The 69781-nt window shown below is 36.9% G+C and overlaps 9 protein-coding genes and 1 non-coding gene across 14 annotated transcripts in view; 6 read left to right on the forward strand and 4 right to left on the reverse strand.

The window, feature by feature from the left end:
• Positions 1-200: 200 nt before the first annotated feature.
• LOC113764071 (DNA-directed RNA polymerase II subunit RPB2) lies at positions 201-7954 on the reverse strand. The gene is made up of 19 exons (XM_027308117.1): positions 7579-7954; positions 6504-6725; positions 6063-6353; positions 5774-5971; positions 5283-5347; positions 5103-5189; positions 4899-5019; positions 4768-4812; positions 4546-4683; positions 4392-4464; positions 4042-4118; positions 3808-3915; positions 3613-3729; positions 2923-3078; positions 2727-2831; positions 2485-2610; positions 2317-2394; positions 1019-2230; positions 201-831 (listed from the first exon to the last, which is right to left on the reverse strand). Exons 1-19 carry the CDS (start codon positions 7819-7821, stop codon positions 712-714), a joined length of 3582 nt encoding a protein of 1193 aa, XP_027163918.1. The 5' UTR covers positions 7822-7954; the 3' UTR covers positions 201-711.
• A 3941-nt stretch (positions 7955-11895) lies between these two features.
• LOC113756796 (CASP-like protein 1C1) lies at positions 11896-12861 on the forward strand. The gene is made up of 3 exons (XM_027300338.1): positions 11896-12050; positions 12433-12535; positions 12637-12861. Exons 1-3 carry the CDS (start codon positions 11896-11898, stop codon positions 12859-12861), a joined length of 483 nt encoding a protein of 160 aa, XP_027156139.1.
• A 2155-nt stretch (positions 12862-15016) lies between these two features.
• LOC113761914 (probable 2-carboxy-D-arabinitol-1-phosphatase) lies at positions 15017-17774 on the forward strand. Of its 2 annotated transcripts, none has more exons than XM_027305099.1 (7): positions 15017-15304; positions 15514-15665; positions 16249-16368; positions 16451-16550; positions 16720-16859; positions 16959-17038; positions 17161-17345. In XM_027305099.1, exons 1-7 carry the CDS (start codon positions 15145-15147, stop codon positions 17216-17218), a joined length of 810 nt encoding a protein of 269 aa, XP_027160900.1. In that variant the 5' UTR covers positions 15017-15144; the 3' UTR covers positions 17219-17345. The 2 variants fall into 2 exon arrangements, with proteins under 2 accessions (XP_027160900.1, XP_027160899.1); XM_027305098.1 differs by lacking the exon at positions 17161-17345 and adding an exon at positions 17354-17774 and having other exon boundaries at positions 15020-15304.
• Positions 17775-18312: 538 nt separating this feature from the next.
• LOC113763158 (pentatricopeptide repeat-containing protein At2g33760) lies at positions 18313-20329 on the forward strand. The gene has a single exon (XM_027306889.1). It carries the CDS (start codon positions 18386-18388, stop codon positions 20168-20170), a length of 1785 nt encoding a protein of 594 aa, XP_027162690.1. The 5' UTR covers positions 18313-18385; the 3' UTR covers positions 20171-20329.
• Positions 20330-24998: 4669 nt separating this feature from the next.
• Positions 24999-32633, forward strand: LOC113763528 (callose synthase 11-like). 3 transcript variants are annotated; one of them, XR_003467362.1, is made up of 4 exons: positions 24999-30416; positions 31329-31425; positions 31539-31581; positions 32271-32633. XR_003467362.1 is itself a non-coding variant. In XM_027307361.1 (2 exons), the coding sequence occupies exon 1, from the start codon at positions 25071-25073 to the stop codon at positions 30399-30401; it is 5331 nt and encodes a 1776-aa protein (XP_027163162.1). In that variant the 5' UTR covers positions 24999-25070; the 3' UTR covers positions 30402-30416; positions 32271-32633. The 3 variants fall into 3 exon arrangements, 1 of the variants encoding a protein (XP_027163162.1); XR_003467361.1 differs by lacking the exon at positions 31539-31581; XM_027307361.1 differs by lacking the exons at positions 31329-31425; positions 31539-31581.
• LOC113764274 lies at positions 28045-28124 on the forward strand. Its single transcript, XR_003467554.1, has one exon. It is a non-coding gene; the product is annotated as a small nucleolar RNA J33 (small nucleolar RNA).
• A 500-nt stretch (positions 32634-33133) lies between the features above and the next one.
• LOC113756804 lies at positions 33134-35914 on the reverse strand. The gene has a single exon (XM_027300348.1). It carries the CDS (start codon positions 35912-35914, stop codon positions 33134-33136), a length of 2781 nt encoding a protein of 926 aa, XP_027156149.1.
• A 2480-nt stretch (positions 35915-38394) lies between these two features.
• On the reverse strand, positions 38395-46750 carry LOC113763023 (probable ubiquitin-conjugating enzyme E2 24). Of its 2 annotated transcripts, none has more exons than XM_027306704.1 (10): positions 46303-46750; positions 44055-44947; positions 43648-43782; positions 42081-43552; positions 41623-41760; positions 40827-41261; positions 40640-40703; positions 39972-40111; positions 39380-39691; positions 38395-38977 (listed from the first exon to the last, which is right to left on the reverse strand). In XM_027306704.1, the coding sequence occupies exons 4-10, from the start codon at positions 43539-43541 to the stop codon at positions 38726-38728; spliced, it is 2802 nt and encodes a 933-aa protein (XP_027162505.1). In that variant the 5' UTR covers positions 43542-43552; positions 43648-43782; positions 44055-44947; positions 46303-46750; the 3' UTR covers positions 38395-38725. The 2 variants fall into 2 exon arrangements, with proteins under 2 accessions (XP_027162505.1, XP_027162506.1); XM_027306705.1 differs by having other exon boundaries at positions 42081-43564.
• Positions 46751-59182: 12432 nt separating this feature from the next.
• LOC113762616 (linoleate 13S-lipoxygenase 3-1, chloroplastic-like) lies at positions 59183-65738 on the forward strand. Its single transcript, XM_027306149.1, has 9 exons — positions 59183-59545; positions 59862-60136; positions 60314-60551; positions 62867-63076; positions 63372-63460; positions 63608-63715; positions 63945-64246; positions 64400-64666; positions 64761-65738. Exons 1-9 carry the CDS (start codon positions 59185-59187, stop codon positions 65509-65511), a joined length of 2601 nt encoding a protein of 866 aa, XP_027161950.1. The 5' UTR covers positions 59183-59184; the 3' UTR covers positions 65512-65738.
• Positions 65739-67603: 1865 nt separating this feature from the next.
• The window catches only part of LOC113754071, a 7886-nt gene continuing 5708 nt past the window's right edge, over positions 67604-69781 (reverse strand). The window contains exons 7-9 of the mRNA XM_027298401.1: positions 69160-69347; positions 68812-69011; positions 67604-68093 (exon numbers count right to left, since the gene is read on the reverse strand). Of these exons, the coding sequence (XP_027154202.1) occupies positions 67866-68093; positions 68812-69011; positions 69160-69347 (616 nt within the window). The 3' untranslated portion in view covers positions 67604-67865. The remainder of the gene's footprint in view (positions 68094-68811; positions 69012-69159; positions 69348-69781) is intronic.

Here is a 69781-nt window from a genome sequence, read left to right on the forward strand (position 1 = left end):
AATCGTATTTCCTATGAATAAGTATAAAATAACAATTCATGGCTGACGAGGATAGTGGTTCTAGAAATCCTAGATAAAGTAACGTAAATTTTTCATACAAGATAATATATCGTACTATTATCTAGTTTTAATAAGTGATTATAATGGATCACATACATTAAATATTTAAATCTAATATTCCTAGATGAAAAAAAAAATTGTAACATGGTCGTGAAGGATCTTGGACCATTCAGAATACGTTTGAGCATACGCAAGTAAATGTTCTGGCAATAATGAGATGCCAACACAGGAAAAAGAATTTTTGGGAAGTAATGTAATTCAACCTTGTAACATCAAGGTTCAGTTCAGATTTGATCAAACAGAGATCTAGCACGCCCTACTCATCATCTCTCCTGCTCCGTGAAAGCATCTTCCAATTAACCCAGGAATGACAGGGGATACAACTTACAACGTGATACAACAACAGTAGGTTATTACATTACATCCGACTTCTCAGAAGATGCTAACACCAAAGAAAACTAGTTGCCTAGCCAAGATTTCATCCAAAGTAACACCAAATGACCAATTATTAAAAGACGACGTTCACGCGTGAAAGCCAAAATTTGATTTTGCTTAGGAAGTTACTAACAGAAAGATAACATGTTCTATTACGATCACCATCTTCTATAACCTTTTACTCTCCCAATACAACCATAGCACTGGCAACGAGCATCAAATCCCTCTCTTCAGCTGCTCTTTGATTTGTCTGATATCCCTTGTCAGCATTCTCGGTGCTATGGCCATTGACATGAGCTCTTGGAACAGCAGTTTGCAGGCATATGGAATGTGAACCTGAGAATCAACCAAAATCAAACACAAACATCTCAGGCTCAGGCAACCATTAAAGCATACGCACAACAATCTATTGTTCGTGTGTGATTGGGTCTATGGTAAGGGGGCTTCATAAGAAAAGTATGGGGGCTACGGATTATTGATGGAATTTAACAAAGAATGGCATCAAACTGGTGGTAGTTATTACCTGGACTATGTCAGTTTTGTTCTTGCAGCTTCTGCACTCAAAAGAATTCTTCTTCAAGTTTGCAATCGCAATCAACCCACAACGCTCACAAACATGGACCCTGTATGCATCACTTTGGTCAAACAATCTTTCCTTGAGAAAGTGAGCGGCACCATGGGCGATCATGCAATCTCTCTCCATCTCTCCAAATCGGAGACCACCATCACGTGATCGCCCTTCCGCTGGTTGCCTGGTGAGGATCTGAACTGGGCCTCTCCCACGAGAATGGATTTTATCATCAACCATGTGCTTCAGCCTTTGGTAATAAGTAGGCCCAAGGAAAATAGTGGCCGTTAAAGGTCTCCCAGTGTGACCATTATACATTCTTTCAAAACCACGCATCTGGTATCCACATTTGTGCAGGGCTTTACTGATGTTATCTACAGTGACATCAGTAAAAGGCGTAGCATCTCCCTCTTTTCCCATGTGCGCAGCAACCTTACCCATGATACACTCAATCAGCTGACCAATTGTCATTCGAGAAGGAATAGCATGGGGATTTACAATAATGTCAGGGGTTATTCCTTCAATAGTGAATGGCATATCTTCTTGAGTGTAGGTCATGCCTACAGTTCCCTTCTGACCATGCCTACTGCTAAACTTGTCTCCAATTTGCGGAATGCGAACAGATCTCACCCTCACTTTAACAAACCTCAAACCATCAGCATTTGTTGTGAGTAGGACCTGATCCACCATACCAGTCTCACTGTGGCGCAAACTTGTGCTATGATCACGCTTGGTGTATCGAGTAGCTAATGCTGATGGAACCTGAGCATCATCCTGATGAATAGGAGTGGTCTTCCCAATGATCACATCCTCACCTGAAACTCTCGTTCCTGGTGGGGCGAGACCATCATCATCCAATTTATCATAAGAACCATGTCGCATGCCCATCGTGTTAGACCTATCTGGGCGCCCGAAGTCCTCTTTGACTAAAGTCCCCATCTTCTTCTCCTCATCTCTGTACGATCGGAAAAACAGAGATCGAAAGAATCCACGATCAACAGACGACTGATTCATAATGACAGAATCTTCTTGGTTGTATCCAGAGTAGCAAGCAATGGCAACAATTGCATTGATGCCAGCAGGTAGTTGCCTAAAGTGCAAGTGCTCCATGGCTCGAGTAGTAACAAGTGGTTTCTGAGGATAATATAGCACATAGGCCAAAGTGTCCTGATGCAAAAAAAGGAGTGAGTAACCATAAAGTATACATCAATTGATGTAACAGAAAACATGGTGAATAAAGATCAAAATTCTACCATGCGAAATTGGTAGTTTGTGACATATATTCCCATCGCTTGCTTACCCATGGCAGACTGATACGTGTTACGAGGAGACTGATAGCCAAAAAAAAAAGGTTAGACAACTCAAATAAATAGCAATAATACCTTCATTAACCTACTATTAGTATATAAGAGTAGGCTCACCTGATTGTGGTCAGGGAATGGTATGATTGAAGCACAAACACCCAAAATGAGTGATGGGTGAATCTCACAATGTGTATACGTATCAGAATAGGCCTCCTCAGGATTCAGCCTCGCCGTTACAAGATCCTTGAACAATTAGCATTGACATTTCAACATCTCGAATTATCTTAACTTAAGACAACAAATGAGAGAGAGAGGAAGAGAGAAAGGGAGGGAGGGACAGAGAGCCTCAAGTTACTAACATTAATGGTCATTGAAATCATAGTGGTTTCTTCTTCTTCAGTGTCGATGTATTCTATGAATCCCTTGGCCACAAGGTCATGCCAGCCACCTTCTTCTGGGGACTCCTATAAAAGAATAAACAGATCATGATATGAGCAGAAACATCAGAAGCATAAGCAACGAATAGAGGAAGAATTCAGGATTAAATGAATGTACCCTTGCTTGCAAGGCTTGAATGTCCTTCTTCTTAATCAGAAGCCTTTGCTTTTCCACAATAAATAATGGACGACTGCAGCGGCCATAATCAGTATAGATGCGCAGTTCCTTTAAACGAATATCACGTACTACACCAACCTCAGTGTTAACGTCAACCTGTTCATCCAAAAGAAGTAAAATAATTAACACTGTGGGAGACAAACATCACAATTTGAATAATGCTTATTCAAATTATGAATGCTGGAAATTATGTTGCTGTAGTCTATACATGGATGGGAAAAACACGATCCAGTAACTACTTAAAAGAGAAATTTGCTATGTTTATACAAAAACATGTTAACTAATCCATAAAGAAGTGAACAAATATTCTGAAGCCAATGCTAATTAACTTCACTAGCACCTTGTAACGGTTTTTTTTTTTTTATCAATTTCAACGCCATTGTGAAAGATGGCTTTTCTCAAATTAAACTTCCTCAATTGACGATTTGGCACTTTTCATTCTACACTGTGATGCAGACATCTAAAAAAATATGAACATCGAGGACCTGAACCAATGGTATAAGACCATTCAATAAGATAGTAAATCACGAGGCTGCACATAGATAAGCGCTACAAAAACTACAAAACATGTCTCAGCAATCATGCCTAAACAAAGGACAGTTAAAAAAGACACAGAAAATCCATCCTCACCCGTCTTCTCAGACGCCTCAGGGTCCTGACCAACATATCAGGGTCACGGTGGATACCAACCCAACAACCATTGACAAAGATTTTTGTAGCTTGTGGAATGACTGCAGGTGATATTTCCTACAACCCAAAGGGCATGCCTTGAGATCAGTGGTCATATAGAAAATTCAATCTTCCAAAGATGTAGAAATTTCTCACCTCAAAATTCTCAGTTCCCCATTCCTCCAAAAACTCCAGAATGGGATATGCTGCTGAACCAACAGTTATGTACACCATCAAAGCTAGATTCTTCACAAGTCCACACGCCTGATAAGACAGCAAGGGAGATCAAATATGTGGTTTATCAAACAATCAACATTTGGCAAAATGGGGAAAAAAGAAGCAAATGAACTGCAACATGTCAAAAAAATTTTTCATCAGCAGTGTACTCACCTGTCCTTCAGGCGTTTCTGCCGGGCACATCATTCCCCACTGCGAGTTGTGCAATTGCCTTGGTTTGGCCAGTTTCCCTAAAATCAAGAACAATCTCGATCAAAGACAATCAAAGAAAATACTAAACTTTAACTGCATGCCTATCACCAATCTTTCCTTTTGTATTTTAACTTAGTCCCTACTGTCATCAATCTTGTGCATTCATGACTCAGTGAGAGAGGAGGATAGAGAGGTCATGCAAATCCACACATCTCTATCTTTACTGCACGACTAGATGTAACGTACACCCAAAGGAGAACCATTGGAAGAAGAGAAAGAGGGAAAAGGGGGGGGGGGGGAGAGACATTCACCTTCACGCCCTATTGGAGAATTTAGCCTCCGCAAGTGTGATAAAGTTGAGGCATAAGTCAAACGATTTAACACCTGCAGTTTTCCATTTCATTCAAGTTAATACCCACTGCATCGCTAGATTAATGAATGACATGTAGAAATCTAAAAATAAACCTGTGAAACACCAGCCCTTGTACCCGCTGCATTTGCTTGCCCCCAGTTACCGGTGGCAAGTGAGTATTTAAGGCCACTGGTTATAGTTTTTGCTTTGATTGCAAATTGCAGGTTAACGTCTTTTCCGTTGTCAACACACTGTAAACAATGAATAACATATTAAACAAGAGCCAATGAAAATAAGCATCAGCATAACTTAAGAGAAGAGTCTGCATTAAGTACCTTCTGAACATAAGCTCTGACATCCCTGGTTAATTTTCTGAACAGCTGCACCCATGCATAGACATCTGAACTTAGTAACAGCCACTTTCAAAAGTCAATTGAATTAAAGAACATCATGATCAATTACAAACCATTCTAAACAGGCCACCAAGCAATGGACCAGCAAGATCCAGTCTTTTGTTTCCATAGTGGTCTCTGTCGTCTTCTGCCCTTCGGCCAAGTGCACACAGCAAAAGCCGATGGATGATGTAGCTGTTAGGTGCAAAAATTTGTTTATCATAATAAAGGTATCACCTCCAAATACAGTTATGTAACAAATTCAATGCAAGGCATACCCAAAATAGTATGCTTTCTTTGTTTCACAGTATTCTCCAACCCCAACATGTGGAAGCATTTCTTTCTGAAGAATCTCTTTAGCATACCTGTAAGTAGATGAAAAAACATTCTCACATGCAATTCAAGTGGAGAAGCTAGGCATTACTTGAATCAATGACAAACAATTCTCGAGCACATACTTAATCCTCTTTTCCCTTGTGACGCCAACAGTAGCTCCTCTTTTTCCAATATAATCCAGGGCAACCTGCAGCAAATAACATAATTTACCAGACTGAAACAGGAAAAAGTGCGGACTCGTAATTTTCCAAATTCTTAAGCCTAATAAGAAAACATGCAAATGGCACACAAACATGAACCAAGAGAAAAAAGAAAAATAATGCAGGGTACCAAATTGGTTTAAATTGCTAAACAGAAATTCATTAAATATATCAAAGTCTTGGAAGAAACTGTTGCCAACTCAAACCCAGTCACATGTGAGACACGTCCGATTGGAATTTTTTCAAACAAAGGGGGAAGAAACAATTGTGATAGAAGGAATACTTGAAGAGCTATTATGATCAGTGGAACTCGAAGTATCATACACGCACTAAACATACTAAAAGAGAAAAACCAGAAAACTTAGAGAAGGCAGGCAAAATCTACAGAGCTTGAAGCCCTACAAGGAGCCTACCTGTTGATTTTGTATAACAAATGCTTCTTCCAAGGATGGACGAAGCAACTCCATCATTTGGGTATCAGAGAAATCATAGCAAATATGTTCCAGTATATCTTTGTCAGCAACAAACCCCAATGCTCGAAAAACAATAATGATAGGAATTTCTGTTCGGATGTATGGAAGGGTAGCACGTATATACTGGCCTGAAGCACCCTGCAATTACCCCAACTAATTAGCAACTCACTACCACTTCTGCAGAGAAAAAGTCCAGCAAATAAATGATAAACTTTGGTTCTGCATATACCCCTTTGGCACTAGACCGAGAAAGCATTCGCACAAACATTGTGCTGGGAGGTCTATTCTGTGTCTCGGCCATGGACCGGACTTCTGCCACGTATGCATACTTGTTGGGTTGCCTCTTTTTGAACACATAGACGTGATTAGTGCTCATTTTCTCCTGAGCAATCAGAACCTTTTCACTTCCGTTGATGATGAAGTACCCTCCTTGATCATATGGGCACTCTCCAAGCTCAGTAAGATCCTTTTCTGAGTTCTGGAACAATGTACAGTAACTCGACCGGAGCATTATAGGGACCTGTTCAAACAAATAAGACAAGTATACATTAAAAAGCAGATGATTGATTTCCCAGAGATCATATCATTATTCTCACCCCTCCCCAGGCACCAAAAGCAGAGTTTTGGGGATTGGGGGAAGCTGTTGGAAAGGCAAAGTGAAAAACTGCACCTTCCCAATGAAGACTTTCCCAAAATCCTGAGTCTCAGTAACTTCCTCACCATCATGCCCTTTCTTAATGACTCTCTTCATCACGTCCACATACAAGGGGGCCGAATATGTCAGATTCCTAAGCCTTGCAGCCTTTGGAAACAATGTTGCAGTTTCTCCATCTGACTCCGTCATCATGGGCTTGCTCAGATATATCTGGCCAAAACTGATCTTATACACAGTCTGCAAAAGCATGATGAACAAAGTTATGACCATTTACGTCCAAGTAACTCTCAGCTCAGTCCTTCAATCAGCAACATAGTTATCAACTGGAGAACAAGAAATCAAGAGAAAAATTGTTTGATATCCTCTACTTTACCCAACCCCATAATTGCAGAAAAAAATGGAAAGCACTATAAAAGGAAAATATTCTATACCCGAACTTAGAAAATTAAATCACCCTGTAATTTTTAGCTCCTTTAAAGTTTATAAAACATTCCCATAAAACGCTAATAAGAGTTGAAGATCCCTTTCATTTCCCTTAAACCACAGAAGCTACTCTAAGTGCAAAGTTGTTACTAGCTCATGTTTTCTTGTTTCCATTCAATTTAACTCACTTAACCATTTCAATTCCACAGAATTCGTCTAGTACTAGGATCCAACCGCTCTGATTGATGAGTTATTATTACTCATACAAAATGTCAGCTTCATATACAATCCAAAACTTGACAATTCCGACAGCAACCGAGCACTAATTCAAACGCTCCCTAACAAAACCCTAGAAAATCTTCCTCTGCAGCCACGCCCAGTGCAGATTGCACATCAAAGACTCCTTATCCTTTACTTTTACTTCATTCAAACCCTTGAATTCACTAAACACATGCCGTAAACCTCAAATTTGATACTCCAATCCATTACTCAAAAGACATCCTTCAAGCCGCCAAAAAAAAACCCTAAGCAAAACTCAACTGAGGAATCACCGCCAATTTTTTTCAAAATTACTTCTGAAAAACAGAGTCAGAACTGCATTATTACCCAATTGTCAAGTCATCTTTATCAAATTTAAAAGTTAGTCATATTCGAGCAAGTTCTCGACCTCAGCGAAATCGGACTGGTGACCCGGATTGTGCTGGGACTCAGGTCGGATCTCAATATCCGCGGATTCATCGACGATTTCTTGCATTGTGTTCTGAATAAATTCATCGAAGGAGTCCAGCTGCTGTCTCACTAATCCCTTCTCCTCGAAGTAAGCACTGATCACTGCCCAAGCATCCTCTTGGGTAATCTCCTCCTCCTCGTCGTTGTACTGATTATCCTCGTACTCGTCTTCCATATCCATATTATTTGACTTGGTAGTTCTCTTCAATTCAAAATCAGTAAAACTTTTAGCGACAGTGGACGCCCGATCCGGGTTGGTTTTTGGGTAGAGAGAGAAAGGTCCGAAGAGAGTCCAACGAGGAGGAGGAAAATGAGTTGAAAAATGGGGAGAAGGTGGCTTATATCGGGAGGGAAAGAACTGGAAACCGGGGCAAATCAGGCAAGTCGGCGAGGAAAATATTTGGGGGATTTAACCTTTTTTTTTAACTTCAACGAGTGATTCGAACCCAATTTTTCTTTTCCTTTTTTTTTTGTGGATTTGAGATAAAGATTTTTCTTCATACTTATATATTAAATTGATCCCTTTATATATGCATGCATATATATATATGTATATATATATTTATTGAGAAAGTGAAACTACATGGAATTCTTCTATATTCCTATATTTTTGGAAAATTGTTAAAAATATATTACATAGAACATAATTAACATATAGACAAACTGAACAATGGTTATGCTTTTCACCCTTTTATTTATTAGTTCCCTCATAACATTATACAAAGTAATGCAAAATTGAAGAATGTGCACTATTTTCTTGTAGATAAAGTGGATTTTACATGATGAAAATTGTTTTTTAGATTTTAGTTAATATATTGCAGAAAGACATAGAATTGTGAAGTTTTGAAAATTTAAAATTGGGCTTTTCTTGTATAAAAATATAGGTGGCCTTATTTTTTTTGTTCATTTTCGAAAAGTATTCGTTTAGCGTCCACATTTCTTGCCACCAAAGTTCCTAACTTCCTATATTAGATTTGTCAAGCTTAACCACAAAATGTCCTTATTTGAAACATTTTCAAAAGTTTGAGGGTTGAAAAGCTATAAGCCCTGAAGTGGCTCTGTACTTGGAATATTGAATACACTCAAACAAAATTGATTTATCAAGCCTGTAAAATTGTAGCTATCAAAATTTTGAGAATGCACTTTTTTTAAAAGCTAAGAAGCAAACTTTTTTTTTTTTGAGGGTACAACAAAGTTTTCATTCATTCAAATCATAGATTACAGATTTAATAAACGAAGGAGGGAAATCATCCCACCAAACAGTTGAGAAAATTTTGCTAAAACATGAGCTAACAAATTTCTAATTCTACAAACATGGGAGATTTTACAACATCGAAAAATTTTATTAAGTATCCGGGTCTTGTCCGATAGATTACTAAAATTAGAAAAATCACTTCATGGCAAAGCTTGGCAAACCTAAATTTGGATATAACTATTTATGTGAAATATCTGAATTATAATAATGATCGGAATCGAATTCATTCAAACTCTTATATACTATATACCGAATAAAGAAATATCTGAATTGTGATTTAAAAAAAAGTTTTGAATTGGGGCCCCAAGATGTCCAGTCATGCTACTGTTCATGTTTCAACTAGATCACTAAAAAGTACTTGGAAAATAATAACCAAAAAGCATGGTGAATTTGACGTCACACATTCACATTTTAGGCCTCTGAGAGTAATTGGGCGCAGGTCTATTTTGTATGGATAGAGTTTCTTATCTACGTGTCAAAGCCCAAAACAAACATCCGAGCCCGTCATTGCAGATGGATAAGTAAAAGCGTCAAACTGGTCCAGAGGGCCAAGTGTCCGGAACTCAAACTTCTTGTGCTTCTGGTATGAACACAGGATCACCAAGTTGAAGTCCAACGTATAATCATTTATGACGATTTTTTTTTTATTTTTTTTAGTGTAAGTGCGAGGATTCAAACTTGAAACCTCTCAGCTTTTCCATATCATCCAATCTATTCCTTCCCCGTTTGGGATGAGTATATTTTGCGAACAAAGGCAAAAGAGATAAATATTATTATACTTGGATAGTTGCACACTTGCACTAAGGTATTTCCTTCCTTTTTTTTTTTTCTTTTGTGTGGTTGTAGAAGCAAAAGAAATTTGTATGTCAGACCAAGAACTAAATAAGAATTTAAATTCATGAATGAGCTAAAAATAGTGAAAATTTTGAATTAATGATGCGTTTAATAAAACTGAATTCTGAAATTTAAAAGCTGAAGTCTGAATTCGTTAAATTATTGAATTGTCAAGTACTAAATCTGATACATTTAAGTATATATAATGTTAAATAATAAGTTAATGACTTATCACTTATTTTGAGAGCAAGTTTTGTTTAGAAAATTCAGTGTCATTTAATTAATTCAGATATTCTATTTTTTGTTATCAAACACGTCTGAACATATTAAGATCTAAACCTATTAAGTTTAAGTGCCGAATTAGGTTATCAAATATGGCTAAGAGTCTAAGACTACTGCTTACAACCAGGGTTTCTGTTTTTAACCCAAAAAAAAAAATGTTTAAGTGGCCTATTGAATATAGATGGAAAAAGCTACAGGAGTACTTTTTATTTTGGTGTATAACCCCCTGCAGTGTCTGTAATCACTTTGAAACTGTTATTACATTTTTTGTAACAGCACACGCTTGAATCGTAATTTCTGAGAGGTGTATTATATTTGAATTATCGATAAGTGTCAGTTGTCAAAACGAGTTTATCAGGCACTGATTTTTTCCATCATAGTATTGAGTTGCATGCTGAATTCTAAGAAATCCATCATATTGAGTTGTATTTATTGTATTTTGGATAGTTTTTAACCTCGTCAACTTTCAACCAAAGTGAGCCAGCCTCTACCATTGCCTTTCATCGCGGACAGACTTAAGTGTAACAAATCAATGATCGATCAAAATACTGGCTATATTCCGACTTTACGAAGTGTGTTATATACTTCTTAGTAAGAAAATTGTGACTTTATGTATCTTTGTATTTCTTGCATGCATCTTTGTTTGCCAAAGGAACACCATGCATGCATGCAGATGTCCGTATATATACTGGCTATGAAGGACAGGAGCTATTCGATTTAGCAAAATGTCAACATTTTTTTTCAAACGAGATTAGTAATCCTGAAGAAATAAGATTAATATATAACTCGATACAATTTCTAGTACTCAGCAGTTGATCCTATATATCTAAACTGCTGTGGCTAATCTTCATTCAGAATTTGCTGAGGAGATTTGTTCTTTACTGAGGCAAGAATAAAAACAGCCAGAACAACATTTTACTCTACCCTTAATTACTGGCATTGGAAATTTAATATTTTACCTCCCAAAGGGTGATGAGTAATGACCCTCCAGCATTATTAATTAATTTGTGAAACGTATATTAGACTTTCACGGACATGTGCACGTTATTACCAGTGATTAGTCCCGGAAATAATCTGCTGGTGGGTCGTTGAGCTGTCCATTACAATGGCACAAATAGTCAAATATTCATTTCTCAATCTATTAAACTAAAAAAAGGTCAAAGATCATTCTTTAAAGTAAATTGACCCGTCCATATGACGTAAGAGGCACAACTCTTCCATGCAACAACGTGGGAAAACTACATTGGCACTTTAAGTAAATTCATTTTGCCCTTCTTCAAGTCGAGAGAGATTGGTAAATCATTTGGTAATAATAATGACTATCAAAAGATGTTTCTTTTGGTAATTGTGTTTTAATTAAGTTAAAATGATAAAAGCTTATCAAAATTTTTGATGTACCTTAACACTGATAACAATTAAAAGAATGAACAATACTCCTAATTAAAGTCTACTATATTATATGTTCTTGTCTAGATTATACAAAATGATCAATATTGAAAAATTTCTGATGTATGGAGTCCGATCTAGTACTCTTAGAAAATGACCCTTGTTGAGTCGTCTGATGATTTAATCAAATTGTGGTGCAAATGGTAGTCTATACACCCATTAGGTTACCAAGAACGCGACCCTAGAAGACAAGTCTACCACCCTCGTATCTGCCTTTCCTAACTCCGGCGGTACACCTCTTGCTATCCACCCGTCTTTTTCAGTAAATTATATATACTTGTCCTTGACATCATATTTTAAACTTCAATCTCCTTCATTTGAACTAGAAAATTGCAAAAATTGTTTCCTTGCCTCAGTCGATCGATCCAAACTACAATCCTTTCCAGAACACCATCTCCCAACTGACTGATTTTCCTCTCTGAAGCCAGGCCTGTCTTGATGACTTTGGCTAAGAGAGTCCCCATCTTTCTGCTCAGGCTCCTGGCCTTGGGAGCTTCGGTCACTGCAGCAGTTGTGATGGTTTCAGCACGTGACTCTGCTCAAGTCTTGAACGTGACCTTTGAAGCAAACTATACCAATTCACCAACTTTCAAGTAAGGGACTCTTTTTCCTTCTTTTATTTTTGTGTTTAATTCTTTCTGTACATGCAACTGAGGACTAATGGAGAGAGGGAGAAATGTTTTCATATCCCCTCCTTGTCAGCCTGGTATACATTAAATGCTCTACCAGTGACAACTGAGCTAGCCCATCGAAAGTATATTTATGAAATCAAAATATGTTTGGATACAAGATTATTTGAAAAAAGTTTTTTTGAGAAGAATATGGCAGTAATTATTGTGATCTGATGCACGTAAAATAAAGTACTAATTGATAATTGTGTTTATGATGCAACAAAAAAAATTTTACAAAAAAGTTAGCTATCCGAAAACCCCAAATTGTTATGGCTTTGTAACATGCTGTTATCTTCTGGAACAGATACTTTGTGATCATAAATGCAGTGGCAGGTGGCTATACCCTCATAGTACTGTTCTGTCCGTCTAAGGTTTCACTGTTCCGATTCTTGTTAGTCTCAGATTTGGTACGTGATTATCTTCTTTCTCTTCTCTTCTCTTCTCTCATGATCGATTACTGGCCGTTATGGTAAAATATTGCCTTCTGATCTTTCTTGCATTTATATAGATTGTTACGCTGTTGTTGGATTCAAGCGTTTCAGCTAATATAGCCATCGGTCAAGTGGGAAAGCATGGGAACTCGCACGCTGGCTGGTTACCTATCTGTAATCAAGTTCCAAAGTTTTGTAACCACGTTGCAGGAGCTCTTATTGCTAACTTTGTGGCTTCTTTAGCGTATTTAGTTATTCTTCTTTACTCTCTTCACATTGTCCTCAATCTTCCCAAACCTTAAAGGTTTATGTCCTCTAGCTCTTATGGAGATTTTGTCTTCTTCTTTTCTTTTCTTTTTTTTTCTCTCCTTTTGCTTCAACATTTGCCCTTCAAACTTCTATACAGTAGATGTCATTATCCATCAATGAATACGACTAGATAAATGGCTGCTTGAATTAGCACGCAATAACGTATTGTGTCATGTAGAAAGGAATTGAGATCCTCGTATTATCGGACATTTTTTGGTTTCAAGGGATGAAAAGTCTGTCTTCATTGTCAGTTTGTAACTCTCTCTTCCCGTAGGAAATGAATGGATGATGCTAATGTGCAATTTGAATTTGTTCAACTTACTTGTGCGATTTGGTTTAGTTTTTTTTTTTTTGTTTCCTTAAAATCCAATAATTATTTTAGTTCTTCTTTTGTTTTCTTAAAATTCAATAACTATTAACTGAGTAATACACAAAATTTAACAAATTTAAAAAATCAAAATGCATAAAAAATGAGATTTTTTTAATGAATTTTCTGCTATATTTTTTAATTTTCTATGACATGTTACTTTTTAAAATTATTGTATTTATTTTTTACTAAGTTAATAGTTATTGAATTTTTAAAAAAATTAAAAAGAACTAAAATACGATGTCCTTGAAAATGAAATTACAATATAATAAAATGTGAGACAAACGGTAGCACAAGAAATGAAACAGAAAATCCGTTTCATACGTTGCACTAATCTCAACATAAGACTAACGTTGCTAAAAGCCTATCATTTGCATATTTACGTCTGCCGTGTGTATGAAGATGTGATCATTCAAATAGACAACTAGCAGATCAACTGAAGCTCTTACTGCTAAACGTTCTCAATCTCAATTTGACCATGTTTTATTTCAAACATCTTAGAAGACTTACTTTGATTATCCAAGGACTCGATGTTTCATAAGTTGCTCGTTGAATCGAACCATAACAACAAAACCTTACTTGTGCTCGATAGTTCTGTCAAAAGTTTTTTTTTTTTTTTTTTTTTTGTTTTTGGGAATGTCCAGAGAATTTATGCTTTTTGTAAAAATATGTAAACATCTCTTGTTGTACATGATTGAGTGTACATGAACTTCAAATACTTATTATATAGAGAATGACAATGTATAGACTATCACGGTTGGATATATGACATATATATATAATTTATATTTTAAATTCAAATTTAAATTAGTTATCGTACATTCACTAAAAGATTAATTTCTAAAGAATACTTGAAAATAGAGTAACAGTGCAACCGTGTAAGTAACAGGCGAGGTGCCCGGATCATGATTTTTCTAGATCCAGCACAGCAAATTTTAACGGGGCCGATCTTGGGCCGAATTGGGAGCTTTGGTATGGACCGAATTCAGGCTCAGCAAAGCTCCTCTAAAAAACCCAGTATCAGGCCTGTATTATTATTATTATTTTCATTTTTAACAGCAAGGGCAATAATATTAGAATTAACTTTTTTATGCATTGACAATATAGTAATTTTCTTACAATAGCAATCTTGGATATATGTTATATGTATATGATTTTAATTTTAATTTTGAATTCATATTATATGCTTGTGTAAAAAAACTTTATATTGATACTAACAGTGTATAAAGTGAAGAATCCATATCTTTTGTTTTTATTACTGTTCCAATCTAAACTGCAAACATCTTAGACTAATGTACTTTCTCGGCCGCAGAATTCATGCTAAAAGTGAAGAATGATGATATTAACGAAGATCTTGCTAGAGTGAAAATTTGAGCTTCTTTTTTTTTTAATTTAATTAACGAAGCCTATAAAAACATTACAAGATGTTTTGATAAAGGAAAAGGAATTTGAGCTTCAAATCATCCATTTTCTGATATCGAGTCCTGGCTAGATTTCGCTTCTAACGAAACAAAAGGCAGTCAATTTTCTATCTTAGTGAGTCCGACCGAAAGGAAGGCCAGAATCTACCACTTGCCCACCGCATATCCAATTTGTCCATGTCAAATCCCAAAGAAACCGAGGCAGCAATGACAATTGTCACGGGGTAAAGGTACCCCGCTAAAATCAACTTTCTGCAGTTACGCAGCGCAAGTGACCTTACCAAAAATAAAGAGAGTCCAAATGAAACTCCCACCACAAAAAATTCAATACAGCCAACTATTAAAATGGTTAAACGGACCATGCCAGCCATAATATCTATCCAGTGTCCCTTCACTTCTTCTTTCTGGGATGTGTTACCTAAGAGGGCATTAACAGAATTAACTAAATATTCTAGCACTTCCACCTGGAGAAAGATCAGTAAGGAAAGATGAGTTGTAGAACAGGAGCACTCATAACCACCAGTCATTTTGCTTGCACTTCAATTTTTGATGATTTCAAGGTGTCCACCGAGTTTCGTCGTCCCAAGTCATGTTCAAGTGTTCGGATTCAGTGCTCTTCTTCGAGCCCAGACCTGCATGTTACTACTGGTAATCCCAACTCATTCAACTTTTCTTGTTCTCTCTTCAAATTTGCGGTGCCTTAGATTCAAGATTCTGAATTCACTGCTGTTTTTCTGCATTCGTCAACTGAGGCTTCTGATGCCCCTGTGTTTGTTCCTCCTGTTCTTTTTCTCCTTTCCGGACCTTCCAGTTTGCATGACCATAAAATTCGTCTTAATCTGATCTTTGATTAACAGAGAAATTTGGGAATGATGCTTCATTGACTGGTGGAGCATATGACTTCGAAAAGGCAACAACATCCCTTACTCAGAAATTATTATTTACTCCCAAGAAGGTTACCCTTGTTCGCCATGGTCTCAGCACTTGGAATGAAGAAGGTAGAGTTCAGGTTTGTTGGCCTTGATTTGAAATTCCACTTTTCTTTTGACTTTATCTCATGCTTCCGTGGCTTCTCTACTTCTGCTTAAGCTCATTTTGCTCTATCTGCTAGACTACTGGATCAGTTGTACTGATTTGATTTATATTAAAGTAAGTTTTGTTCTGTCTTAATTAAGAATTCTTGGTAGTTTTAAACCTGTAAATTCAGAGATTATTTGGTGTAGCACCTAGGTTGCAGAATTCAGATTGTCTTATGATAGTCTATCTAGCTGCAAGGCTGCAACTGTAATTCTAAATTTAGCAAAACATGTCAAAACAATAATCACAAGAAACAAACATTATGATAGAGGGAAAAAGATTGGCAAAAATATATGGTAGATGGAGTTTACAGAACAACCATGAATACAGTGCATGTATATCCTTTAAAACTCAGTAGCTATAGATCCCTGATCTCATGTGAATGTGGTATACTTTGTTGTATTAGTAAAATTCAATTTGCGGGCCTAACGACAAAAATCATTTGCTTTACTGTTGTTCCAGCATAATTGCCTATTCACTATTTCTGATCAGCTATTGCCATTGTGTTGCTTTAGGGAAGCTCAAATCTCTCCACTTTAACTGAAACTGGAGTGGCTCAAGCAGAGAGGTGCAAGAAAGCATTAGTTGATACGCACTTCGATCAATGTTTCTCCAGTCCAATATCACGTGCCAAGGTCCAAAAAATAAGATTTAGTTTGTATTTTGTGTGTGCTTCAGCGGATGATCCTATCCCTTAATTGCCACTCTGTAATGCAGTCCACAGCTGAAATTATATGGCAAGGTAGGGAGCAGCCTTTGGTTTTTCTTGATTCGCTGAAGGAGGCCCATCTATTTTTCCTCGAAGGGATGAAAAATGGTCAGTCTTCTTTTGTTTTGGACGCGTTCATTCCTTTCCTATTTGTGAATTAATTGAGTTTGTCCATAGATAAGATACAAGTCATTTATAACCTTGATGTAATGCTTCACTATATATTCCTCTGCAATATTTTTCATTTTCCTAAATCACATTTAGTATCTGGAGGCAGTGGATGCTTTGCGGATGTATCCAAAGGAGTATTCAACATGGAGAGAAGATCCATCAAATTTTATTGTGAATGGTGTCTATCCAGTTCGGAAACTTTGGGACACAGCAAGTGATGCTTGGAAAGAAATCTTACTTACACCTGTAAGATTCTTGTAGTTGCTGTGCATTTCTAGTTATTGCACTGAGAACTGCATTGATTATCTTTCTGAAATTTTCTTGGCTGTGTGGTTTGTGAAACAGGGAGAGAATTTTTTGGTTGTAACGCACAAATCAATGTTGAGAGCACTGATCTGCATTGCTCTTGGACTAGGTCCAGAGAGGTATTCATTACTTGACAAGAGCAACTTGAATAGTCTGATGCACCTTGCATTCGTGACTAGTAGTATCAATCATTCTGCCTTTTGAAATTACCTGAGACTGAAGTAGCATTCTTCCTAAATAGAATTTCTACAAGCCAGAGTCCGTGCAGGACGGGGATAATGTCTCACAATCTTGCGTGAAATGTCTTCTTATGTCGTGTCTATCGTATGTTGCCAGATACTGCCTGCTCTTTTAATAGCATTTTTGCCTTACAACAGTTTTGAGTAACTTGACTCATTCAGCAGTTCTGGGTTAACTGCTTTGCATTCTTTCAGGTTCCGTGCAGTCGACATAAATAACGGTGGGCTATCTGTGTTCAACTTCAACAAACAAGGGGAGGCAATGCTTCAATCATTAAATATGACAGCTCATATGTACACTGATCACATCTACAGGCATCAGAAAAAAGGGAAATGAATGAAGTAATTGAACAGAAACAAGACCATAATCTACTAGCAAAGTTGTTGATCAGAAACAAGCCAAGTTTGTCGTCCAAGAGTCTGGGAAGCAGGCAAAGAGCAAAAAAGAAGCTGAGAGATTGGAAAGAGGCAGTTCCTGTAGACAGATTTTTGATGTCGAATCTAAGACTAGAGCTTAGTGACCATATAACCTTTTCTCATTGTACTTTCTTTTAGTTTAATGCAATTCAGAAGCAACAAGATACGAGATTTCCAATTCACATGCTTTCTTGCTTTACCTGAGAAGTTATCTTTTGATTTCACCTACTACTTAGAATATTAAACTACAACAGATTGCATAAATTATGGCTTGGTGTAGTTGTATCTGGCCGCTTTACTTCTTATAATGCTGTGTTCTTACAATATTTAGGATTAGCATACACGATATACACTTTTAACAAATAAAAAATTAAAATCTATGATGTAAATATACATAAAAATATATAGACAGAGAAGAATAAATTGCTAAAGTAACACCTAATACCATCCAGAAATTAATCCAACAGCACCAAGTTAATTCATATTTTCAGTACCGAGCTAGATGTAGCTAATTATGTATTCATGAATTACCGTATCAATCGCCTATTCTACTGTTTATCCCTGCTACAACACATTTGGAGGATAAAATCAAAGCTACACGATTAGGAATTTGGAGACTCTGAGCCGGATTTGATGTGTTCTTGAAGAAGCAAAAAGAACATATTCAAGTTAATGAGAGAGCCTAAAATGGTACCAGTATACATTAAAAGAATATCTGCTGCATCAGCCTTCCGGAATTCAATTGAAAGTCTTGGTGGGAGAATGCATGAAGAGAGACTTTCATGTTAGTAACCTGTCCATCTTCGCTTGATGAATGAAAAGCTTTCTCAGCAACCAGACACTTTTGTCTTCAATGGAAACAGAACACTTGCACAGACTTCACCGTACCAAATCCTTCTTAGAGCCGGCTCGCATCTCAAACTCCTCAAACAAGTCCATGCCCACATCATCACCACCGGCCGGAACCACCATCTCCCGCTGCTCACTAAGCTTGCCACCTCAGCCATCAGTTCTGGCGCCATCCTGTACGCCCAGAAGCTCTTCCTCTGTGCTCCAACTGTTGACGGTTTTCTCCTCTCTTCCCTCATCACCGCCGCCTCAAAATCCCACTTCCCACTCCAAACCATCCTCTTCTATCGCCACATGCTTGCGCGTAACATCTCCCCTACTAACTACACATATACTTCTGTGATTAAGGCTTGCGCTCAATTACAGGACCCGAGAACTGGTAGAGTTGTTCATTGCCATGTTTTGACTAATGGGTTCAGTTTGGATCAATTTGTTCAAGCTGCATTAGTGAGTTTTTACTCTAAAATTAGGGAATTAAAATTTGCGAGGAAGATGTTCGATGAAATGCCCCAGAAGAGTATTGTCTCGTGGAATTCTATGATTTCAGGTTATGAACAGAATGGATTTGCAGATGAAGCAATCATGCTGTTTGCTAAAATGAGAGAGTTAGGTGTTCAGTTTGATTCTGCTACTCTTGTAAGTGTGTTATCAGCTTGCGCGGACACGGGGGCACTTGAATTGGGAAGTTGGGTTCATGATTATGTGAAGAGCAGTCCGATTAGTTTAGATGTGGTTCTTGGTACTGCGCTGATTAATATGTATGCCAAGTGTGGGAATGTGAGGAAAGCTCGGGGAGTTTTTGATCTAATGGATGAGCCCAATGTCATGGCTTGGACTGCCATGATCTCAGGTTATGGAATGCATGGTTTCGGTAAAGAAGCTATTGATTTATTTCGACTGATGATAAATCAGGGAATCTATCCAAATGAAATTACTTTTGTTGCTGTATTGTCTGCATGTGCTCACGCTGGGCTAGTCCAGGAGGGCCGTGAGGCATTTGCTATCATGAAGAATTATGGTATGATGCCGGGCACAGAGCATCATGTTTGCATGGTTGATATGTTTGGGAGGATGGGTTTGCTCAGTGAAGCATATCACTATATCAAGGATCTGTTTCCTTTCCAGCCAGCACCGGCAGTTTGGACTGCTATGCTTGGGGCTTGCAAATTGCACAAAAATTATGATCTTGGTGTAGAAGTTGCTGATAATCTTTTTGCTGCGGAACCTGACAATGCAGGACACTACGTTTTGCTTTCAAATATGTATGCGTTGGCTGGACAGATGGAACGTGTTGAAATGGTTAGAAATGCCATGATAAGTAAAGAGTTGAAGAAACCAGTTGGTTACAGCATCATAGAGATTGATCAGAAGGCACATCTTTTTAGCACTGGTGGCATGCCTCACCCTGAGAGCATGGCGATACTTCAATTCTTGGACGAATTGGTTCAGCAGATCAAGGCAGCAGGTTATGTACCAGTTTCTGAAGCTATTATGCACGAGTTAGAGGAAGAAGAGAAGGAATGTGCTCTTAGATACCACAGCGAGAAGTTTGCTGTAGCTTTCGGACTCTTGAAAACAAGGCAGGGGGTTCCTATTCGAATTGTGAAAAACTTGCGGATCTGCGAGGATTGCCACATGGCTATCAAGTACATTTCATTAGTATCCAAAAGAGAAATTTGTGTTCGAGACAAGCTTCGCTTTCATCATTTTAAAGATGGCTCCTGTTCTTGCAAGGATTTCTGGTGATGTACTGCTGGATCAACTGTCAAGAATTTAGCATGTTTCAGCCTAGATTGACATGAGAGTTACTTAAAAAACTTGTCCAAATTTTTCCAGTTTGCTCTTACAACAAAATTTACCAACACGGATAATAAAATTTGTAATATTAGTTGTATTTTGGCACAACAGTTGTCAAAGGGAATTATTCGTAGCAACTATCTACGAATAATTCCTTGACCAGTAGCTTGGTGCCTAAGAGCAGCCTTCCCACTGTGATCTTTAACAGTAGTAGTATAATACAGTATAGTATACACCAACCACGGGAGTATTAATTAACATTTGGCGGCGCCATCTGGGATTATGTGGGCAAATGCGAGTGAAGCGCGTGCGAGGACGCAGGGCGTCCCGAGTGTGGTTCAGGAGTTCCGTGGCCTCGGTAAATTGTAATGCGATGTGTCAGTGGAAAGATAAGCAGTTCGCCAGTTCACTCAGCCGATGGACGTCTTGGCGCGACGTGTAATGTGGAATTTTTGGTTTATCTGTTTCTGCTTTTCTTTGTTTTCTGGTTTATCTGTTTCATCGATCATTCGTGATGAAAAAGATAAATTAGCCACTGTACATTTACTGTTTTTGATAGCCAGCTACTGGGAAAAAAGTTGTTTTTTTTCTTACATCATAAATATTTTTTCATTATCATTTTATTTTTCAATCATTATCACTTTAATATCATTTGTGTCACGTCAGAAAAAAATTTAGAAAGTTTTTTTTCCGAATAATCTTTCATCTACCTTTTAAGAACTGGATTAACAATCTTCAATTAATTATTAGTGTGGTTACATCTTGTTTTTAGCTAGATAGAAAGCAGTTGGTACAGAACAAACTGGGATGGTTAGGTAGAGTTGAATTCTCACTGGTGAAGAAAAGTGTAGTTGTTTGGGGTTCTTGACTGTGTAATTCTTTCATCAACGGGTGTTAATTCATGGACCTTGAGAAAATTAAATTATAAAATTATATATTATTTATAATTTTATTAAAAAATTAGAAAAAAAAATTCGTATGAAACAAAACGTATAGTACTATTACTGTATTAAGAAGAAAATTTCAACCGAATCATCATTCTTTTGAGAAAAAACTTAGAAGATAAAGGACACATAATTGATTAACATGCAGAATAAGAAAAAATGTAATCAAGCAAGTAATAAGACAATTATGAGATCCAAATTATTTGAAGTTTTACAAGAAAAAAGCCTAGTAATTGTAAATTATTTGACTCTTCCTATCTCATTTATTTATACATAACGTACCAAGGGATCATATCTTACATCTAGCACAACTAAGCATGAGATCCAAAGATCATGCTGGAAGAGCAATGCCTACTCGGACTGTGATTTTTTGTCGAACAATTCTTATATTTCTTGTAAATCTATTTTCAATCATTTTTTCAAGTATATCAAATTATTATAATATTTTTTTTACAAAATTTTTTTAAAAATAACAATTTAAATGAGAATTTCGCTTAACACGACGGTATTAATTTTGGTATTGAATTTTTTTATACAGTCACCAGTCGCCAAGGGAACAAAAATGGCAGTATATTCTCCAGTCATGTGAAGGGTCCAGTTTGGCAGCGTGCGGTCGATTCCACACTAAAAAAACGAATCAAACAACTTGCAAAGATTCTCAGAGGGTCACGGATCATTCATATTGCGTGCACTTAATTCCTTTTTAAAATAATTTTGTAAATCCTCTTACTAGTGGATGTGATCTAGAATTAAAAAGAAATTTTTTTGCGTCAGCTCTTCTGAAGATAGTTACAAGTACTTTCATACAAGACTGGAGTGTAAATATAAATCTGTATTTGAGCGTAAATATTTATATTAAATTAAATGTTTGAATGTAAAATATCGGTACAAAGTTGATATTTTAAATGAATAATGCATGTTTGCCCATAAATTATACTCCTTAAAATTTATTAATTGTTAATTGATTTATAGTACTTTGTTATTCATTGGACATGTAGCACAAAGGACAAATCTGATACAAAATTCTAATTTCACTCTCTAAAATAATATTTTAATCGTTTGGACTAAATTTATAAATGATTAGTAACCTCAGGGGAGGTCAGTGCAAATGTCAGAAACCTCAGGGGAGGTTTCTACAATTATCCCTTAAAATAATGTTGTAAATCCTCTTACTAGTGGATGTGATCTAGAATTAAAAAGAAATTTTTTTGCGTCAGCTCTTCTGATGATAGTTATAATTACTTTCATACAAGACGATTATATGGTATTTTAATGAAAATTCTTCTGTAATAGTAGTGGAGTACTTTTTAATTGAATGCACGCATTTTGTGAGGTGAAAAAGTTATTATGTAGTGTTTTTACAAAATCTTTATCATACAATCAAAGACTTTTTTTTTTTAAAAAAAAAAAGTTACTTTTAACTATTATTAATGTTAACCTTTGACTGAGACAAGTTGTTGTTGGCTAAATTTTAATTTGAAGAAATAATTAGGCACTAGTTGTTAGGGTACATGTGTCCGACGACTTTATTTTGATTTACCCATATCGACTAAAAGCTTTTTCTTTTGATAGACTCGTGCTCCCGCTTATGATCTTTTTGTTTTTGTTTCTTTTTCCAATTAAAAGTATCCAGATGTAGTAATTTGGTGCACGTGTCTCTATCTTCACCGGCTCTTGAGTCTTCTTGGGCTTGCGTTTCTCTTGCACTCGCAACCATGCTTGACTCAGCAATCAATGCAGACACGACTCCCAAGACGGCAAGCTGCAGTGCGCAAGCATGTAAAAGTTCACGTGCTTTGTTACTGTATTTGTTTTTTTTTTTCCCCTCTTGATTGAACTTGTGGTTTGTTTGGACAAGTGATTATTTGAAAAAATTACTTATTTGACTGTACTATAAACATGTTTTTAATTTATTTTTTTATATTTTAAAGTAATTTTGTCTCAAATATATCATATCTAAAAAATATTATAATAATTATTTAAAATAATATCTCAAATAAAACTTTTGTTACTGAATGTGATAAACACGTGACTTCAATATCTAAGATGGCGTAATTTTGAGCGCATTATTTTTTTTAAAGGTAAAAGGATTATTAGAGTTTGTTTGCATCAAAAGTTTTTTGAAAGTTTTTTATTTAGTATGTTTGGATAGCCAAATAATAGCTGAAAATTATTTGCTTACATCACAAATACAATTTTCAACACACCTTTTTATTTTTCCAATTATCTTTTTTATTTCATATACATTATATCACAAAAAAATGTTACAGTAATTATTTCAAATAATCTCCTATCCAAATACAATGAATATTATTTATTGTGACTCTTTTTTGATGTGATGTATACAAAATAAAAAATGATAAATAAGCATATTTTGCGAGTAATAAAAAGAATTTCAAACAAACCAATCCAATTGCTTTGCAATAACTTAAAAAATTAGTGATAAATTATTGCGATGTTCCTTTACCTTTAACTCATAACGTCATCCTAGCTTTTCCACGCCTCTAATGTGCTACTCTAACGTTAGCACATTCAAATTATCCTCGTCAGTATAAATTCAAACATTATTAACTTTTTTTGGAATAAAATATTAGAAGTGCAATTAAGTTGAATCGAGTTTGACTAGTGCACTCTTTTAAGTTTTGATTAGAGTTAAAAAATTTAGACTCGAACCCGTTGAGCTCAAAATCAAACTTGATTTGGATTTTGTTTTGCTTTACTTGAGCTGAAGCCTGAGTTCATGCAAATCAAATTCAATCGAGTTTAACTCAAACTCAATTAAGTTTAATCAAACTTAATCAAATTTTAGAAATATAAAAATATTTTATATAATTTTAAATAAATGACAAAATAGACATTTTATACTAATAAATAAAAAACATATATATGTGAAATTCGAATGAGTTCGACGAGTTTTTGGCTTTCATATATTATGTTCGAGTTTGACTCAAAATTTGACTGAACAAACTCACGAACTACTCGATTAAACTCGACTCATTTACATATCTGTAAAATATGTTAATAAACTTAAGAAAAAGATATTAATCGTATATTCATTTATTTGATGAAAAATGTTAAAATGCTGCTTAACGAGAAAAGTGCTTGTAAATTGATTCGCTACTATTATTTAAAACGAGACGCAATGCAACTTGGGTGAAAGAAGAGGAGTGAAAAGTAAAAACACATGAAATCATCCGTAGCCTAATCTTACCCCACCGAAATTATCTATTGATTAATTACTCTAAGAATCATATTTATCTATGAAGATCAATCCCAGCGTAATATATCCCCCATGATTTGAGATTTTCGCTAAAATTTGTTTTATTCTGCAATAAATAGATGATAGCTTTCCAATCCACAGTAACTGAAAGGGCACGTGTAAAAATGTTATTAATGTTTCAAATTCCCTCCTTTGAAGATCATTCCCAATATCTCTCCCATTATTTGAATTGGCATTCATTACTGATCGGTTTATCCAGTCTCTACTGTAACTTACACTTCGGAAAGCCCGCTTTTCAGTATCCCAGTAGCCACGTACTTCCCACTCGCAATCCTATAGCGCGTGGCCAACATCCCACCAGCGAATTAGACATTATTCCCATGATAGATAGTAACTCAACCTCCACGGCCACCCCTACTGATAAGCTCATCTTCAGTCAGTCAAGAAAAGGCAAAAAGGTTACTACTACTTTTTCTTCCATTGTCCTTTTTGTTTGTTCTTTCTTTTACTCCTCAATCACTTAATAATATTCTTTTGTAGTATATACTAATAAATGCGAGCGATTCTTGATCACTTTATTTCTGACTGTTACTTCGGTCTTTTGAAGCTCAACAACAACTCCAGTGGCTAAAGCAACAATTTCTGAAGAACCCATTTGCTTGAATATCCTGAAGAAGCTGATGCTATGAATTTAAGGCAGCGTCCTCAAGCTACGCGCGGCCGCGGGACACTTGACGCGCCGCCTCGACCTCCCTTACAGCAGCAGGAGCCATATAACATAATTCCCATTCATAATCTCTTGACTGACCATCCTTCTCTCCGGTACCCAGAGGTACGGGCCGCCGCAGCCGCCCTGCGCGCCACTGAGGACCTCAAGGTGCCGTCCTTTATGCCGTGGAATGATTCCATGGATATCGTGGACTGGCTGGGGTTCTTCTTCGGGTTCCAAGGGGACAACGTGAAGAACCAAAGAGAGCACTTGGTGCTTCACTTGGCAAACTCCCAAATGCGCCTCCAACCTCCGCCAGCAAGCGTCGATCGCCTTGATTTTGGTGTACTCCGCCGCTTTAGTCAGAAGTTGCTCAAGAATTACACCTCATGGTGCTCTTATTTGCGTAAAAGGTCTCAAGTTCGGCTTCCAAAACGCCAGAACTCTGCCCTTCTCCGCCGGGAACTCTTGTATGTAAGCCTCTACTTGTTGATTTGGGGTGAGGCGGCGAACCTCCGCTTTACGCCGGAATGTTTGTGTTACATTTATCATAACATGGCTGGGGAGTTAAATCACATTCTTGATGGGCATATTGATGAAAATACTGGACAGCCGTATGTTCCCTTGACTTGTGGTCAGTATGGTTTCTTGAATTATATTGTTACACCTATTTACACTGCAATTAAGGGTGAAGTTGCGAGGAGCAGAAATGGGGCTGCCCCACATTCTGCTTGGAGGAATTATGATGATATTAACGAGTACTTTTGGAGTAGAAAGTGCTTCAAGAGACTGAAATGGCCTATTGATTTGTCGAGTAATTTTCTTTTGGTTAGCGGTGGCGAGAGAGTAGGGAAGACAGGATTTGTGGAGCAAAGAACTTTCTGGAATGTTTTTAGGAGTTTTGATAGGTTGTGGGTGATGCTAATTTTGTTCTTTCAGGCTGCTATGCTTGTTGCCTGGGAGCGAAGCAAGTATCCATGGCAAGCCTTGGAGAGTAGGGATCTGCAGGTGCAGCTGCTTACAATATTCATTACTTGGGCAGCCTTGAGATTTGTTCAAGCAATTCTTGATGCTGGGACACAGTACAGTTTAGTCTCAAGGGACACGATATGGATTGGCGTGAGAATGGTGTTAAAAGGGTTAGATGCTCTCACGTGGACCGTTGTGTTTGGGGTGTTTTATGGGAGGATTTGGAGCCAAAAAAATTCTGATGGCAGGTGGTCATATGAAGCAAACCAGAGAATATTGACATTTCTGAAGGTTGTTTTAGTCTACGTCATTCCTGAGTTGTTGGCTCTGGTTCTTTTCATTCTTCCATGGATTCGAAATTTACTCGAGGAAGTGGATTGGACTATCTTTCGCTGGTTAAGATGGTGGTTTTATACCCCAATATTTGTCGGTCGGGGGCTCAGGGAAGGACTTGTTAGTAACATAAAGTACACGATATTTTGGATTCTTGTCCTGCTTTCAAAATTCTTGTTCAGTTACTTCCTTCAGATCAAGCCCCTGGTTGCTCCAACAAAGGCTCTTCTGAAGATGCATGGAACATACAGGTGGCATCAATTTTTTGGTAGCACCAATAGAGTGGCTGTAATTATGTTGTGGGTTCCTGTTATTTTGATATATTTAATGGATTTGTTAGTTTGGTATTCAATATTCTCCTCTATTGTCGGGGGAGTTATTGGATTGTTTTCTCATATAGGTGAGATCCGAAACATTCAACAGCTGAGGCTTCGATTCCAGTTCTTTGCAAGCGCATTGCAATTTAATCTAATGCCTGAGGATCACACCACAGGCTCGAAAGCAACACTGGTACACAAATTGCGGGATGCACTGCATAGACTGAAGCTGCGGTATGGCCTTGGCCAGCCATATAAGAAGATGGAATCGAGCCAGGTGGAAGCAACTAGGTTTGCATTGCTGTGGAATGAAATGATAATAACTTTGAGAGAGGAAGACCTGGTCAGTGACCAGGAAGTGGAGCTAATGGAACTGCCTCCTAATTGTTGGGACATTAAGGTTATTCGATGGCCCTGTGCTCTTCTCTGCAATGAGCTCTTGCTTGCTCTCAGTCATGCAACAGAACTGGAGGATGCGCCAGATAGATGGGTATGGTATAGGATTTGCAAGAATGAGTACAGACGCTGTGCTGTAATTGAGGTGTATGATAGCATCAAATATTTGCTTTGTAACGTTATTATTAAATATGGCACAGAAGAGCATTCAATAGTCACTAATCTGTTCACTGGGATTGATGAAAGCATTCATTTTGAAAAGTTCGCAGCGACATACAAGACATCTGTTTTCCCCAAGATTCATGAACAGTTGATATCTCTCATCCATCTTTTGCTCATGCCTCAGAAGAACATGACAAAGATAGTGAATGTAATGCAGTACTTGTATGAGCTTTCTGTTCGAGAATTTCCACGGATGAAGAAATCTGTTGCACTGTTGAAACAGGAAGGTTTAGCACCTCTAAATCCTGCATCATCTGCTGATGGACAACTTTTTGAAAATGCTCTGGAATTTCCTGAAGCTGGAGACATTTTCTTCTATAGGCAGCTAAGACGTTTGCAGACAATACTTACATCTAAAGATTCAATGCACAATGTCCCAAGAAATCTTGAGTCGAGGAGACGCATTGCTTTCTTTAGTAATTCGTTATTTATGAACATGCCACGAGCTCCGCAAGTTGAGAAGATGATGGCCTTCAGTGTCTTGACTCCTTACTATGATGAAGATGTGTTGTATGGTAAAGAAATGCTTAGAAGTCCCAATGAAGATGGCATCTCAACCTTATTTTATTTGCAGAAGATTTATGAAGATGAGTGGACAAATTTTCTGGAGAGGATGCGCAGGGAAGGTATGCAAAATGATGATGAGATTTGGACCACAAAGGTGAGGGATCTCCGACTGTGGGCATCACACAGAGGCCAGACATTGTCTCGTACAGTGAGAGGGATGATGTACTACTATAGGGCACTGAAAATGCTTGCCTTCCTTGATACTGCGTCTGAGTTGGATATAAGGCAGGGATCGGATGGAAATGCTTATCTTGCTTCACTGCAGCAGAACAGCGGTTTGGATGGACTAGATTCTTACACGGCATCAACTTCTCAAACTCTTGGCCGAGCAAGTAGCAGTGTGAGCCTTCTTTTCAAAGGTCACGAGTTTGGCAGTGCTATGATGAAATTCACTTATGTTGTTGCCTGCCAGATGTATGGGCATCATAAGGTAAAGGGTGATCCTCGTGCTGAAGATATTTTCAACTTGATGAAAAATAATGAGGCCCTTCGAGTAGCTTATGTTGATGAGGTTTACCTGGGAAGGGAAGAGGTGGAATATTACTCTGTCTTGGTGAAGTATGATCAACAACTAAAGAGAGAGGATGAAATTTACCGTATCAAGTTGCCTGGTCCATTGAAGCTGGGTGAAGGAAAACCAGAGAACCAGAACCACGCCATCATTTTTACTCGCGGTGATGCAATTCAGACCATAGATATGAACCAAGATAATTATTTTGAGGAGGCATTGAAGATGCGGAATTTACTGGAGGAGTTTAAATCCTATCATGGTATCAGGAGGCCCACAATTCTCGGAATTCGTGAAAATATTTTTACTGGTTCTGTGTCATCTCTTGCTTGGTTCATGTCTGCTCAAGAAATGAGTTTTGTAACTCTGGGGCAACGAGTTCTGGCAAATCCTTTGAAGGTTCGGATGCACTACGGACATCCTGATGTCTTTGACAGATTCTGGTTTTTGACTCGAGGTGGCATAAGCAAAGCTTCTAAAGTGATCAATATTAGTGAGGACATATATGCGGGATTCAATTGCACGTTGCGAGGTGGCAATGTGACGCACCATGAGTACATACAGGTGGGTAAGGGAAGGGATGTTGGATTAAATCAGATATCCATGTTTGAGGCAAAGGTTGCTAGCGGCAATGGTGAGCAGGTCTTGAGTAGAGACGTATACAGGTTGGGTCATCGGCTAGATTTCTTTCGTATGCTTTCGTTCTTTTATAGTACTGTCGGATACTTCTTCAACACCATGATGGTGGTCCTCATGGTCTACACTTTTCTTTGGGGACGCCTTTATCTTGCTCTCAGTGGTGTTGAAAACAGTGCCAAGGAAGCGAGTGACAATAAAGCGCTTGGTGCAATCTTGAATCAACAGTTCATCATCCAAATTGGTATTTTCACTGCCCTCCCAATGATTGTGGAAAATTCTCTAGAACATGGGTTCCTTCCTGCTATTTGGGATTTTGTAACAATGCAACTGCAGCTTGCTTCACTGTTTTACACATTCTCACTTGGAACACGTGCACATTATTTTGGTCGGACCATTCTTCATGGAGGTGCCAAGTACAGGGCTACTGGACGTGGTTTTGTTGTGCAACATAAAAGCTTTGCAGAGAACTATAGATTATATGCTCGCAGCCATTTTGTGAAAGCAATTGAGCTTGGAGTGATTCTCATAGTGTACGCCTCACATAGTCCTTTGGCTTCAAATACCTTTGTTTACATTGCAATGACCATCTCAAGTTGGTTCCTTGTTGTATCGTGGATGATGTCACCCTTTATCTTCAATCCTTCTGGTTTTGATTGGTTGAAAACTGTCTACGACTTCGATGATTTCATGAAATGGCTATGGTATAATAGAGGAGTTTTCATAAAAGCAGATCTCAGCTGGGAAACATGGTGGTACGAGGAGCAGGAGCACTTGAGGACAACTGGTCTTTGGGGAAAATTACTGGAGATTATTTTAGATCTTCGTTTCTTCTTTTTCCAGTACGGAATTGTTTACCACTTGAACATTACTGGTAAGAACAAAAGTATTGCTGTGTATTTGCTGTCTTGGATCTACATGGTTGTGGCAGTTGCAATCTATATTGTCATAGGATATGCTCAGGAAAAGTATGCTGCAAAGAAGCATATCTACTATCGACTGGTTCAGTTGGTTGTTATTGTGCTTATTGTACTTGTGATCATTCTGTTGCTCAAGTTCACTGGCTTTACATTTCTTGATCTTATCTCGAGTCTCTTGGCATTTATACCCACGGGATGGGGCATAATACAAATTGCTCAAGTTCTCAGGCCTTTTCTGCAATCCACAGTAGTTTGGGAGACTCTAGTCTCCTTGGCTCGTCTGTATGATATGATATTTGGGTTAATTGTTATGGTTCCTCTGGCAATTGTGTCATGGATGCCTGGACTAGAGTCGATGCAGACAAGGATGCTGTTCAATGAAGCTTTCAGCAGGGGACTCCAGATATCTCAGATCCTGACTGGCAAAAAGTCCAACTAGGACATGTAATAACAGGTAGTTTTCTATTTCAAATTTCTCAAATACTCCTCCCATGTGGATATACAAGGACCTGTGTTGTGCAGTTCCTTGTACCCAATTGTTTGCTTCTGCTTAATCTAATTGTGTGCTTGTGCTTAATCTACTTTTTCATTGCAGTGATTTTTGACTAATTCTTCATTTGTGAATTAGGAATATTAGCTGCAACTTGTGACTACATAGGAACGAGATTGGAGGGAAGGGTTGGGTTGGGTGGTAAGGTAGGAGGGCTTGTAAGTTGGAGGTCCTGGGTTCAAGACCTCCCACTTACACCAAAAAAAAAAAAAGCATAGTAATGAGATTGTGTCAGATCCTTCTGGTCTTTTCCAGATATTCAAAAGCTTGGTGGACCACTTCTGATCAATTAACAATTGCCTTGGATCAATGAGAATACTAGATTGAATCTCAAACCCTGAGTTATTATTTTACTTTTCTTTACTTGGCTTTAGTGTCTTCCTTTTTCTTTGCACTTGATTCTGGAAAGTATAAGAATTGCATTGACCTGGGTAATATCTGACTCCTTTGTCCTGTCTAAGCAGGAAAGTTCAGGTTGCCTTCCTTTTGGATCTTAAATTGATACGAGTTCTCAATCTTCGAAGGAGTTTTTCTTCTGTAGCCCGACTTGTAAAGCTGAAGTACAATTTTGGGCCTAGATATGAAACCCGAATTATTGATTGATGTCTTTATTAGTGTTGGTCATTTCTTGGAATCGACATAGATTTCTATGTTGCCATGATTGAAACAAAATTTAGATTGTGGTTTTCTCACAGCATGAAGTTTTGCCTTAACAAGGCTGTGGATGTTGATAAGATTATATTCATGAAAAAAATTTATAAACTGTATATTTTGTCAAATAATGAAGCTAATTTACCTGATATTCGGTCCTGACAGGCTGTTGGCACCAACCAGGATCAACTTTACATATGGGCCTTGAAGAGCCATGGCCCACTTAATTCTAGAAATTTGCCTTCTGTAATTTCCATCTAAGGTTAGAAATCCTCACATATGACTTGTCAATTGTAAAACTAGACTGTATAATATTTCCTTCTATTTCTAAACGAAGGTTCTAAAAGTTGTTTTTGGTCTTTGTACCCCAACAAGATTTGGCTGTTAGCTGGATACCAGAGTAGATCGCTTGTAGTAGGTATGATTGCCTGATAATTAAGAATTTATGCTTGTTCATTGATTCTATCCTCACAGGCAAATCAACCACAGGGTTGAAATCTGTTAATCTAATTGCCAGCCGTTATCTGACTTTAGTTCTATCCAACAAGAAGGTTAAAATTTTCCTCTTTTAGAAGCTGAAAGCATACGGGATCTAGTATCAGCCATAAGTGGAGTAGCGACATGGAATGTAATTGGCCCTATGGCGAATGCCAAGGACATGAGTGAACTGGTCATGGTTTTATCTATAAAGAGGTCAGGGATGGCACCAAATAAATGAAACTGGTTCAAATATGGGTTGTAAGCTGCTGGTCAGCGAGCGTTTCATGTAATTTAATTCAAACAAAAAAAAAACAAAGAAAAAAAAATAGTAGTCTCAGTAATCATCATGATATTGCTATAGTGAATTCTCAATTTGTTCTTTTAATGAAGAGGGCTGTGATTATTGTTTTTGTTTCTCCTTCTTTACTGGCCCTATGATTTACAAGTGCAGTTTTTTTTTCTTTTTAATTTTCTTTGTTTTTTTCACATGGTTGATACTTGATACAACCAAATGACTGATTCCGAGTAGTCGCATTTTCATTTCATGGTTTGCCATTGTTTGGCTATTTGCCGGATTAAAAGACTGCTTGTCTTTCTATTACTTAGACATGATTTTCTTCTTTCCAGGCCTAAAGGAGAAATTTCTCTGGAGTATCTCTTGGACTAATGCACTGGCAGCATGTAATTCCGATGATGGACAGTCCTGTTATATTTTGATTTTGATGCTCAGTGGTTGGGCAATAACCAGGAAGCAGTATATAATTAACTGTTAGTGGGATGATTAGTTACACGCTTATAGTTTTGTAATTAAGCAATTTGAAGAAATAGACTTGGTTTTCCTTGTTCATGTAAACATCTCTGATCTGATGCTGTACATATTTTCACATGTAAATTAAAGTAGCTTGGTGCTGTTCCAGACTACAGTTTTGTGCAAAATTTTTAGACAATTTCGATCTGCTTTTTGGAAAAGCTCCTCTTAAATTGTGCTCCTCTTATTGCCTTTTATGGACCAGCTGTTCGAGTTGTAACAGATTAGAGAGTATCACCATTTATACATTGAAATTGAAGAAAGCATTTCCTTCAGTTGGAAAAGATGATAGTAGCATCATTCTTCTTTAATGGTAGAGGTAAGTGAGTATTATTTTGAAGCAGGTTAGACCACTCTATAACGGCCTCATAGTTGGGGATCATGTTCATTTTCATTAAAAATATGATGCAATTGAAGCTACTGGAACTTGCGTCTGCAAAACAGTGCGTGGACCAAGATTGCGTACCCAGAAAAACTTGAATTTTGGCAGAACAAATGACAGAACAACCAGCGCATTTCAAGCAAACGAGTCTTTGGCAGTTGTTTCTTTTGAGCAAAACAAACACCTTGCCGGGAGATTATCGAAACACAGGAAAAAGAAGTTCAAAAGCATGCATGACTGGCTGAATGAAAATTTTTTAGCTATAAGCAATTGAAACAAAGTCGTCGTCTCAAGCATGAATTATTCTGTATCAGTGTTAACTACAGGCACTCTCTCGTACACTAAATTTTGTCTAAATCTCTTAGGAAGAAGGAAGCGCCCACCAAATGTCTGCTGCAAGAAAATGAGGAATGCTAACAAGAGACCAACACCACAGATTATGATATCCCAGGCAGTGGAGTAGTAATCCAGTCTCGGATTCGCATATATCTTGTTAAGCGAAAATAATACAGAACTGTGAGCCCTGTAAAGATCATAGACATGAGGTAACAAGCGCACCAAAGTGGTCCCAACATAAAAGGAAGGAGCAAGAGCCCTCTCTCTGGTGTCACAAAACAAATTGAAGAGAACCTGAGGGAACAGAAAACCATCCCGTATCAAACCGGCAAAAGACTTCAGGTCTCCCCAAAAAGACTGCCTTTGAGGGTGAGGTTTGTAGTCTGGCAAGAATGATAAAGCCTTTACATGAGACGTTGATGACGGATGAGCAAACCAAGCAATTAAACCACCACCCAAGTACAGGGGCAGGCACAAGAAGAAAGCCTTCTTCTCTGAGATGCAGAGGGTTTTCCGGCTTTCATCTTTGGCTTTTGCAGACCAAGTCAGCTGAAGAAGACGAAACTCCAACAAGAAAGCCACCATTGTAATGACTCTTACTAATACCTCATTTACCTCCAGCCAACCATCACTACCAAGATATACATTCTGCCTATTGCGGTTCGACAAAAAAAGAGCTTCAAAATTCAAGAGCAGTGGAATCATGTGAGCCAGGGTCACCACAGTCAACATCAAAACAGAAATCAACGGGAGCATTTTTGGATGCTTTTGCACATAAACTAGCTGCAATCCTACAAAGATGCATGCCAATGTATTGGAAACCAGAACCATGGTCATCTCCAGGTCCATTGTCCATAAAGATTCTTTGGCTTGACTTTTATACAGGGAGCGTGAAACAATCTCAAGTGGCTCAAAATAAAGAGGGTCAGACTTCATTCTCTTGCTTTGTATGGTTCCATTGACAACTTTTCCAACTTTTGCATTCAGCTCATGATACTGTATGTCAACGAGGATTTCACAGTCCAGAGAAGAATTTCTCCCAAATTTCACATAAGGTAATGGAACATACAAACAGCCGACCATGCAAAGGTGCCCAAGATTTGAATCATATATTCCCTCAGCAGATATTCGCAGTGAACTGAATGAAGGAAGTTCACGACTAATATTTAAACCATGTAGAGGGCGAAATACTAATTCATAGCTGATGTTAACCAAATTACCTTGGCTGTAGCTCACCTGGCCTGTAGACTCACCCTCTCCAAATGCTCCATCTCGGCTAAAATGTTTATCGCCCACGAACAGGGGAGAAGTGTACCCAGAAACACTTTCTCCTTTTTGGTTTCTCACAGACATGACAAAACCCATATCACGTGACAGTGCATTGGGAAATTTCCCACCTTTGCCTCCATCATGTTTCGTCTTCCCAGCACAAGATGTCTTTGCATTCTCAATCTTGGTATATTCATACCTCACCCCAACAGGTCTCATAACTCTTCGCATCCTACTCCCAAATTCAACTCTACCAAAATAACCCGATTCATTCGGGCTTCTACTACTCCATATCTCCCCAACCAGAGAATTTCTTTGCCTTACTGATAACACCATTGGGAATCTCAAACTCAATCGAATCGAACAATCCCCAACAGTGCCTTGACCATCCACAGTTCGACAAGCAACCATGTCAAGCCTCTTCTTCGCACCATCCCACTTCCCCTCAGCAACTAAAGTCTCATTAGGTTCGGAAGATAACTTCATCTGAGCAGTTCCAAATTGCAACAAGTACCTCACATAACCATTCTCCAGACACTCTATCTTATCAAAAGTCATACTGCTCGGCAATGCATTATCCCCTTTTCCCCCATGGACAACATTACAGTTCACACTTTCACAATTACTTTTATAGTCCAAATCCAAAAACCTAGCTCTCCCAATCAACTGACAAACTTGATCTGTCCCCCTTAATCCCAGCGACCCATTCGACAAATCATCAAATCGCTTGAACACATTTTTCTCAATTTCTTTGTTAATCAATTTATACACATAACCCCTCGAATTCAGACCTAAAACATTCAAAGATCCGACAAGTTTACTATCCACAGTCAAAAGTTCCAATGTACCATTGACATAGCTATTGAAAATACTGGACGCATTGGGATAGTTAACCTTAAAAACTGCAAAAAGAGAGCGATACCTCCTCTCCTCACCTGACCCCACCATACAGAGCTTCCCAGAGGTGGAATTCCAAAACCCACTCAGGTAAAAGTCGTGAACTTCATCGTCGACGTAAAAAGGATCCACCGGCGTTCTGTGTGGCCGGTAAACAACGATTCTGAGGCCACGGCGGTTGTGATTGCTGATATGCCCCTGAAGCCGAAAACCCCGCAAATCCACGCCTCCGTCCACTTTGAAAACCCCGTCGTTCTGGGTCCTCTGAGCACTTCTCGTGGTGAAACGCAGCTTCTTGGGGAAGTTGTACATTGACGGGTGCGGTTCGTCATGTTTTCCTGAAGAGAATGTGAAGCGGGCGTTAGAAATCGTGAGCTTTATGGGGTCTTCCGTGAGAGGCTGGGTGGAGGATGGGGAGGACTCCCGGACGACGTCGATGCAGTACTCGGAGTAGATAATTTGAGGGTTTGCAGAGGTGATTGAGGGGATGGACAAGAAGAGAAGGAAGAGGAGGGGGAGGAGAAAGGGATTGATTAGGCATTTTGGGAACAAGAAAAGTAGAGGTCCACTACTCTCCATTGCTGGGGGGTGCGTGGAGAGTGAGATAAGGTGCTTGCATATATTTAACACACGATTAAGCCTAAGAATAAATGTAGTGATAATGCCGAGACTAGACAGCTTGCAAGCAATTGACCCACCTATCATGATCATGCATGATTCTTGCTCCAAAAGATTTAAAAAGGGAACTTCAATTTGTGGTTTAGTAATTATAACAAATAGATTAACTTAATCTAATCACCGTTCACCACATAGGAAATTTTCCTGTGGCTATATAGATTTCTGTGAATAAACTCGTACATCATATACTAAACACTATATAAATTTGAAAATATTATGCTACATATATAATTCGTGATAACTTGATAATATTATAGGGTGTTTCGAGCATTATACCGTCAAATTAAAATTTATCATTGGATAATAAAATAAGAGTTTGTTTGAATTGTAATTTTTTAGAATTTGTACAGAAAAAAATGTTATATTGATGTGATGTATGTGGAGTAGAATGCGTGACGAGGAAATGCATAAAAAAAAATATTTCCTAAAATTCACAATCCAAACAGAATTTTAGATGTAATAATTTCAATCATTTAAAATAAACCGCGTGATTGTTACTAAATCATGTGGCAATCAAAAAATTAGGCTTTAAATTTAGGAAATGGTCCCCCTAAAAGGAGTGTAGGAATTTCCCACAGTTTAATAGCTTTGTCTATGAGAACATAGTATGTGAAATAAGTCATCAAGTTTCACGGATGTCTCTTTGTTATTTCTAAAATTGGTATATTGCGCATTCATTAGGACCCAAAAAAAGAAATTCATCTATATGTCACAGGACTTGAGAAAAGCAAAAACTGTCTGGAGTTGAATTTAGCAAACCATATGGGAGGGACACAGAGAACGTTATTATCACTTTTTCCTGTTTATTGTATCTCTGTTGCAGGCCATTTCTTGTATCATTTGTCTATTTAGTCCAATTGACGTTTTAACTTATAACATAAATCATTGCATTTCCAGTAGTGGAAAATGAAATCAATATCCTTGTAAAATGCTTCAACACTTTTGTGGAAAATTTGCCAAAATGGTCTTTCATATTTTCGAGAAAAACTTTTTTAGCCCTCCACATTTAAAATCGGACAAAATAGTCTCTCATATATATATATATAAAGAAATACACCCCGTTGGTCTTAGAGCTCATTTTCAATTGGTTTTTTGGTAAAAACGTGTACACTTTGCTAATATGCCCACAATTTTAAGGGCAAAATGCGAATACAATTAGTTTTTCCCCAAATTTAAAGTATATAACGATCACATGACCACCTTCCGAACGAACAGAGAACTCTAATTTTTATTCACCAAAGCCACAATCGAACAAGAAAGAGTAAGGTCAATTGCACTTTCTGCACTTTTTTCACTTATATAACATATGCCTCATTGTAGACAGCTTTTGATTATGTAGTTTTAGTGGATAAGAATTAGGATTTCTATTAGGAAGATGATCATGCAATTGTCATGTATTTTTTCTTTTCCTAGAGAGAAACAAATTGTGATCCCATTTTGCCCTCGAAAATTGCTGGCATTGAGAGAGGCATGTACTTTTTCAACTAAAAATTGATATCGAAGATAAACTCTGGGACTAAATAGGCAAAATTTTAATATTTTAAGGACTATTTTGGCTAATTTTGATTGTGAAGGACTAAAATAATTGTTGTTGATAATGTGAGGGACCATTTTGGCAAAATTTTCCGTACTTTCATCATCATGTACAACTTTCCTCGACAAAATCTCAATAAGATATGCAAGTAAATTTTGTTTACACTCCAAAAAAAAAAAAAGGAGGTACATGGATTTGATAGTCTTAGTGTTAGTCAAGAGGGTTGATTACGCCAAAATTGACGTTGAAGCTACAAATCAGGGGAATCCTTAAAGGGTTTATTGCCTTTAACCCTTTATCAAAATCCATATGCCACTTTGTGTATTACTTAGTAAAAGAAATGTCAAGGACAATGGTGATTATCGACACGTCCTACATTACTATTTATTCCTGTCACATCTTGTCTCAAGGCTTTCTCCATCACGAATTCGCGGACATGGCCCTTTTCATTTGGCTAGCTTGAAGATTGCTTTTTTTTTTTTTTTCACTTCAATCATACATTGCTGATATATATCATCATAGACTATATATATATATACATGATGTCCTTCCGCTGACAAGGAGGGAATGATTACATTACTAGAATCCAATCACCCGGAATCTGGGAAATTTGCACCACCTTTGGTTGGATATGACATGAGCACTATCACTCTTATCAGTATAGTTGCTTTACAAGTCACAGCAGCAGCAACTAGCAGTATAGTGCTGATCCTGACACCCTTCAACCTTTCTCTCATTAACTGAGGCAGCAAGAGATACAAGAACTGATATCCAATCTAGTTGCTCAAATATTCCCCTTGACTGAGATCAACATTGCAGAGAAAGAAATAAGATATACACAGATAACTAATACTCAACAAACCCTCCAGTCAACTAGCTGTTACTGCATTTTTCTCCAGCAACTGCAAGCTTACAGTTTAGGAGCAGATCTGCAGCAACAGAGCATTTTTTTGGTCGACTGAAATTTATTTCAAGCCTATATACAGAATTACAGATACATAGCAGAACATGCGGAGTTTTCTCATGCCTTTGTCCTCACATACATTCACAAACAACATAAGCACCAGAGTAAACTGGTTTGGGTGCCAGGAACTGTACTTACACACTCATAAGACAATACAACTGCAGAATAAGGTAAATTTAATAACATAGACAAGCCACAAATTTCTTTATAATGGTCAATGACTACTATCCTCATTTAATACGTCGCTGCAGTCCATACCCTTACTGGAGAATGCTTCAACAAGTCTAGGGAAGAGCTTGGTAAGCATGATCTTGAACCCCATAGAGCTTTCAATTCTTATTCCTTGTGCAATTTTCTCATTTCCATAAGCTGAACCTACCGGAGCTCCATTCATATATGCCTTACAAGCCAATAGAATATGTTTGCAATGTTGACTAAAGTGCTCCTCAACCAGTGCCTCAAAATGCTGCACCAAATTGAACAAGACACATCAAGACTTGAGCAATCTTTGTTTTCTTTCAGTTGATAAAAAAGGTTTCTTAGCATTGTCTCATAGAGTAGACGTCTTAGTCAATCTAAACTAGTACATTCACTTTGGTAAAGGAGTTATTTTTATCAGAGACATCTTTAAAGAGTAGCTCAATCATGAATATCTCCCAAGACAAATACTGTTCGACCTTGTATATATTCCAAGCTACAATAATTCCATTAGAAGGGAATCACTGTCTAGACTTTACAATTAAGTTTAACTAGGAGGAGTTAAAACTCGTTTTAGCAGAACGGGAATCATGTCATCAGGTTGCTCTAATTAAAAGGACTAGCTATTACTGTAGTCCCCGTAATGATAGGGCCAAACAGATAAGCTTACCTTGGGTGGCTTGCGTAGTAGGTATAACATGGACTTGCAGTTAACAAGGAATGCATTTTCGTTGTAGCTCACTGAGTTCTTCTCACCCTCAGATTTTCCAATCTGCGAATCATATCCAGCCTCATTGAAATAAGGCTTTTCATTAAGGACAAGAGCTTGGAGGGACAGGAGAACTTGAAGAATTGTAGAATTTTCAGGATTCCAAACTTCACTTCCAGACCCTGTCCATGTATTGAGGAGACTAAGGCAAATTTTGCCTGACTCGTATAAATTAGGATTGACACGAAGTCCACCAGAATTGTAGTGCACCATCTGAAATTTTCATGTGCCGAAATTTCATCAGCATCAGTTCAAAATACACCGTCAATGCCCTATATGTGATTATTATTATTGCATTTACAATGGCAAAGGTATTGCAATTCAATTAAGTACTAAGTTCATTGCCCCAAAGTTCTAAATTGTTCAGTGACATCACATAAAATCTAATTAGAGTTTATCAAGAAAAATAGCCATTTCAGTGGAAAAGAGATTTTGCTATCCAATTGAATGATTCCAAGTATAATCATAGTAAGCAGCAAAAAGTAGTACTTACAGGTGGTTGATAAGGATACTCCAGGGGAAGAAAAATGTCAAAGAAAAATAATCCATCGTGATATGGTGTTCCAGGAGCCCCTACAAGAACAGCTCGTAGAAGATCCATTCTTTCCTCATATGTACGAACAAAGACCGTTTCTGTACAGAAAGTATTTTCAAGTTAAAATGGTAATAAAATATAGCTGCCACACTCCATGGTACTAATATACAACCAATTCCCAAATGTATATATCAAAGATTCCCAAATTCACATTTAAACAAATTGTTCTATGCCATAAAGTAAAATCAGGTTATATTACAATAGAAGCATACTGCACTAAAAAATCTTATTCAACATATAAAAGGTCCCACAAATTAGAGGTCACATAAGTAGAACTACTAAATTAGATACAAGAATTTATCTCTTTCCCTCTATAGAAGTCACTAGTGTGCTTTGGCAGTGCTGTTATCTATTCTCAAATCTATTCAATACTTAGAACTCCTATCTATACGACCAAATTATTTCCCCCTTAACAAAAACAATAGGAAATATAATATTGCAACTACTGGCGGATGGGGGAATGTGCAAGAGGATTGTGGTACATGTTCAGTCAACATTTCTTAGAAGTGATTGAATACAATGAGAAATGCTAATGCTGAGCCTGAGAGAAAGTTAAAGTTTCTCACCTGGAAGATTTTTTTCTAAAATGCTCCATTCTTTCTGGACTCTTTTCAGCCAAGCTCGATTCATCTACAAAGAAACAAAAACCTTATCAAATCAAGAAACAAAAAAAAAAAAAAGAGAAAGAAAGAAAGAAAAGGAAGAAAACTGAGCACGCTCTTGAAGACGATCTAAATCTTTCATATGTCAAACCTGGGAAGATTGCCGGCCCTTTCCAGCACCATCAACAAAATGGTGGTCAGAGCAATCATTAACCATATCAAATCGCCTGAAGAATTCAGGATGCTTATTGTTACATGGAAGCACACAATCCTTTTCTTCTTCAACCTCTTTGGTGTGCTGCACTGAATTTGTTTCCTTAGTTGTCTCTATTTCACCTATATCCACTGGTGTACTAACCGGATGTATGTCACAAAGTTCAAGTTCCTCCTCACTAGAGATAACAGCCTTTTCCTCGTCTTTTGATAACCATCTGTATGCTCCAAATAGTGAACTACCCAGGGAGCCAAAGAGGGTTGAGGTGATTGTAGTGAAAAGTCCAATGGCTGCTTGAGGGAAAGAAGAGGAACTAGAGCTGATTAACTTATTTTCAATCTCTTCTCTGTCAGCCTTGAAACCTGATTGGTCCTGACATAGGCATATAATTATTTCAGTTCATATTTCCCACAAACATTGAAACAAATGCTCGTTATTTAGAATATCATGGCAAACACCTGCACACAAGTTAATATTTCCTTCACAAAAGAAACCAGAGGAATATTTTGAAGGCTTTATTAACATTTGGCCACCGGTCTGGCATTGATGACAAAATTTTTTAGCTTCAGGCTTCCGATCAAATTTAACTCCATTTATTCTCATATTCTGTTTTCAAGTATTTTAAGTTCTTAAAAGTCAATGATTAAGCTTAACATTGCCAACCACATCTTAGTTTTTCAATCATGGAAAAGAGGGGAAAGGAGTTGAGAGAGAGAGAGAGAGAGAGGATCACCTTCTCCATATATTCCAAAGATTGGTCGCCAAGCACAATCATCTCCTCATTTGATGGCTCAGTGTGTCCATTGTAAGGTGCAACTGTGGCAGATAAACCTTCAAATTTGTCAACTTGATAGATCTCATATGGTGCAACCTATAGTGACATTCCAAGATTCAAGAAGGCCATCAAATACAAATTCAACGAAGAGACACACTTCATATTTCACAACATCACACTAGTTAACTTTTTAGATTTGCAGGCAAAAAATGACTTCTCAATAGGCTGTAAATACTATTACAGACACATTATGGCATAAATACACATTTGCAAAACGTACGACCAAACCACCATTAACTTTCATTGGGACATATGAATATGATATGTTTCCATCTGTAGTGATGCATTACATTATGCATAAGAATTCACAATACACCCGGACACACTTAACACACTCTAGTTGGGGAAGCAAGTACCATAGTTGTAGCACCATTAGCCCATTTCACTTGAACATCCCCACCTTTGAAGCCAACTACAATGCCAAAGCAGCACGAGAAATCATGGCAGGAATTTCCATTCAGGCATTCACATGTATCAGTATATGTATGATATGTCTCAGTGCCTGTAACTGCACCCCATTTTGATATCAAGTGGTTTCCAGAAACTTTTCCAGAAGATTGATAAACAAAATGATACTTCTGCAACCTAATAACTACAGCACCAACAGCATATGAGTAGTCTGGGTGTTCAACCAATTCATATGCACTAACAATTTCCTCCATCTGCTCTAGCTTAACGCTGGTTGCTTGATCTATGGAAACAGTTCTCCACTCCACCTTCACAGTTCTTTCTTTAGCATCTACACATTTCACAATGCCCCATCTTTGGACACTGGGAACAGGCAAATCATCGCAGATTCCCTTTTCTAGCACGAATTGCTCAGGCCAGAAATCATGCGCATCAACTACACTCACAGGAAGCAGAGAGTTTGAATCTAGTCCAACTGAAAGGCTACCATCCTGCCATAGCACATTGACTTTTGTCTTTGTCTTTGTGATAACTGCAATTCCCTGGAAGTGATGAACCAAGTTGCCTCTTTGAGATATACCTTCTGATTTTTCTTTTCCATCAATAAGTCCTTTAGCTGGTGGACTTAAAAAACTATTTTCATTCAGAGCCTTGCAGTCAATTACTGGTATACACCAATCACCTAGCTGCCAGTTTGCTTGAGTGAAACATGGCAACAAGGTCAAGTTTTTTAAATCTTGCAAAGATGAGGGAGTAGATATCTTTTGTCCTACCACTTCACAACCAAGCCAATTTACATACACAAGTCCAGCATCCAGTGAACAGACAGTGCCTCGATTTCTATTATCCTTTTTCATACCACATAGCCACCTGGTTGGTTTCGAGACAGGTAAAGATTCCACCTGTACTCTCTGTCCTGGATAGAAAGGATAAAGGGAATCTTCAAGTAAGTCTGGAGAAATAGGTACAAGCTTCTCTGGACCCATTGTAGAGAATTCAGACTTTGTTCCATCATCAAAAAGAACAGTTACGCAATCAACTATGTTTTGCACTTTTCCCAGCCAGGCACCGTACACCACATAGTCGCCTACTGATACAGATCGAATTTTTTTCAAAATTTTGCAATTGACATCTCGAATTTTGCTTCCATGAACATTCTCCAAGTCCACAGTGAGATCCACATCTACCACTTTTCCCATCTGCCCAGATGGATCTTTTGCAGAACAGACAATATCCCCATGCATGAATCCTCTTTCAAATGAGAGGAAATCATCAATTTTGCCAATGGATTCCTCAAGACTTGAAAGAATAGAAGATGCATGTCCACCATAAAGAAATTCAACATCATCCTGATCCTCACTGCTACTGCTTTCACTGAAACTGTCAAAGTCTGTGAGGCGCAAATCCATGAAGCAGATTCCTGCAAGAATTACTAAAATTTGGTAAGCCAAATATTGCGTAAAAAAAGAAATGGAATTTGGAATTTGAATATGAGGTCAGAATGCAACTTATTACCTGTTTCTATTCAGAATTATAGATGTAGATCCTTGATCCCCTTGTTTTTTTTGGCCTCAGTGATGTTGATCACAAGTTAACAAGTTAAAGAAAACTTCAACAGAAAGGCTCAGGTTGAGAGATCGAAGCTTCTACCTGAACATTGGTCATGTGACATGTATTAGTGCTAAAGACCTGGTCTTGACTAAGGGAAGATGGTAAGATATTTGGGGAGTTGACAAATTGCCCTATTCTTCAACAAGATTTAAATGTTGAAGGAGAAAGCATATGGCACTTAAGAAGACAAAATGAAGTAAGCTTAGTCTACTACTTGATTTTTGCAAGTGATACTAGTTGAACAGAATACAAGAACATGATACTTAAAATCGTTAAAAGAGGCACTACCAGGTATTCATAATTATCCTCACCTCCCGCTTTACAATGTATATCTCTGCCAGATTGAGCGGAATCCTTCTATGGATGTACTGCAAGTCAGATGAAATGTCTTCCTCAAAAAGAAAGTAGAGAAGCAAGAGATGATACAATGTGTCTTCTCAATCAATTGATCATGTATCACAGATCACAATATTTCTCCAAGATATTGGAGATGAATTGCCAAAGGAGATTTGCCCCAGAAGAGCGAAAGAAGTCTAATGTAGACTCCTAAATGCCAAAGGAGATTTGCCCAATGAATGGACGAATTTTCCCACTAGTAGAAGCTACCAGAAGAAATTATTTAAACAACCGAGATGCAGATTCCATTACAAAGCCCTTGTTCCTAACAGCTTGGTGCTAAAGTCCCAATGACACCTGGACATAGCTTGTAAGTTAATTGTTTTCAAACACGTAAGGAACCCTTCTCTCGTATTGTAGAGAAATCTCAGCACAATAGAGGAACTTAAAAATTTGCCAAAGGAGATTTGCCCGAAAGAGCTAATATTTCAAATCTAGAGATATATATATTGCTGTCAATACTTCAAATCTAGAGAGATATATATATTGCTGCCTAAAAGGAACTATCTTGTCTTCCACAACCAGATTTATATTGCCAAAGGAGATTTGCCCCTGAGAAAAACCAAAATGTCTGTGAAATCCACCCGCTGCCAGAGGTTAATGATTTGCCTTCAGGAAAAATGTTGATTTAACCACAAAATGACAGAATCTGGTGCACAGAGTTACCAATCAGCCATGGTGAAATCGATCTGACATGCACAACGTGCAATCAAGAAAAGAACATTTTAAACTCTGGTCTACCAGAATGACTACTCTTGCTCTTCAGATACCAGTAATGCTTCTTTTGCCTTTATAATGTCCAGAGAACCTGCAAACATGCCACCTTTTAGAGTCAGTGCCACACACACACACACATACAAAAAAACACACACACAGAGTCTCCAGGCATAGAAATCATCTCATGTGTTCATTTTTTTTCTCAATTGAAGAAACAATTACAGAACATAATCATGTAGTGACAATCTTCTCTGCTTTTTGTCATTGAGGAAATAATAATGCAATTCCACAGATCTGATCCTCTCCAAATTGGAGAAAGTGAAATGAAACAAGAAATTAACACTATCTAATTGTAAACCTCTATCATTGTGACATTTTCTTGTGAATTGCATGCAGTAGTGAAAATTGTATTGAAGCTGAAATCAGATTATAACACTTTGAATTGGGATCTCTCTTTCTTGTATCCGATATCAATCATATTGCACTCATAAATGGAACTTTAAAGAGTAAAGGAAATCTTAGAACCCCATCAAAGCCACGGTATGGCAAGAGAACTTCCTAGATCTTCTACTTCATTTTGCTTCAAGAAAAGAAAAGTACAATGGATTTTCTACTAATATTTTTTCGAGTTTTGACATGCATCATCCATAATACGAAATAAAAACCTCTTAGACTGTGTGTTCAAGAAAAGAAGAGCACATCTTGTGTCTTTTTTTTTTTTTTGGGTTCACATTGTTTTTGCTTTGCCGCATAAATAAATTTGTTTCTTCTTATCTTTCTTTATGTCTCACTCTTGGCAGATCATTCAATCAACCGGATAGAACTCTCCCACAAAGTACATGAATATGAAGTAAATAGATTCAAGAACCCATTGTCAATATCTCATCCTTTAGATTCCCCTTTCCCGTCCTGGTTCTTGGTTTGCACCCTCTTAAACACCAAAACAAAGGAGGGGGGAAAAGAAAAACTAAAATGATCATAGAAAGTTTACTCTTTTTTCCACCTCAATAATCAAGGAATCCACCACAGAGTTGAAATTGAACTTTGACGCCAAATATGTAAAATGCTGAGCCAGCTAGCATACATGCATAAAATCCAAAATAAATGCATACCTTCAAGAAATCTCTAACAAATTCAACTTCATAAGAACATTTCTAGCCTAGAAATATCCACTACGAGCTCATAGAAAAATAGAGGTAAAGCAACAAATTTAAGTGATGACCCTATACTATAAATTACTTTATTCAATACAGTTAAAAGACAAATAATCAAGACAATCATTAAAACTCTGAAGAAAACAACAAGTTGTAACAAAAACGAACTGAAACTTCATGGCAAAGCTTCCACGCAAGACTTCCGAACCATAATTTGGTTGACATAGACAAAAAGTGACTCAATATTCAAAAAAAAGATGAAGCATGAACTGCAAAATAACACGAAAGTTACCATTTTGCAGCTCATCAAGATTATTTCCACCGGAAGGCTCAATCAACCCCACAGCACATCCAGAAAAAAAAACACTCCAATCATAAATTAACCAACCCAGAACTTGAATTCTTGAATTTTCTTTCACTTTCTGTATCTGCTCCCTTGACTTTCTTGAACCCTCTTGCACTTATCCAGACTTGCTTGGTTGCAGCAGACTACAGAGTGAATGATCAACCATACAAAAATAAAGGTTATGGGAATTCAGAGAGGCGAATAAGGCCCTCCCCAAATCCCACTACCCATTAGGCCATTCTCCAAGTCTGCAAACATGACATGCAAGACACTCTGTGAATCTTCAATTCATCTTTTCTCTGGTTCTCCAACTCTGTGGGTGCTGCTAGACTTTCTGTTTTTTGGGGGGCTGTGAGACAGGGAAAGAATAAAAAGATCGTCAGTTTTCGGTGGTTTGCTCGTGGGGGGCAGTTGTTGGTTACAACCAGCACTAGGCATTATGTTGAACTAGTTAAGCGTGCGGGGATTTTGACACTGTTCTAAGAGGAATATACCACAGTCTCTCTTGGGTCTACATCGCCCCCTCCTCGTGCGCATATTGCCTTTTTGGCTGTCCAACTGTACAAGGTTAACTAACTGTCAGTACTATTCCGTTTCCAAACTCAAATGGATAAACCTTGGCATCTATACGAATTCCTCGTGCGCATGCTATGATACTCTATTCTATTAGAGTATCATAGCATTTGTCATTTTGATATTAAAAAAAAAAGTTTAGGATGAGAAGAAAATTAAATAGGATAGGAGGCCTCACAAGCGGAGTAATGATCAATTTGTTAAATTGATTCATATAATTCTTATTACATATTTGATGTAAATTCGTACGGTTTTACTTATAATAGTAACTTTTATACTAATTTAATTGTATGAATTGATAAATTTAAATTTATATCCAGGTTGTATGAGTTTAAATTGAATTTTTTAAAGCAAGTTTACAATAGAAATTATAAGAATTACATCAACTGATACTCAACTTTTGAGACTCTATTTCCGCATTAAGTGGCATGCAGTGATTGTCATTCTTGTAAATCACTTACTAATTAGCATAGTTGATGTTGTAACTTCAACCCCTTATTATTATTATTTTTTAACGTTACTTGACATTTTAGGCTTTCCTCACGAGTCAAGAAATGGGAAGGATAAAGGAGAAATTTGCCAAAGTAATCACAATTGTCTCACATTAAAAGAAAACAATTTGATCTCTAGCATGTGTGAATTGAACTACTTTACCCAAATTACATTTTTGGTCGTTTACTATTGTTGGGTCATTTTTGGCAAAAATAGTCATACCATTGTCAAGTCCACATAATTTGAGAAATAAAAAAAAGTTAAGTTTGATGCCTACATGAGCATGCACTCTCAAATTTGCACCTAATTTCTTGTGAATATATTTTTCAATCACTTTTTAATCTTATATACATCAAATCGTTATACTATATTTTTTTTTCTATAAAAACTCCAGAAACTAACAATCCAAACGGGTACCGTAAAATCTCTTTTAGGGCAGAAATGGCTTGAATTCCATAACAATAAACAAAGCTTGAGAATTGAATAGTGTACCAGTGGACAAATAGCGTCAACTAGACTATCTACCGCCAATCAATCCTGTTAGTTAGTCAGAAGCTACCAAGCAACTCCCACAGTGCTCCTGCAATCCATCCGTCCACCGACTGCGAATGTGAAAAATGGAACATTTTGGAGCTCTTTCGGCCCTAGCTTGTCAATTGCTGCAATCATGAGTCAATGCCAAAGGTCGACGCCTAGTAATGGCTTCACACGTTAGTTGTATAGTTTCAAAACACTCGCAGATAATTATCAGTTGAATAATTGATTTTCATATCAAGGAAAAGGGAAAAAGCAAGAGCACTAAGGAGTAAAAAAATGATAATTATTTGGAGTCTTAATTGACATGCAACTTTTCTGTTTTGGAACGTAACTCCCAACATGACCTATTAATTTCAGCACCAGGTCGCAACTCTTTATCTTGTGGAGTCGGACTATCAAGTCTCAAAAGAGTAATTTAGTAGGGCTGATAATCTTCAGATACTGCTCCTGTCTTTTTTTTTTTCAAAGAAATTATTTTGGAGGATTACAATAATGAAAAAAAAGAAAGAATTGGGCATTTCTATATCCTATAATAATTTCTAAACAAATGAGGCATATCCTTGCATATGATAAATTTTCTAATTTAACTTCTCTTTTGGGCTCCGTAGAATGCCATTACGTACTTAACCTTGCAAGCAAGCAACAGGATTAATTTCATAATCCACTCCCATGATTCATAGTTGCAGTGTCGTCTCTTTTGAATATCCACTTTGGATATTCGCATCCATGAAACTACATCATCCCACCTTAGTACATACTGAATTAAAGAAGTACAACTAATTTAAGTATGTGGAAGACCCAAAAAAGTGTATGGTCACAAACACACATGCAGAACCATGAGAGTTGCTTTCAAGAACTGTGAATGGAATAAAGGCAGCAATCTATGGCATCATTCATATGTGCTACTTGCCGAGTTTAATTTGTTAATTAAGGCAAAAAAGTTGGCTCACGAACACATGCACAAGAGTGAGAGTTGCTTTCACCAAATCTTGGTGGAGATCCAAAAGAAATTCAGCAATCAAATCTGTTCTTGATCAGTACTAGCCAAGCCAGGATTTCCGAGACACCTTGACTTGCCAAACCAATAACCATGCTGTCTCTGATTAACTGTGATATAAGTATGTAACTCAAACTCAAAGTCCATAATGACTTTGCTCTTTTCGTAGATGCAACATAAAAAGCAGGTTTTTAGTTAACAGCACTGATCATTTTCTTAGTTGGAAAGACACGAACAGGAGCAAAAGTTTTTCTCGTGAAAATGACATATTCCTAACAATGATCACTTTCCACTCGAGACTAACTATTGCACCCTTTTAACTCAGCTTTTATGGTGGATTATAAAGGTCAGCAATTTTACTTTTGCAATGTATTTGTCTTTGATTATATGGCTCTGCTTGGATTGTGGAGTTTTCCACAAAGTTATTTTTGTTTTTGGAGTGTACAATAACACATTTCAAATGCACTAAAAAAAAAAACTATTATCTCTTTCTTCTTACACCCGCCACCGTCATCCCCGATCTTCCTTTCTCCTCAACGCTGCCACCCCCTCCCCCTCCTCCTGCTTCATTCTCTCCTTTCCTCTCCCTTCCCCTCTTTCCTCCCTCCTCAAAATACATTTCAAAAACACTTATTCCAAATGGACCAGTAGTCTTTCTACATTCAAGGCTGTGACCCCAAGTGATCACAAGGGGCCATAAAAGACAAACGAAGGAGGAACCAAAATCTAGTTCCTCAGTAGAAATGTCCAAATGTAATTCCACTTAATCAAGTTAACAGGCATATTCATTTCCATTTAATTGCCTGAGTGGACAGAACTCTTGGTACAAAGTTTAGACAGTCATTATCCCATTTTCCCCACTCTGGACATTGGTATCTTGAATTACCAAGACACTGCCTAGCTTGGTAGCTACGCTAGCTGGCTGCCTGAGTATGCTAGTGTACCAGAAAGTCTTAGGCCACTCGTACGCTAAAAAGTTCCCTAAGGAAACATGGGGGATTCCTCGTAGTTCATACCAATCCATCAAATTGTTCAACATTTGGTGCAAAAGTTTTATAGATGGAGTTAACCATTTGGATAATATATCTAAATCTACACCTTCTTGATTGAAAGGAATTCCTACAACAAAGTAAATAGACCTCTAACATAACTTTGTTTATGTTCAAGTGATGTAAGGATTGATATACTTTAACCAACTAACCTTGTAAAAGGATGATGTCAACATTCATTACAAAGCAATTAATTAATCAATAAGACTTATGAAGTCGTTACATGTAATTACAGAAGTATTGCATGTTGATGTGGCTAAATTGGCAAGTAACTTATACTCGTAAAGACAAGGAAAAAGAAGGATACAATGTAGTCCAAGCACCAGAGATAATAATGAAGGTCGAATATTTTACACTAATTGTTTTCACAAGTTGAAGGTGGCGCAATTATTCTTTTGCTATTGGATGATTGAAGTCTTCCACTATCTTCACAGAACAGACTGAGTTGAAGTGAATTTTCCTATATTTCACATATATGCATCTGTCTTTTCCCTAGACTTTCTTTAACTTTCCTTTTGTGCGCTCAAAGTTGTAATGCTTTTGTTCCACTAAACAATGCATGAGATATTGAGGTTGAAGGAATGATGATTTGAAAGTCTACCTTGCATATGGCCTAGCCTTGGGGCTGCTAGATAGAACAATTACAGCAAGTCAACTTGTTAATCACATCGTATAACAATTGATGCCATTTTCGTAAGACGAAATTGGGGGGTTTTTTTTTCAATTGCATGCCCTTTACATGTTTGCTTGTTATCTCCAAAATCATAGGTGCAACGTACATGCAATCAGGCTTCTTTCTTGTTTTCTATTTTTTTCTGGGGAACGGGAATTTTGGTGTTTTATGATTTTAGCTACTCATGGATGGTTCCTATAGATTATAGAAGAACTGAAGAGCAAAACAATGTGTTGCGCTGCAATTATTATAAAAGACGAAGAAAAGAAGCAAAATAGTAGACCGAAGAAAGAAAGAACTGTAAAAAATTTTCTAGTTAAAAAAAGTACGTGTACTACCCCACCAAGACATAATGGATGATTTTGATGCTGCAGGGAGGTTACTTAATTCTTCTCAGTAATTGATTTGATTAATCCTGTGATGTTCGAGAAGATATCTAAAGCTATACTCTGGATTTTTGCACCTGCATGCAAGATTTTAATAAAATTTCTTTGAGGAGAAAAGTTCAATGACAAAAAAATCTTACAACCCTATCAACAGTCCCAACGCCAGAGTTTTCTAATCAGCATAGACCTCATGTTACCAAAAAGGTAAATTTTCTTCTCAAACATGCATGGCTATCTAAAGTATCCCATCACAGCATATTCTTATTTTTGCATGTAATATTCCGCTCTCTCACGTACTACTAATTATATTTTTAAAAACTTGATTTTTAAATAGAGTCTACATCTGACAACCAAAAATTGATATGTTGAAGGCCACCCTAATTGTGTGAGAAAGAACTTTAAATAGCATGTAATTTAGTCGGTCATCCCCACGCCTAGCTCCCTCCCCATTTGACCAAAAGACGCAGTTTTAGATTGGAGCTCTAATTACATTATTGCTTTTTAACGCACTACATATTTTTATCTGTGATGATTAAATCTTAATCAATCACCGATAGGTTCGAACTTTTTGTATAGAGATTTAATTAATGTGAAAATCATTAAGGGTTGTACATAAATCATCCTTTATTAAACTTCTTTTTTTACATTTTTCGTGAACACATTTTTTAATTATCTTTTTACCTTATACATGCATCAATTCGTTACGGCATATTTTCCTATAAAAACTCTTAAAAGTAGGAATCCAAACCGGATTTTAATTAGGTTAGTCATAATGGAGATCTCTTTGGGCAAATGTGAGACGCTGTAAGTGGAGCAACTATTATGTTGTGACAATGAATTCCATTAACTAGACTAAAATCTAATCATAAACAGTAATATATTGGAGCACTCAAGCGTTAATGCATTGTTAGGAAGACAGATGGCAAAAGAAGTGAGGTCCACTAAGTCACTTAGTCCCACTCAATAATTCCACAAGGTCCGACATTGTTCTTCCCACCTAGCTATTCGATAATAGAGTTTGAAACCACTTTTTTGTTTTCCTTTTCCTCTAATTCGTTGGTATTTGTATAATATTCTGTAGGTACAAGGAAATTACGCACCCCATGAAATGATCCACTATAGAGGAGAATATGCAAGACGGTAGATTCCAACAATGAAAACAAAATGAAAAGAATTTCAGGATTGATGTGAATCAACGTCCCAAGGGGCAAGGATGCCTCAAAACCAGAAAGTGAAGGAGCCGACGTCCCCTCAAAACATTGCATGGAATTTGTCCAAAACTAGTAAATTGAGTTAGTTGTTGTTACATCTATATGTACCAACAACATTACAAAAATTTGACGTCATATTTCTCTCCCGAAAAAAGTAAAGAACATCTTAGTCATTTTGGGGTAACATCCAAATCTGGTTGGAGAAAGATCGAAGTGCTTCAATTAAGAACGAGTCACTCCCAGTTAGTGCCATCTAATGTTCGAGCACAAGGAAAAGTTTATCTGACAGACTTATTTCGACCATAAACTTATCCCCTGATCAGTTACTTCAACTAGCAAGCACAGAGAAACCAATCTTGTTTTTTTTATTCTTGTAAGGTAATTTTGGTGGAAGATGGGACTGGTAAATCAGTTGGCTTTGTTTTAGTGGGATAAGATCGGGTAAATTCACTATAAGCATGATAAAAATCTAAGTGCGTTCAATATGTTTTACTTTCGGGTTAATTTTAAAAACTCTTGAGGTTTGTCATAACATTATTTAGGATTTCTTAAGTTTCAAAAATTTCACTTTATCTCCGCTACCAGTATAATGTGACTAGATATCCTGATTAGAGGCATTGAAATGACGATGTTACCTTCAAAGTCTTAATACTTCTTAAGAAGGAAAAAGTTCGGAGAAGAAAAAAATGCAAGTCCCGTTGCAAAGCATAGTGATTGTCAAATTTGGTTGCTCCCACATTCTATTTTACATGTAGGGAAATTTTCCAAGTTGGTCCCTAATATTTATACAAAAAACTTTTTTAGTCCCTAACATTTAAAATCAGTAAGAATAGTCCCTAACATATAAATTATGATCCATTTTTGTCCTAATGCTCGTATTTGCTTATTTCTCTAACTGAAAATAGCACGCCTCTCTCACGTGAGCATATTTTCAAAGGTAAAACTGGAAAACACACTTGTCGTCAGTGTAAATATGGAATTGAAGCTTCTGTTGTTGTTGTTGTTACTGCTTATTCTTTCGGACACCTCCGAATACAACGATGCAAACTGTGGCAACACCAAAAGAACAAATAGCACCTATTCCGGTTAAGCTCCACTTCAGTATATTCAGCCCACCATGATTCTCGTCCCATTTAACCTCTTTTTGATTGTCAGCGTCATCCATGTTGTTGCTGTTTTTCTTGATCATTTTTCCTTCTGGATCAATTTTCTGTCTTGGTGAGGAAATCTTGGATGTTTCCAGAGCCTCACCAGCAGCTTTATAGGCCTTTGCTTTCTCCTCAAATTGAAAAGCACCCGCATCATTTTGACGCTTTATCCCCTTAGCGGCGTGTCTGCTGCTGCTGTTAAGGGGATAAATTGATTAGGCACTTTGGCTGCCGTCTCTACAGTAGTTTCGACAAATTTTGATGATTTTTGATATGGGTATATTTTCTTGTGGTTGTAATTTGAGAGGGAAAGGTGAAAGGGGTGATGGCCAGGTGTACTTTTGCTTTAGAAGGGAAATCAAGTGTGCTTTTCGATTTTGCCCTTGAAAATATGTCTACTTGAGAAAGGCGTACTATTTTCAGTCGGAAAAATGAGCAAATACGAGCATTATGACCAAAATGGATCATAATTTATTTGTTAGGGACTATTCTGACTGATTTTAAATGTTAGAGATTAAAAAAGTTTTTTGTGTAAATATTAGGGACCTATTTGACAAATTTTCCTTACATGTATCTGTCCCTTTACGTTCTCGTTTATCATCTTTATTGCCTTCGTAACGTTGAAAGAATTTGCAGTTGGTACTAGCAAGTATTAGAGCTTATTTGGATTCCTGTTAGTCTCGAAAATTATAATTGTCGCATTGCAATTGCATCCACAATATCGACATAATCTGAATCATGTTGGTGAATTATAAGATCCTTCCAACACTTAAACTTGCCATATTGTGTTACCAATTTCTTCATATGTGCTCTTACTTTGCCTTTTTGCTACAAAATTTTTGGCCCTTTTTTTTCCTAATTTTTATGTTACTGAAGGAGCTGCAGATGTCATCATTGAAGTAACGGTCTTCTGGCTGATTTGTTATTACTTAATTGCACTTACGCCTCCTCAAATACTTAATTTAATATTTCATCCTTATTTATCCTTTTATTCCTGCTATAAAATTCATGAATCAGGTTACATAAGGGTAGATGTCAACAGATAATAATAATGTTATCTCTCCCTTTCAATGCATTTTTTAATATTACTTTACTTATATGGGCTTACAATGTCGTGCAATATGTCATTTCAGGAGAGATAGGTGAGTTTTCCAAAACTTGAGGGGCTCTAAGTGATATCAATTCTTGAAATTAACCCCTCACTTATTAAAGGAATTGAGTCAATGAGTCCAAAAATAAAAAGGAGACAGAGAAGATTCAGTGGTATATCCTTAGCCTCTTATACTTTTAAGACCTTCTAAAACAGACCAGTGTTATTGCCTAATTTGAAGCGGTGGACCGAAAGATTTATGGACCTACGTGCTTCAGATGTTTATGCTTTTTCAAACAAAACATTTTCCTAACTAAAGAAGATAAGGAACAGAGTGGAAGTAAATGCTTTCACTGTTCTTGACAATACTACTATTTGAGATATGTGCCTTTGTTCATGCGCCATGTAAATTGATCCTTATCTTCACCAACAGTACGATGTCAAAAAGCACGTGCTAGAGCTTTGCAAGAAGGATGGAAGAAAGAAGGTACCTGAGGACCTCAAAAGTTGCCGGCATTTGAGGTTTCTTCTGGAATCTAGGTTTATAAAAGTCGAATTTATAACTTCAGTTAGAAAAGGTCAAGAGAAGAAAGAAGGTACCTTTTTTTTTTTTTCCAAAAATTTTTTTCTAATAAAAGAAGAGTGGAATTTGGAAAGCACAGAAGAGATAGGAAGATTATAATCCACTACCTCTAATTTCTAAAAAAAAAAGTACCCTAGAAATGCTAGTGATGATGTTATTGTAGTTTTACTTGCTTAGGGATAAAAAGGATTAGTTACATTAATTTTCATGAATGAAGTAAAAAAACATACACGACTTGATGGTACATGACACTTATGATGGTATTTTTTGGCATTATGCTTTTTGACAAATACAAGATCTTTTACTTGCGCTCCTTCTCTCGTTATCATCAAACCCAATCCAATCCTCTCGGCACTCAACCCAGGATAGAACACATTAGCTGTGACTGTTCTATAGTATAAATAAATAATGGATAAGAACCAATTGCGCTGTGGAAGAAGAGTACTTCTCCACAAGTTGATGTTCTCCATCTTTTGTTTATAGAAAACGACTCCCAATTGTCGAACAAGATTAACTTGAGACCACTTTGTTAACTTAATCCCGGAGAGGACACTTCACTATTTTGGAAAATCAGGGTTTTATGGCTGAGCACAAAAAAGACAAATTCCACAATGCATATCTAAAGAAAAGGAAACAAAAATTAATGGCCCATGAACTGTTACATGATTTACAAATATTACTGGCCAACATATATAAGCGTACAACAATATGCTTTTGCATCCTATATTCAAGATGTACTCTGGTGATAAAGGATAGGAGCTAAAAGATAATCAGATTAAGGATTTTGAGAATTTTGCAGATAACTTGGTTTAAAAAAAGGAATAAAGGGAAGAAACCAAATAAATCAGAACCCAAAAAAAAAAACCCAGATATTACAAATGACCATATGCAGGCCAGGAAGTTTATTATTACTATTATGATTATTATTATTATTATTATTTGAGAACAAAATGTTTATTAGAAAATTTTCTATGTAGAATTGCTGGGAAAGCCCTGGAAAGGTGTTAAAAAAAAAAGATAAAGATGAAAGGAAAGAAGTTATTCATATAAATTGGGCTAGTGGGCTACTTATGAACTTTGCGAAGAAAGCCTGCTTTTCCAATATCATTGGAGGCACCGATTTTTCGTGTTGTTTGAGGTCTAGCTTCTCAAGGCCGAATTTCATTTATAGAGGACTTGTATGGTTGCGTACAAGAGGACATGATAGCCCATTTGTTAAAAAAAAAAAAAAAAAAAAAGCAGTCATTTGGAAGACGTGTTTCGCAATGGCTGGTCCAGTATTCACCCATATCTACGGGCCTGCCATGCTTGTACCATCAATCTTAGGCAGTCAACTCGACCCAACTTTTCTTGAAGTGATCCTAACAACGTATGGGGATGCTCCAACGGCCTTAACTCAACATATTGAAAGTGAGGGATTATGATTTTTTGATAACTTAGTTTAATACTTAAAATTAATAGATTTAGATCTTAAAATATTTATGAGTGTTTTATAATAAAAAATAAAATATCTTAATTAATTAAATAGATCTGAATTATATAGGCAAAACTTACTTCAAAAAAAGAATATAGTATTTATAATTTAATAATTTAATGGATTCAAATTTCAAATTTCAATCTTATCAAACGGACTCTACATTCTATTATTGGTTGGATGAGTACATTTTTTATTCAATACTTTTTGATTCAATAAATACTAATGTTCGTCCCTTGATTTTACTTAATTTGAACAAGAGAGACAAGCTGCATATTGACTGAAGAAAGCAGCAACACTCAAATGCATCGGCAAAATTTTCGAAGTCCTAATAATAATTTTTACTCATACTATAAAATGTTGTACATGGAGGCAAGAGCATATTTGCTTATCAGAATGCTTCCAGTCACCAATTAGCCGACAAATTTTGTTAGAACAAAGAAATGATACAATTTCAATCTGCCACAAACTCCTTCAATTTGTAGAGGGGAGAAGTAATCAATAATATTTAGCTTACCCCGACACATATACACAGATTACTAACAATTAACAAACATGTTTATTGTATATGTGATGCAACATAAGTGGATTAAGAGGCAGAGTTGGGGCAGTGTTCATTGCCATCCTAAATACTAAAATGGGCCTGACGAATATTCTGAACGGTATAAGGCTCATTTGAAAAGCTATGATTGAAAAAAAAAATACTTGTAATTTTGAGAAGAGCAAAGTATTTCACATATTATACAAATAAATAGATAAATAAAGTATATATATATTTATGACACTATTTGATAGGTTTTATTTTAGGATTGATTTTTTATATACTAGCACTGTAATAATTTTTTTTTACATTAACAGCTATAGATATATGTCATATGTGCATGATTTTAATTTCAAATTTGAATTCACGTTACGTGATATGTAATCTAAACCTGTTAGTATAAAAAAAAATTATACACCGATAGTATATAAAAAAATACTCTTTATTTTATATATTTAGTTCTCAAAACCCAATTTAATTGGTAAGAATATTAATCAAGTGACCAAATCCTCACCCTTCCCCTTTCCATTGCACCTAAGAAATATGCTTACAAGCATTAAACCCTTTCTTAAAAAAGAATACTAATAAGTTTTTAGCCCATCCCGGCAGAACTAGTAAAATCTCCCTTCCAACGGATGTACAATGAGCTGATAGTATGATTGGTATACCAACCTTTTAGTTGGCTGCACGTGAGCTCTTACTTTCCTCACCTAATCTTGTTCATTTGCCATGCTACTTAATTAATCTCCACTTGACAGGACTCTTGAAAATGGAATCTAGCCAATGACTAGTACTACATGTGACATGATATATATATGTGTGTGTGTGTGTGTTAGAGTGTAGAAGTCTTATTTGAAGGGTTAATTACAATTATCTTCCTTGAGATTTGACTAAATCACAAAATGAACCATCTAATTCGATCAAATTACATTTATGTGAAGCGTCCAACTTCAATCTCCAAAAACCCAACTGAGGAGGCCATGAAATGACAAAAGTGCCATGTATTTAGCGTACATTTATCTCCATTTAGGTTTATTTGAATTACTGAAAGGACTTTGTATTTGATATTCCTACCATTTGAATGGCCAACTTAGGAAATTATTGGGTGTGTTTAGATAGGACTTAGGATATTATTTGGAGAAAATTATTTGGAATGATACCATAACATGCACTTTTTTGTGATGTAACATATGTGAAATAAAAAAAATGGTTGAAAATTATGTTTATGATGCAAGTTAACTAATGTTTGGAAATCTTTTTTGTAAATTATGCTAACCAAACAGATATGTCCATTCAAAGAATTAAGAAATAAGGCAAAATTAGCTATATTATATGTAATTAGTAAAATATGGTATTATGAGTCAAATTTTCCTTTTACAATAATCTTAAGTTGAATTCTTGTTCTTTTTTTTTTTTAGAAATTTCATTAAAAATGTTGTTGACATTACATCAATTGACTAATGTAGAAGTTGTTTTTTTTAATTGTTTGCATACTAGACGCATTCGACTATAAGTTAAAACAAATAGGATCCATTTTGTAATTTGAACAAATCTAGAAAGAAGGTAAATGCAATTAACTCAAACTTCAAAAGGGCAATTTGAGGCTTTCGGACCTATTTTTCTGTTGATGCAAGCAACATACCTAACAGCCATTAACATGAAGGGGTATTTGTTAAACGTTTAGATATTCAAGAGGGTCAATTGTAATTTGCCAAACCTTAGGGGAGATAGATGTAACTAACCCTATATTAATCAGTAAGTAGCAACTCACTTGCAAAAACAAGATCGATTTGCATCAGTCAACGGCAAATAAATTAGTGTACCATGTAGATTTACAGAAGGTTCCCTATGTTGTCATTGAGTATTGATTAATCATAATCCATTGGTAATTATTGTTGATCCTGAACTAAAAAATAGTATAAGTAGTAGTAGACAACACTAATTGGACCATCCCCAAACTTCTATAATCCCAAAATGCAAATCATCTTCAACTCATCAATCTCCACAGACTAAATTATATAACATCTAGCAGTACTTCTTCTTGTGGCCTCAACGGACACAGGCACCTGGAAACATGGCCGCCTGTACTATACTTCTGGCCTCGTCTACTAGATTTTTGCTGAATGTCAAACCGTTTCAGAGAAGGAAAAAACTCTTTACTTTCAATTCAATACTACCCAATTACACTAGGAAACCCCTGGAGTACTCCAGCAAGGCTATCCTTGGGCATGCAGAAACTTGTTCTGTTGAAGAAAAGTTGGCGAAAACTGAGAAAGACGAACCATCAAGGACGATTAGCCTGTCAGCTATTGTGACTGTGAAATATGCTAATCCAACGGATCTAAAGGACGTGATTTTCCAATTGATGAATGCTTCCTCCGCGACTAATGGCCGCGGTGTTGTGCTACAGCTTGTTAGCTCTGAGCTCGATCCTCGTAAGCCCCGGATCATCATGAACTTTGTTCTCCTTTTTTAATCACTTGTTGTTCCTTAAATATTGAATTTTTTCAATCAGAATTGCAATTGTATCAAATCAAAAAATTAAGCTGCATGGAACTTCTATTGCACGTTTTTCCAGTTCAGATTCGAGTATTCTAAGTTTGATAGTTAAAAGACCAAATAAACTCTCAATCTTTTTCGCATTTGGACCAATGTAACGGTACATTTTATAGTAATATATTTTGTTTTCCCACCCCCCCCCCCCCCCAAATTATCTTGGATCTGAAAAAATTTTGAACTGTTCTACGGAAGATACAAGGGAGCCAAAGCTCAGCAGAGAAGCTGTATTAAACATGTCATACTCAAATGGCCCAAGCAGTGGTTCTTCGGACCCTCAAACTTTCAGAGTTCAATTTACAGTTGACCACAACTTCGGCATGCCGGGGGCCATTATGGTTTACAACAAGTACGAGAAAGAATTCTTCTTGGTTAGCATCTCCGTTGAAGGGTTTGTCAATTTCGACTGCAAGTCTTGGATTCAACCACAGAAGGTGAATTCCAGGCCCAGGGTGTTCTTCTCTAACAAGGTGACTGCTTAAGCTTAACTCCCATCAGTAGTCCTATTCCAAGTCTCTGAAAATCAGATTCTTTGCCTGGGATGAACCTGGTGGGTTGGGATGGGTTACCAGAGATATATATCTAATTGAACATCAGTTTTGCATTTTGACTTGAGGGTGATAATATATGATATCTGGTTGAAACAGGCGTATCTGCCGTTCCAGACGCCAGCGGGGTTGAAGAAACTACGGGAGAGGGAACTTCAGGAACTGAGAGGTGATGGGACGGGGACTAGATTGGCGTCTGATAGGATATACGACTACGATGTGTACAATGATCTTGGAGATCCAGATAAAGGGATCGAACATGTAAGACCAGCCCTAGGAGGGCAACAAAATCCTCATCCTAGACGCTGCCGGACTGGCCGTCCTCCGACCATTGCTGGTGAGCCAAACATAATAACAATAGATTATTTGGAGAGCTTTTTTTGGTGATATATTATGTGAAATAAAAGTTAGTGAATGAAAAAGTGATTGAATAACGTGTTTATAATGCAAGTAAAATGATATTTAAAAAAATTAGGAACATTGATGATAATAATAACAATATTAGAGGTTTAGGTTGATCAATTGCTTGTTCTTAGTACAACTGTTTAAAACAAAAAATTTTATCCTAGTATGTGTTATTAGTTTAAAGGGATAATTTCACAAACATTCCCTGTGATTTTTGACAATTTCACTCGGCTTCGTTCAGGTTCAAGAAATTACATTAACCTTCCTTGGTGTGAGAATATGACTATAATGTCCTTCATTTAATAGATAGTTCACAATATGATGCAAGGGTTAAATAAAACCAAGAAAAAGAAAAAGAAACCCTACCTCTTTTATTCTCCACCAACAACCATTCCTTCTTTCTCCATTTCTCTCTCTTGTAAGTATTGATTCTTTCTTTTTTTCTCTTATTGTCTCTTTGCCTTTCCTTTTCTCTTACTTTTTTACTATATTCACATCTTTATTTATTTTAATGATGACCTACCATACCATAACCATTTCTATTTACGTGATGAATATGGCACTATTTTACTTGCAGGAGCAAATTTCATTGTCAACTAAAGAGAAATGAATATGCTTGTAGTGATGATAAAGAAATAAATAATGCAATTGATAACTACAAAGCATGGAAGAGGAGGGATTAGTGGGAAATTGTTAGGTTGATTATTATCCTGAAAACTTGTGTAGGATGTTAACAAATGCATTTGATTTTCTTTACGATGTTAATATATATTTTTGTGGAGGTTGGAGTATTGTTCTATTGATGGTGATAGTTTAGATTATTATTTGTTTTATGACAGTACTAGGTATTGAATTGAAGTTTAGAGCGTGAGTTTGGTTGTTGGTTGTCAAGAGAGAATTGATTTTTGAAAAACATTTAGGCTGGGATGATATTACAAGACAGATGTTGGGATTTTTGGAGTTGTTGAAATTCTTGAACTGTTCAAACTATTTGCTTAGTAGGTTTGTCGCATGTTTAGAAATAATTAGATTTAGCATTGGAGTTTAAAGTGTTTGCTTGGTGGTAATGTTGTTGCAAATTTGGAAGAAAGTGTTGAGAAAAATAGTTTTATTTTGTTTTTTATAGAACAAGGGTAATTTAGGGTATTTGAGGAAAATCTAACCTGATGGGTCTATCTTGTTACCTAAATAGTAAAAGCAAGGGAACTAAGTGTATTTCTAAAACTTGAGAGGAGCTCTTTGCAACTGTCAGATACTTCAGGGGAGGTTTGTGAAATTATCCCTAGTTTAAATTTTTTTCACAATTCATGTATTTAATAATTATAATACGTTTATAATGTCACACGTGATTTATTTTTCCTACCTTCCGTCCTTCTCACACCCTTCTTATCTCCAACTAAATGAACTAGATGTAATATGTTCCATGTGAATTACGATTGGCCTAATGATTGAATCAACGACTCTTGACTCAATAAATTTTCGGAGTCAATGCATAGGTCGGGTTTCAAAACCATGGCCCCAAGTGAACGTCATGGAAGACTCGTTATAAATGACAATTGATTTTAAGAGTTAAGAAGAAAGAAAGTGACAAGAATATGGGGACCTAATTTTTCTTTAAGCAAATCAAAACTCTCTCTTAAAATTGGCAGTAAGTGATAACAAAGAGAGTATAGCAGTCAGGTAAGACTATCTACAAGCTACAAATGAATATCCCACAGTAAATTATGCCAACTGTACACAAGTAGACAAAAATCAACTGGGAAGTCCCCATCGAAGAGCAATGACCAATTTTCTTTGTTCCTAGAACCTAATTGTTAATGTTTATATTTACGATCTTCCAGTTAGAGTACTTCGGTCCACAAAAGCTAGTATTAGACAATGGAGCCAAAAGGAGACGAGCGACATTTAAATTTATTAAACAAAGAAAAAAAATGTAGTTGATCAATCCAAGCTTGTTAAAATTATGGATCTTATTCTAAAACCTTTCAAAAAAAAAAAAAAAAGAATCGAAATTTATAAATACTCCATCTTTCATTTATGACAAATGAACCATGTTTGATAGGTAGAAAACTGGAAATTCTAATTTAAGACGCAGAAATTTAAGAAAGTAATTAATAGTATCAATCAAAAATTATAAAACTATTTCATTTTGACTAAGAATAAGATTGGTAAGCTCATTGGTAACATGGGGTTGAAGTAATTGAGGCTGAGTTTATGTCATCTATTAACTATAGCTGCTGACTGCAGACGCCAATGCGGAAATCCCAGCAGGCTGTTCGAAACCGGTATATGTGCCCAGAGATGAAGAATTTGAGGAATCAAAGAGCAGATATGTATCTACAGGAAAGCTTAAGGCAGTATTTGGTTACCTGATGTTTTCTTTAGTTCCCAACCTCTACTCCGACGTTACCAATCTCAAAATCAAATTACCCCATTACCAAAACAATTCTCCACCTGGTAAGTGATGTTTAATTTTGCTCATTCACTTGCCTTCGTTTTTTTGATCATGAAATCATGTTATAATAAACCACGCTTTAATTAGAAATTTCATTTTCTTGTGTCAAAATTTTACTTGTTTGATCGTTTACCTTTTCATATCAATCTTCCTTTAAATGTTTTTTTTCTTCATCCTAGTGTACTTTTTATGCTTCAGCTTAAAAATCCAAAACATATTATCTGAACTCAAATTCTGCCAGCCATTTAGTCCCTTTCGAGATGAATAACCACGTATATATGTGCAACATTCCTGAAGGGGCAAAGGGATTCTCGGATCTGGGGGACGACGAATTTGCTCTACGAGTTCTTGCAGGAATAAATCCCTTAAACATAGAAAGGTTGACGGTGAGTCTTTGTAAACATGGGTTTTTAAGTCCAGAAGTAGTCTTTATTTACAAGTTACTCGTTAAGTTCTGTTAATGCAATCCGATATATATGGTGTCTGGAAAAACAAAAATTTGCTGATCAGACAGGATTGTTTTTCTTGTTCAGAACTTCCCACCAAGGAGCAAACTCGATCCGTCTATCTACGGCCCCCTGGAATCAGCTCTCAAAGAAGAACACATCATCAGCCATCTAGATGGAATGTCAGGGCAACAGGTACGAGCTATATGGGTGTTGGATCTTGTTTCCCAACCCTAGGTTCTACTGGGAATTCCTAAGGTGCTATCTGTACAGGAAATAAATTTTTCGAGGGCCAAATGAATTATCAATACTCAAGAATAGTCTTTCGTTTTTACTGTTGTTATGTGTACTTGGAAAAATACTGTGCTTCTTGGTGTCTGCAAAATTTTTTTTTTGATCGACTAACTTTGACTAGTACTTTCAGGCAATGGACAAAAAGAAGCTATTCATATTGGATTACCATGATCTCTATCTTCCCATTCTCAATCAGATAAATGCTCTTGATGATCGCAAATCCTATGCGACACGGACATTGTTCTTCTTAACAAGCGCAGGTACTCTGAAACCCGTTGCGATCGAGCTGAGCCTTCCAAAAGGGGAGCTAACAGTTTCATCTAAGCAAGTTCTCACCCCTCCTATTGATGACACAAGTAACTGGCTATGGCAACTCGCCAAGGCTCATGTTTGCACCAATGATAGTGGAGTTCATCAACTTGTAAATCACTGGTAAACAATCGAGTCTTAGGAGCAAAAGTTTTTCATATTTGATAGATATTTAAAAAAAGGGTGAAAATTGACCTCAAATATTCCTTGCCTTGGGAATATTTAGATAGTTCGTTGATGAGCAGCATTTTAATTTAGATAGTCAACCTTATACAGGTTGCGGGTGCATGCCTGCATGGAACCAGTCATAATAGCTGCTCACCGTCAGTTAAGCATAATGCACCCCATATTCAAGCTCCTCAAACCTCATTTGCGATATACATTGAGGGTCAATACAACTGCCCGTGAAACTCTCATCAATGCAGGTGGTACCATTGAATCCTTCTATGCGCCAGGACAATATTGCATGCAGCTTGCTTGTTCTGCCTACAGAGATTTCTGGCGTTTCGATCAGGAAGGCCTTCCAGCCGATCTCATCAGGAGGTTAGCTAGTTTTGAGTTTGATTTTCTAAATGTTAACTAACTCCATGTAAGTGAAACTTCATACATCACTAATTGTCAATTGTTGTTCTTATAGAGGAATAGCAGTACCTGACCCTAAGGACGAACACGGGTTGAGACTTCTTATCGAGGACTACCCATATGCAAATGATGGCCTCCTCTACTGGTCAGCAATTGACAAATTGGTGAAGACTTATGTGAATCATTACTATCCAAATGCAGTTCTGATACAAGATGACAAGGAGCTACAAGCTTGGTACAGGGAGGTAATTAATGTAGGCCATGCAGATCATCGCTTTGCTACTTGGTGGCCTAATCTTGAAACTCCTGATGATCTCATTAAAATTCTTACGACTTTAATATGGATTGCATCTGGAGAACATGCTGCATTAAATTTTGGACAATATGGTAGATTTGACCCGAGCCATCCCAATTTGATGCGAAAGCTATTGCCACAAGAGAATGATCCCGAGTATGCAAGTTTTCTTGAAAATCCAAAAGAGTATTTCCTATCATCTTTGCCCAGTTTGGACAACAGTGCTAAATTTGCATCTGTGCTAAGTGTGATCTCTGCCCATTCGAGTGATGAAGAATATATTGGGCAGAGGGACGACTTATTGAGCTGGTCAGGAGGACCAGAAATCTTGGAGGCGTTTTACAGATTCTTTGTGGACATCAAAATGATAGAACGAGAGATTGAGGAAAGAAATTCCGATTCCAATTTGAGAAATAGATGTGCTGTTGGAATACCCCCATATGAACTGCTGATTCCTAGTTCAGGAAATGGTGCTACTTCTAGAGGAGTGCCAAATAGCATAACAGTGTGAATTTGGTTTAAAAACTTGTGGATTTTCTCCTTTCAAAATATTGCTGTTTTCCCAGGTTCAATGTATTGGAAGAGAGTCAGAGACGGAGATTGTAATTAACTCAAACTCTGTTTAGTCAGTCAATTAAGCTGAAACTACTATCTGGTTTCATTGGGTGTAACAATTTGAAGAGCCATTGTTGTTTGCTACCACTTTATGTTCTACAGCCTCAAACATATTGGTTGCTATACCAATTGTGACGCAACATGTGAATTTGAGATCAGGATTAAATTGTATTGTGCCAGCGTTAATGAAAACAAGGCCAGATACACAGCCAAATGTTTCTTTCCATTTTCGCCACCGATCCACTAGAGTTCTACTTGAAAAAATAGTGAGACATGCATTAGCACTGCACTTGGTATGAGGATTAGTGATCAAGATCAAAGATTTTTCATTTTTCTAGCTTAATATATCACACTCAAAAGTTGTCGCTTATAAAATACTACTATATCTTTTCCAGCAATCGGATTATCATATGCCAAAACAACATAAATTCGATCATGATCTTTAGTTCACATATTTGATTAAATAAATGCATGAACTTGAAATTACCCTCTGCTAAAGAAGGATCCTACTGATCTTGTTCTATCTCTGGAATTAGGTAGGATCCGATGTAACCGATAACTGCAATTTCGTAATGAATTATAAGAACTTCATAATAGGAAAAGATTGATTGTCACTTGGTCAACAGGCGGGGTGACCGGCCCGCAATGAAGGAGTTCATATACCTCAGCTCGAATGTCAATTTGATAGGTTATCTTTGAATTGTACAAGTGTAGCTCCTCCATGCAGCAGAATATGAGCATGTTAATTGTTACCAAAAAAAAAATAATGTACTGGGAAATACAACAAAAATAAGGGGGGGGGGGGGGACGTTGAAGGAAAAACCTGATCAAATTAAAGGTCTGCGACAATGTTGGTGGTCTTCTTGCTTGGTTTCTTGTAGGTAATTAAGATGGATTGAAGGAGGATGGTTTCTTGAAGACAAGTTTCCAGGGAATCCAATTTTGGCCTTTGGTCAACTGAATTCGTCATCAAAAATTTTGGGGCAGGGCAGTGCAAAATTTGTGATGATTATTCACCATCTATAGGTTCGAAATGAGTGTTCAATGGTCTAAGATAGCAAGGAGAGAGAGGTGGAAGATGGATGGAGGGCGCCATTTAGTTTAGTGGGGGGCTCAGGGATCTCAAATGTGGAGGGAGGAGCTGGGTAGAGAAAGAAAAGGGGCCAAAGAAATTAAACTTGATATAATTTCTGACTATTCTTTTCGAAATCTTCTTTTCCTTAATCACAAATTTTTTTTTTTAAAAAAAAACAGTTTACCCGGTACTGAATCATTAATTTGACCTTATTTCGTTACCTAGAACTAATCATGATCTTGATCTGTACCTTATTGAGATTGCTGTCTGCAAATTCAGGATTAGCTTAGCTCAGCCTTGACACACCAACCGTCACCATTTCTTTATGGATTTCAATCTTACTCTTTTCCCAGTATAGCTAATTTTACTAGTCCCTCCGTCTCATATTTGCCGTCGCTTTTCGACATTTTAAGGTCAATTGATTGATTGCAGTGTGGATGCTTTTGTTTTCAAATATTTTGCCCTTAAAAATTTTAAATTTAAATTTGATTAATAACATGACATACAACTAAAAGTAGGAACAACACTGAAAGAAAAGTGATAAAAAGTAATCTTAATTTCAGTAAGATGACAAACGTTAAGAAACATTTCAAAATGGAAAATATGACATCCATTTTTCAATGGGACGGAAGAAATACTGAATATTCCCCTAAATAAGATGACTAGAAAAGATAAACCATGTCTCACCAGCAGCGTTTGTCAGTTTTGCTGCAGGAAAGAGGTTTCCTGGTCATGACAAGCAACCGATTAAAATTCATGTTGGTACATCTAGCCCAAGACTCAACAGGGATGCGGGATCAACAAGCAACCGATTAAAATTCATGTTGGTACATCTAGCCCAAGACTCAACAGGGATGCGGGATCAAGTCTTTGATTGCACGATTTTTCATCAGTTTAAAACATTAACCATTAGTTGCTATGTGAAGAATCTTCTGATAAAAAATGGCAATGGTATGAGAAAGATTCATTTCCACCGCATAATCCTTGACAACGTAAAATATATACAATTAAATAATGGAAATGTCTGACATCTCAAAACCAAAACTTGTGAGGAAAGGGAGATTGCTGTGTAGAAACACTACCATGACACTCATCTTACATTTCCCAGCCCCAGCCCCGCAACCGTGATTGAGGAAATGGGGGATGGAAAGAATGAATTTTGCCTAACCAAAAATTTAAGTAGAGGCGATATCCTTGCTGCCAACAGCTACTTTCCTGTGACGCTTGGATTTTCTGTCCCTCCCTCGCTTCGTGGTGATCTTCTTTAGATAAGAGTTAATATTTTCTGACAAAAACTCAGGTACTGTTTTCTTAGGTTCTTCGTCAATCATAGGTGGTGGAGGATGCACAACCGCAATAGGGGGGTGGATGCCCCGGCTCTCAAGCACATCTCTGTGGTAACCCTGCATGTTATAATAAATTGCTAAGTATTTAAATGGGCTGCTGGGGGAAAAAAAAAAAAGGCAATGCTATCTGTAGAGCAGAAAATGTATAGCAAGAGGGATAGTCACATCAAAGTTAGTAGATTGAAGGACAAATTACATAAAGATATTGTTCGTATGGCAGTTGATGAAGTGAATCAAGGGCAGCGATAGATAAGGCTAGTGGAGAGAGAACAACAAAAGAAACAATGGTGGAAAGAATTGCCATTCAAACATTCAGAGAGAGAGACAGAGAAGAATCATCAAAAACAATTTAGTATTTGACGCATTGGTTAAAAGAAAAATCGTTCCATTCGCTAAAAATGAGAATGAGAATTGCTATTGAAACATTACCAGACATTTTTTCACAAAACAGTAGTTTAATAGCTGATTATTGCCAGTACTAACTAGCACTGTGCACCATAAAAAAATTTCAAGAATTATCTCTAATAACACTGTCTCATTATTCTATCAGAAAACAGGATGTGAAATTTTGGGTGTTCTATGCAGGTTATATCAGGGAGTAAAAGATTGAAACTACGAGCAACAAGCAGCACAGGAAGGAAAATGCAGACAGTTCTAAAAGTAATTTTGGGAGAAATATTTGTAAGCTGAAATTAACAAATTATCTATAAGAAAATAATCAGAGGTTATATTCTTTCCTCTCTCCTTTTTTATCCTTTTCCATTAATAAGATTACCTGAACCACATAGTTGCGTCTCTCACAATCCAAGAACATGTTTATTGTCCAGTTAGTCTTTGAGTTGATCTTGTCCCTTACAGTCGAGAAGCTAATCTGGTCTCTCGATGTAAAACGGTCCACTTCATTAAACCAAAGACAAGTAAAGAGGTCGGAGATTGGAATGTGCTCCCTTATGATAACGCATCCTTCAGGAACATCTGCAATCAGTGATAGTCAGATTGCACTAAGATAGACAAAAGTAAAAATGACCACCAACTTAAGCAAGAAAACACCCTAAAAGAAAATTTGACCAACGGATGTTGAAAGTAGAATGGAACAGACAAGAAGATTGGGTCATAGTCCTACCACTAGTGATAGGGAGTTTAGCCGAAGAATATGGGGTCAAACCCTCCTTTTTATAAAAATCAATCTGGAAGTCAATGGAGGCATTGTCATACTTTCCAGCAGCCTTATTAGCTTCTGCTTCCACAAACACATCAAATCGCCTGTAATGCCTTGATATTGCAAAAGTAGCATTTTTCCTCCACAAAAACCTGAAATGAAACAGAGGGTTGTCATGACTTTGTGTAAGCAGCTGTCAATTAGATAGACAGGGTACACATGAAAAAAAAAATTCTTTATCTTTCATCTCTTTTCTGTCTGGAGCATGACTCTGGTAAGAGAGTATTTCTGTTCACCAAGAGAATGCGAAAATATTCGAAAAAATATACTAATACTATGCAAAACATTCAGCAGAACAAGTTTCAGGGCAAAATAATGGTGATGCAAAATATCCAGCAGCAAGGTTTAGAAAGTCACGCAGTTGAAGTATGCAGAGGAGATGACCCAAAAAACATGTCAGAAACATCAAGCAAAAAGGAGACAATTTGAAGAATGTTGGGCAAGAGGGAAAAAGTCTAAGATTGATCAGCCAGGTGTTGAATAAGACAATTATAAGAATTGTTCGAATTCTAAGACTGAATTCATA

Source organism: Coffea eugenioides, chromosome 2 (assembly GCF_003713205.1).
Source record: "Coffea eugenioides isolate CCC68of chromosome 2, Ceug_1.0, whole genome shotgun sequence".
Taxonomy (NCBI): domain Eukaryota; kingdom Viridiplantae; phylum Streptophyta; class Magnoliopsida; order Gentianales; family Rubiaceae; genus Coffea; species Coffea eugenioides.

Coding starts and splice junctions, on each gene's coding strand:
- LOC113764071 (XM_027308117.1), bottom strand. CDS start 7,821: ATGGATATGGAAGACGAGTACGAGGATAATCAGTACAACGACGAGGAG. Junction 6,726..7,578: donor ACCAGTCCGATTTCGCTGAG/GTCGAGAACTTG, acceptor ATGCTTTTGCAG/ACTGTGTATAAGATCAGTTT. Junction 5,348..5,773: donor TTGTTATACAAAATCAACAG/GTAGGCTCCTTG, acceptor TATTTGCTGCAG/GTTGCCCTGGATTATATTGG.
- LOC113756796 (XM_027300338.1), top strand. CDS start 11,896: ATGACTTTGGCTAAGAGAGTCCCCATCTTTCTGCTCAGGCTCCTGGCC. Junction 12,051..12,432: donor ACCAATTCACCAACTTTCAA/GTAAGGGACTCT, acceptor CTTCTGGAACAG/ATACTTTGTGATCATAAATG. Junction 12,536..12,636: donor TCTTGTTAGTCTCAGATTTG/GTACGTGATTAT, acceptor GCATTTATATAG/ATTGTTACGCTGTTGTTGGA.
- LOC113761914 (XM_027305098.1), top strand. CDS start 15,145: ATGAGTTGTAGAACAGGAGCACTCATAACCACCAGTCATTTTGCTTGC. Junction 15,666..16,248: donor ATGAAGAAGGTAGAGTTCAG/GTTTGTTGGCCT, acceptor GTGTTGCTTTAG/GGAAGCTCAAATCTCTCCAC. Junction 16,860..16,958: donor AAGAAATCTTACTTACACCT/GTAAGATTCTTG, acceptor TTTGTGAAACAG/GGAGAGAATTTTTTGGTTGT.
- LOC113763158 (XM_027306889.1), top strand. CDS start 18,386: ATGAATGAAAAGCTTTCTCAGCAACCAGACACTTTTGTCTTCAATGGA.
- LOC113763528 (XM_027307361.1), top strand. CDS start 25,071: ATGAATTTAAGGCAGCGTCCTCAAGCTACGCGCGGCCGCGGGACACTT.
- LOC113756804 (XM_027300348.1), bottom strand. CDS start 35,914: ATGGAGAGTAGTGGACCTCTACTTTTCTTGTTCCCAAAATGCCTAATC.
- LOC113763023 (XM_027306704.1), bottom strand. CDS start 43,541: ATGGATTTGCGCCTCACAGACTTTGACAGTTTCAGTGAAAGCAGTAGC. Junction 41,761..42,080: donor CTAATGGTGCTACAACTATG/GTACTTGCTTCC, acceptor ATGTCACTATAG/GTTGCACCATATGAGATCTA. Junction 38,978..39,379: donor TACTACGCAAGCCACCCAAG/GTAAGCTTATCT, acceptor AATTTGGTGCAG/CATTTTGAGGCACTGGTTGA.
- LOC113762616 (XM_027306149.1), top strand. CDS start 59,185: ATGGCCGCCTGTACTATACTTCTGGCCTCGTCTACTAGATTTTTGCTG. Junction 63,461..63,607: donor TAAACATAGAAAGGTTGACG/GTGAGTCTTTGT, acceptor TTTCTTGTTCAG/AACTTCCCACCAAGGAGCAA. Junction 63,716..63,944: donor ATGGAATGTCAGGGCAACAG/GTACGAGCTATA, acceptor TAGTACTTTCAG/GCAATGGACAAAAAGAAGCT.